Source organism: Poecile atricapillus, chromosome 23, assembly GCF_030490865.1.
Source record: "Poecile atricapillus isolate bPoeAtr1 chromosome 23, bPoeAtr1.hap1, whole genome shotgun sequence".
In the NCBI taxonomy this organism is placed as follows: Eukaryota; Metazoa; Chordata; class Aves; order Passeriformes; family Paridae; genus Poecile; species Poecile atricapillus.
This window is the reverse complement of record NC_081271.1, coordinates 5,704,344-5,771,473: the sequence shown is the minus strand read 5'-3', so window position 1 is coordinate 5,771,473 and position 67,130 is coordinate 5,704,344. Positions and strand designations below refer to the sequence as shown.

General features: G+C 56.1%; 4 protein-coding genes across 10 annotated transcripts in view; 3 read left to right on the top strand and 1 right to left on the bottom strand.

Moving 5' to 3' along the window:
* Positions 1-5,540, top strand: part of CSF1 (colony stimulating factor 1) — an 8,312-nt gene extending 2,772 nt beyond the window's left edge. For 2 of the 4 annotated variants that reach the window (XM_058855799.1, XM_058855797.1), the window contains exons 3-9: positions 747-809; positions 1,081-1,260; positions 1,526-1,703; positions 2,536-3,347; positions 3,588-3,643; positions 3,732-3,784; positions 4,087-5,540. In XM_058855799.1, the coding sequence (XP_058711782.1) occupies positions 747-809; positions 1,081-1,260; positions 1,526-1,703; positions 2,536-3,347; positions 3,588-3,643; positions 3,732-3,783 (1,341 nt within the window). In that variant the 3' untranslated portion in view covers position 3,784; positions 4,087-5,540. The remainder of the gene's footprint in view (positions 1-746; positions 810-1,080; positions 1,261-1,525; positions 1,704-2,535; positions 3,348-3,587; positions 3,644-3,731; positions 3,785-4,086) is intronic. The other 2 variants (XM_058855800.1, XM_058855798.1) reach the window with 2 other exon arrangements.
* Positions 5,541-10,378: 4,838 nt separating this feature from the next.
* On the top strand, positions 10,379-40,404 carry AHCYL1 (adenosylhomocysteinase like 1). Of its 2 annotated transcripts, XM_058855795.1 has the most exons (17): positions 10,379-10,700; positions 26,204-26,315; positions 26,674-26,817; positions 27,539-27,639; positions 29,000-29,102; positions 29,879-29,973; positions 30,870-30,976; positions 31,057-31,173; positions 31,315-31,378; positions 33,248-33,336; positions 33,768-33,838; positions 34,412-34,506; positions 34,583-34,681; positions 35,215-35,283; positions 37,379-37,457; positions 37,851-37,971; positions 38,544-40,404. In XM_058855795.1, the coding sequence occupies exons 1-17, from the start codon at positions 10,596-10,598 to the stop codon at positions 38,548-38,550; spliced, it is 1,578 nt and encodes a 525-aa protein (XP_058711778.1). In that variant the 5' UTR covers positions 10,379-10,595; the 3' UTR covers positions 38,551-40,404. The 2 variants fall into 2 exon arrangements, with proteins under 2 accessions (XP_058711778.1, XP_058711779.1); XM_058855796.1 differs by lacking the exon at positions 38,544-40,404 and having other exon boundaries at positions 37,851-37,975.
* Positions 40,405-40,798: 394 nt separating this feature from the next.
* On the top strand, positions 40,799-55,021 carry STRIP1 (striatin interacting protein 1). Of its 3 annotated transcripts, none has more exons than XM_058855784.1 (21): positions 40,799-41,045; positions 43,196-43,265; positions 43,533-43,607; positions 44,125-44,259; positions 46,482-46,602; positions 46,894-46,962; positions 47,330-47,436; positions 47,838-47,965; positions 48,861-49,043; positions 49,127-49,344; positions 49,592-49,657; positions 49,851-49,914; positions 50,488-50,559; positions 50,797-50,871; positions 51,027-51,124; positions 51,492-51,618; positions 51,712-51,812; positions 52,035-52,101; positions 52,808-52,912; positions 53,078-53,282; positions 54,331-55,021. In XM_058855784.1, the coding sequence occupies exons 1-21, from the start codon at positions 40,995-40,997 to the stop codon at positions 54,576-54,578; spliced, it is 2,385 nt and encodes a 794-aa protein (XP_058711767.1). In that variant the 5' UTR covers positions 40,799-40,994; the 3' UTR covers positions 54,579-55,021. The 3 variants fall into 3 exon arrangements, with proteins under 3 accessions (XP_058711767.1, XP_058711766.1, XP_058711768.1); XM_058855783.1 differs by lacking the exon at positions 40,799-41,045 and adding an exon at positions 41,052-41,211; XM_058855785.1 differs by lacking the exon at positions 40,799-41,045 and adding an exon at positions 42,612-43,115.
* Positions 55,022-57,541: 2,520 nt separating this feature from the next.
* Positions 57,542-61,103, bottom strand: ALX3 (ALX homeobox 3). The gene is made up of 2 exons (XM_058855826.1): positions 59,292-61,103; positions 57,542-58,251 (listed from the first exon to the last, which is right to left on the bottom strand). Exons 1-2 carry the CDS (start codon positions 59,679-59,681, stop codon positions 58,075-58,077), a joined length of 567 nt encoding a protein of 188 aa, XP_058711809.1. The 5' UTR covers positions 59,682-61,103; the 3' UTR covers positions 57,542-58,074.
* Positions 61,104-67,130: the final 6,027 nt, after the last annotated feature.

The following is a 67,130-nucleotide window of genomic DNA, read 5'->3' as shown; positions in this document are numbered from 1 at the left end:
CGCTGATGGAGGAGCTGGCCCTGGCTCCAGCGCCTGCAGGATAATGGAGCAATTGTTTCCGGGACGGCATCCCAGGCTAGGAGGAGAACCGCCGGCCGGCAATTCTGCCAGCCCTCTCCCTCCCAGCCTGGGATGCCAGGCCGGAGGAGAGCGTTCGGTTGGGGTTAGGGTGGGCTTTTCCTCCCCTTGGAAAGGGTGGTGGCATGGGCGGCCGGCAGCGCTGCGTGTGGGACCCCGGCGCTGTGTGATCCCGGGGAATGTGACCCTGGTGTCACGGCCACCTCCGGCACGGCAGGATGCTCTTTCGCAGCCTGCATTTAGAGGAGAGAGTGGTGCGGGGGAGCCCCGAGGAGAATTAAGTAGGGCTGGGTTCTGCTGTGGCTCGGGCAGGAAGAGGAGGAGGAGGAGGAGGAGGAGGAGGAGGAGGAGGAAGAGAGGCGGGGTGGGAGCAGGCAGAGAAAGGCAGGAGAAGGTCTCTGTTTGGGGAGTGCAACATCCTGATGGGAGCAGGGATCCTGAGCTCACTCCTGCCACTGCATCGACCTTAAGGATGTGCCTGTGTGAGGAGGAGGAGGAGGAGGAGGAGGAGGAGGATGGGATGAAGCAGGAATGGGAGTGAAGTCCTCCTAGCCCTGTGGATTTGGTGGTCTCAGGCTCTTTGTTCCCAGAGCACGGCATATCTGGGGCTGCTCAGCCCCAGCGTTGTCCATGGGGATGTGGGGTGACATCCTGCTTTGTCCTTCCAGGCTGACACCCAGATGCAGCACCCGGGCAGGGTCTCCTTCAAGTTCATTGACAAGATGCAGTTGGTGAGTGGTTTCTTGCTGGGGACAGTAGGGCACAGGGAGCAGGGCTGGCTGGTGCTTGGCGGGAGGTCCCCAGATCCCAAATCTCCCCCTCGCGTCTCCCTTTGCAGGAGACAGCCCAGGAGGGACCCATCCTGCTTGGCCAGGTGGCTTCCAAGTCCCAGTTAGGGCATCCTGTGGGATTTTGTGTCTCTGTGCTTCAGTTCCCCCCCGGCAGAGTGGGATGCCCATCCAGTAACCACTGTCACTTTTTGGTGGGTCTGTATCCTTGCAGAATGACTCCATCTGCTATGTGAAAGCTGCCTTTCCCCTGATGGGCAAGATCCTGGAGCGAACAGAGTTCAAGGAGAACTCGTCCAATGCCCGGAAGATGCAGACGGTGCGCAGGATGTACAACCGCATCGATGAGAGTGTGGACCCCTGCATCAGGGATGAGGATGATGAGGAGAGAACGGTACTGTGTCCCCAGCTTTGTGGGGGTTTGGGCCTGGGTCCTCATCCTGGGGTGAAATGGGATGTCCAGAGCACTCTGGGGTGAAATGGGATGTCCAGAGCACCCTGGGCTGGGTGTGTGGCAGGGCTGTGGAGCAGAGCAGAGCTGGGGTGTGCATGGACACAGAGCCACAAGGAGAGCAAATCCTGCCTTGGGAGCACTGTGGGATCCGTGGGGTGACACCGGGCAGTCACGGAGCTGATGCTGAGCCTGGCGCTTTCTCCAGCTCTCACAGATGTGCTTCAAGGAGTTCACCACCTCCCCCTACGAGATGCTGGTGCTGGTGAAGGATTTCTTCCAGGACATCAAGCGTCTGCTGCAGAACCAGGAGACCTTTGAGAAGGATTGCAGCCGAGTCTACCGCAGGGCCTGCCCGGGACCCAGGAAGGCTGGATCCTCCCCAGGTGAGATGCCAAGGCTTGGCCTCTGCCCAGGAAACTTGTGCCAGTCTGGGGGGGCTTGTGCTCACCTGCATGGAGCACCTTAAGAGCCGTGTGTCTGTCTGTGGGTGTGTCCCTTCCCCGTGTCTGCGAGCTCTGCAGCAGTGTCAGGGGAGAAGGGGCTGGCTGCCATTTGAAGGTGGGATTTGGGCTAAATCCTGCTGGAAGCAAGGCAAGGGAGAGATTCTCAGGGGGGCCAAGGAGGCATCAGGCTCGGCTCTGTCTCAAAGCCCCGGTGCCGGGTGGAGCATAACACCAAGAAACGGAGGGACTGCTGTGCCACCAACACGCTGCATGACCTTGGCTGTGTCACTTCAGCTGCCTCGTGCCTCAGTTTCCCCTGGCCAAGCCTTCAGGGAGAGTGTTGCTGCCAGGGTGGAAGAGCCCTGTGTTGCCGTCTGCGCGTCCGCGAGCGCCCGTGCTGTGTGTGCATGGAGGAGATGTCTCGCTGTCACCTCGTGTCGGAGCTGTGCCATGCCCTTGTGACGTGGGGGACGTTAAACGTGGCTGTCTGGCTCCTGCAAGCTGTGAATAACCCACTGCCATCAGCTCAGGGGACCCGGTGACTCGGGTTTGCTTCAACCCACCTGCTGCTTGTCAGCCTCGCGCTGCCCTGCCTGCCCCCGCCTGTTCCCTGCCTCTCCCTGGCTCTCCCAGTTCCTGAGGGGCTGTTTGACCCGCTCGCCCGGGGCTGCGGGGAGGGACGGGGACAGTGCCCCCGACCTCAGATCTGCTGGCTGTGCCCCTCTTGGAGGCTGGTGACCCCACGGCTGTCTCTTCTCTCTCCTTCTTTCAGGTGTGGGGACAGATCCTGACTGCAATTGCCTGTCCCCTGCCCTCCCTTCTGCCACCCAGCCCTCCCTCTCTGCTGCCGCTGGCAGGGACATGGCACCCGCTAGCAGCCGGGTCCCCTCCAGCCTCCTCCATGCCACCCTCGCTGACTTAGAGGCCCCATCTCAGCCCCCCAGTAGCACGGACGGGGGCTCAGGGACCGAGGAGGTCCTGGGTGCCGGGGTAGGTGACACAGCGCTGGCGTTGGCCCCCGGGATGAAGCAGACAGCTCCAGCCAGCAGTGCCGAAGCCCTCCAGGATCCGGCCGGGACGCTGAGCCTGGCACTGGGTGACATCCCCGTCCTCCGTGGGGATGGAGAGCTGGTGGAGTGGGGCACCGGGCACCTGCCGCAGGATCCAGGCCAGCAGTGGGGAGGCTCCATCCTCCCGGATCAGCCCGGCGGGCTCAGCACCACCCCTCCGACAGCATCGCCCAGCGCTGGCTCGACGGGCGGCGGAGCCAGGATCCGTCCCGAGGCAGCGTCCGAGCCCGTCACACAGCTCCGCTTCTCCAGGATGGCCCCAGAGCTGCGAGCCCCGGGCCACCCCAGGGACAGGGCGTGGGGCTGGGGGCTGAGCCGGCTGCGGGGCCCCGAGGATGGCGGCGGGCCCGGGCCCAGCTTTGACTCTGGCTTTGTTCTGGGCGCAGAGCAGCGCAGGAAGGAGCCGCCCGCCAGGGAGGGCCGACAGGAGCCTCTCATCTACATTACAGTGGCCAGTGTGGTGGCCGTCCTGCTGGCCACGGGAGGGCTGCTCTTCTACAAGTATAAATCCAGGGTAAGACCTCCACCTCGCCTCCTCCCCGGGCACCACGAGTCTCTCCTGCCTCAGTTTCCCCTCTTGTCTCTTGGCCAGTGTGGGTTGAGCCCCATTTCCCCCATAATTTTCAGACTGGGGGACAATTGGTGTTGCTGAGTGTGGTGGGAGGATTTGTTATTTGGGAGATTTGCTGCTCTGCCACTGCAGCCTCCTCCCCTTTCCCAGGGCTCATCTCCCCATTTCCCTCCCTCCACGCAGGTCCTGGGGCGGCCGCTGGAAGATGGAGGCTGCGACCCCGAGGAGCCGGAGAGGAGGTGGGTGTGACAGCATCCTGCGTGAGGGGGCTTTGGGGACCCCCACCCTGGCCGACCCTGCTCTAAACCCCTCATCTTTCTGTCACAGGGCGCTGCAGGGAGCAAGGGAGTGTTCAGAGCTGGAGACTCAGGATCTCTGAGGTGATCAGGGGCCGGGTGGGACCTTGAAGGGCTCCGGTGCAAGCTGTGAGGACAGCATCGTGTCCCTGGACTGTCCCCATTGTTGCTGACCTTGGGCAGGAAATTCTGGGTGGGAAGACACGGACAGGAGCAGGTCTGCGCCCCAGCGCTGCCAGCATGTGGTTTCGCAGCTCGTTAATCCATTACTGGCACTTGCTTAATATACATAGTATTTTTTTCCTGTGGTTTTCGTGTGTTTCTCCCCACGCTGCCCTCCCTGGCAGAGCCCCAGCTCCTGCTCATCTCTCTGCTCCTTTTCCCAGGGCCCCAGGCAGGATGTGAAGCTGCTCGGGGGATGGATCCGGATGGAAGGAGGGCTGGCACGCGCCAGCCTTGCCGCGATCCCACCGTGATGCTGACGCTCCCTCTTCCCTTGCCCCGTGCCGGTGGCCAGAGACGGCAAAAAACTCCCTGGCAGGGACAAAAGGATGGGGGGATGTGCCCTGAGTGGGACCCCCGGGCACCGGGAAGTGAAGGGCTGGAAGGGACCGTGACCGCAGGCTTTGCTGTGACGCTGCGGTGCCCAGCAGGACGATGGAGACGCTGGATGTGGAGATGATGGATGTGGGATGACAGATCCCACCTGGACACGGCCAGCGCTGGATGAAGATGGAGGGGATCGGCTCCCCAGATCCTCTGGCTCTTCTCCCATCCCAGCAGCCTGGGTTTGGAGCAGCTCCCATCGCCCCCTTCACCCTGCCTTTCCTGAGGCTTCAACTGGAGCATCCTGAATTCCTTGGGGGCCAGTCCTGAGACACCCAGCCCTGACTTGCAACTCAAACCCTCACACTGTGAATATTTAAACACCTGTGCCCGTGTCCCTGCATGGGGCTGGGTTTGGGGTGACCCTTGGCACCGTCCCAGTCCCTCCCCATCCTCCTGTTGTTAGGGCTTATTTTTTTTTTTTAAATAGAGTGGATGAAAGTCTTTATCCTGCACAAGTGTTCTGGGGGGGCCGTGTGCCCCTCGCAGGGTCCTCACCACGAGCTGGCCTCGCTGGGATTCCGTTTCTTTGGTGACTGTGCTTTGGAGAAGGGAATGGGGATGGGAAAGATGGGATCCACGTGGGTGTAAGAGCTGGAACTGCCCCAGCTGGGCACCCCGGGGCTTCTTGGCACAGCCCCACTCCCGGGCTTTGGGAAGAGCCTGGTTTGGGACGCACCAGCCCTGGAGATGCTCCAAAATCCAACGGCTCCCTCCAGCCCCGGATGAAGCATGGCCTGCGCTGCTCTGGGAGTTTCAAGTATTATTTTTATATGAAGGATGAAAATATGGACAAACCCAACTGTTTTTAAAGAAAGCATCACTATTAATTTGGGGTTTATATATATAAATATATATATATATGTGTGTGTATTTATGAGTGGCAGGAGGAGGGGGTTCCCAGGCGAGGGACTGGTGTAAATCAGGATAAAAGCCCTGATGCAGCAGGAAGTCTGGGGCCGAACTCCTGGTGGTGTAAGTCACCAGTTTACACTGTGGAGGAGCTTCTCCTGGGGGAGAAAACTTGCCTTTACCCATGTCGGATTTATTTTGCCTTTTTATTTGTTGTTGTTTGGTTAGGGGGTTTTTTGTTGGTTTTGGGGTGGGTTTGTTGTGTTTTTTTTATACAATGAAATCCTGAAATATTTTATACAAAGGCATTTAAAAGTCTATTTAAAGAAAATAATGGAAAACCACTTGTATATTTAATATTATTAATAAACAGAGAGGTGTAGCTTGGTTTAAGTCTGGGATGCAAGGGGGGCCTGGAGCTTGTGACTCGCCTGTCCCAGCCCTGAGGTCCCTGAGGGGGGTGACGGGGGGCTGGCTCTGGTGGTGTTGCCCTGTCCTGTTTCCCTGTGGGTGCATGTAGGAGTTGATGGCCACTGGAATGAGGGCAGAGGCACGCATCCATCCTTCCTGCCCCAGCTCCTGCTGGCGCCGCTGGCAGCTCCAGGCACCCCCAAAATCTCTGTGAATGGTTGGGAAGCAGCTGTTTAAAGCAAACACACTTGAGGCAAAGTTTCCTGGAGTACTTTTCTTGGAGTGACAGCAATGGAGGAGGCATTTCCTTCCCCCCCGCCACTCCCCCGGCTCCCCTTCCTTCTTTCCAGGAGCAGGGGACCCCCGTGTCCCGCTCCCCTGCACAGATCCAGCATCTCCTGGGGGATGCCAGGAGGCTCCCAGCCCATCCTGAGTCCCCACCAGCCGATGGGGTGTGCAGGGTGAACACCCCCATCGCTCATCCGAGGGGGTGGCAAGGGCAGGAGGGGACCCGGGAGCGTTTTGCGAGTGCCAGGGCTGAGCTGCTGCCTTGTTTGCTGACAAACAGGATTCCTCGAGGGGAGCTGACTCAGCCCAGCCCTTCCTCTCCCCAGCAGCAGCCGGGGGTTTCCCAGCTCCACATCCCCTTCCCAGGGAAGTGGGACCTATATATATCCTGCTGGATCGGTGCCACCATCATTATGGTCAGATTTGGGGGGGTATTTGAGGCCGGAGGTTGCTCTCAGGGGTGGGCACCATGCCCGGGTTTGGGGGTGCTGAGGGCAGCGAGTCCCTGCCCGGCTCCAGGATGATCCAGCATGCTCCAGGATGCTCCAGCATGCTCCAGGATGATCCAGCATGCTCCAGGATGCTCCAGGCAGCTCCACAGCTGCACAGGAGAGGGTGCCTGGAGCCGAATGATGGCAGCTTGAAGCTATGGCAGAGCTGTGGGGCAGAGGTGGGAGCATCCCGGGCTGCTGGGGGGTGTGAGGAGCACCAGCACCCACCCCCTCTGTACTCACACCCCACATCCTGACTTGGCACCTCATCCCTGACTTTTTCTGGCTACTCTGTGTGCTGAAAAAGCACCTGGAAAATGCAGGGAAAAAGCCAATCTCTGTCTCCCTGCCCTCGGGTTCTGGCCAGGAAGGTCCCTCTGCCCCTCATCTTCCCAGCTGGTGGCCTTTTCCCCGTCCTGTTGCTCCCATGTGGGAGCAGGGATGTGATTCCCTGGCCCGGGCAGCCTCCATCCCCAGCCCCTGCAATCTGGGGGGGCAAAACCTGCTCTCAGCCCCCCACATGGAGCTACATCCCTGTCCCTCAGCACTCGTAGGGCAGGGTAGAAGAGAACCCCCCACTCTGGGATTGTGGGGGGCACGGAGGGTGGTGGCACCCTGAGGTCCCGAGTGGGTGCTTGTACTGCAAAAAGCTGCTCTGATGGGATGAGAACGGGGGATTTGGGGGGGAAAGATGGATGGTGGGAGGGGAAAGCATCAGCAAGAGGCTCCTGAGACTTGGAGCAGCCCAGACTATGGGCACCAGCACCCACCCCGGGGGTCCTGGGGGTCCCCAGGTCCCTGCTGCTTGTGGCATTGGCAGGGCTGGGACACCTCCGGCTCATCCTGCTACCCCAAAACCTCCCGAGCACTCGGAGACCCCCCCAGATGTCCTGAGACCCCTGTCAGGAGCCCCCAGAGAGCTCTGCCCACCCTGGGAGCCCTCCCCAGCGCGGCCGCGGGCACCGCAGAGCTGCTGACGGGGCAGAAGCGGCGGAAAGGCCCCGGGGCCGCGGTTCCTGGGGCACGGAGGCTCCAGGACAGGGTTTTGGCCAAGGAACTGCTGCAGGATTTAGGTGGCCAGAGGCCATTTTGTGGCCAGACAAAGTGATTTTGGTTAAAACCCGTTATCTGCACTCTTCCCTGGGGTTTTAACCCACATGCTGATGTTTTCCCAGCTCATATTTTAAGGGAACGCTCCCGGGAAAGTGAAGTCGGAGCAGGGCTCAGACCCCTCCCAGTTGACTGAGGGGCGTTTGGGGAGGGGGTCGGGGTCGGGGTGGTCCGGGATCAGAGCCCCGCCTTTCTGCCTGTCCTGGAATGGTCCCTGGAGCTCGTGTGGGGACTCTGTGGAGCCGGGGACCACCCTTAGTGTCCCTGGCCCTGGGGACAGGTTGGTTGTGACCCTCCCTGGAACGCAGGAGCCAGCAGACCCCACTGCAGGAGGGAGAGGAGGAAGAGTGCGGGAGGAAGCCCCGGCAGGGCTCAGCGCTCCCGAAAAGCGCTCAGCACTCCCAGGCTGGGCTGGGGACGTGGGCAGGTGCCCGGTGACCTGGAGGCTCCGCTGGGCTGGGGACGTGGGCAGGTGCCCGGTGACCCGGAGGCTCCCCTGGGCTCGTTAATGGGTAATGAGGGCCGGGAGGGCACTGCCCTCACCCCGAGCTGGCGCTGAGCCGGGGCTGCGGCTCCAGCACGGCTGAGCCTGCCCGGAGACCCGGGGAGCTGGGACCCAGGGCGGGCTGGACACCCCCGGGGCTGGACACGGCACAGCTGGGGCTGGACACTGCACATCTGGGGCTGGACACACACCTGGGGCTGGACACACATCTGGAGCTGGACACACACCTGGAGCTGGACACGGCACAGCTGGGGCTGGACACTGCACATCTGGGGCTGGACACACATCTGGGGCTGGACATGGCACAGCTGGGGCTGGATACTGCACATCTGGGGCTGGACACACACCTGGGGCTGGACACACACCTGGGGCTGGACATGGCACAGCTGGGGCTGGATACTGCACATCTGGGGCTGGACACACACCTGGGGCTGGACATGGCACACCTGGGGCTGGATACACACCTGGGGCTGGATACACATCTGGGGCTGGACACAGAACACCTGGGGCTGGACACACATCTGGGGCTGGACATGGCACACCTCGGGCTGGATACACACCTGGGGCTGGATACACATCTGGGGCTGGATACACATCTGGGGCTGGATACACATCTGGGGCTGGACACAGAACACCTGGGGCTGGACACACATCTGGGGCTGGACATGGCACACCTCGGGCTGGATACACACCTGGGGCTGGACACACACCTGGGGCTGGATACACACCTGGGGCTGGACACGGCACACCTGGGGCTGGACACACATCTGGGGCTGGACACACACCTGGGGCTGGACACACATCTGGAGCTGGACACACACCTGGAGCTGGACACACATCTGGGGCTGGACACACACCCAGGGCTGGACACACACCTGGGGCTGGACACACACCTGGAGCTGGACACACACCTGGGGCTGGACACACACCTGGGGCTGGACACACACCTGGGGCTGGACACACACCCAGGGCTGGACACACATCTGGAGCTGGACACACACCTGGGGCTGGACACACACCTGGGGCTGGACACACACCCAGGGCTGGACACACACCTGGGGCTGGACACACACCTGGGGCTGGACACACATCTGGGGCTGGACATGGCACACCTGGGGCTGGACACACACCTGGGGCTGGATACTGCACATCTGGGGCTGGACACACACCTGGGGCTGGACACACACCTGGGGCTGGACACACATCTGGGACTGGACACACACCTGGGGCTGGACACACACCTGGGGCTGGACACACACCTGGAGCTGCACACCCATCTGAGGCCGGACACCCATCCAGAGCTGGGCACCCACCCGGGTTTGGGCACCCACCCCCTGGTGGGGTATGGAGGGCATCCTCTCCCCCTGCCCACCCTGCCCCCACCCCATCCCTACTGCCATCCCTCATAATTCGATTTTCTCTCTGATTACTCCTCTTCTTTGGTGTTTTATTTTTTCACTGATTTACTTTTACCCGTGTTTTATTTAAGCTATATTCCTGATTAATAGTGGTTTTTCTCCTATTTTACTTCTTTCCTCTCAGCAAACACTTTTTTCCCCCTGAAAACCCTCATTCTTTAGTTCCAGCTTTCATTTCCCAATTAATACATTAATTTATTTAATTTGTGCAAGTTATTTAGTTTTCATATTTATTTAGAAAAATTACTTATAATTTTATGTGATTTATGTATTACACCTACATAATGAATTTAACATATATATTTATGCACATTATATATATATGCTTAAAATTAATGGCATATATTTCATAGTTCTATAATCACTTTAATGTATATAACTAATTTGCTTATTTTGCACGTTTATATATAATGAAAAGTTAATGGTTGCTATTTAATGTACAAAGTTAATCTTTATAATTATTTAATTTAGCCTTAGGAACTAATTAAATTTAATATTAACACATTAACGTTAATATATTAATAGTAATATTAATATATCAATTACGATGTAAGTGAATGAATATATTAATTTAATATATACATGTGAATGAATATATAAAAAATTATATGTAATTTTTATATATTAATTTAATATATACATGTGAATGAATATATAAAAATTATATATAATTTTTAATATATGAATTTAATATATACATATGAATGAATATATAAAATTATATATAATTTTTTAGAACGTATGTAATTATTTTGGTTAATTGGGATTTGGCTGGCGCTGAGGCTCCTGGCCACGCCCCCTCTATGGCCACGCCCCCTCTATGGCCACACCCCCTCTATGGCCACGCCCCCGTTCCCGCCCCCTCAGCGCCCTCACCCCTTGTCCGCCAGGGGGCGCTCTGCCCCGCGCCCGCTCCCCCCGGCGGCGCCGCGCGGCCTCAGCTGCCCGGCGGGTGCGCGGTGACGTCACGCAGCAGTGACGTCACTAGGCCCCGCCCCTGGCGCGGCGGCTCCAGAGCCGGCGCAGGCTCCGCGCCGGCGGCACCGCAGCGAGCGGGAGGGAGCGGCCGGGCCGAACCGAGCCGAACCGAGCTGAACCGAACCGAACCGAGCCGAACCCGCCCGGAGTGCTCCCCCCTGTTCGCTCCGCCCTACCCTGTCCCGTTTCGTCCCGCCGGCGGCCGCGGCCCGCCCCGCGTTCCCCGCCGCATCAGCATGTCGGTGCCGGAGCCCGCCGGCGGCGAGGAGAAGCAGGCCAAGGAGGTGGAGGACGCCGAGAAATATTCCTTCATGGCCACCGTCACCAAGGCCCCCAAGAAGGTAGCGGGGCCGGCGGGGGCCGGCTCGGTGCGGGGATCACACCCTGGTTCGGGGCAGCAGCGGGGCGGGAGGGAGAAGCCTCGGCTGTGGGGGAGCAGCTTCAGGGGGAGCCGCTCCCGCTTGAGGGGCTGCGAGACCCCGGGCTGGGGGCGGGAGGAGCAGCCCCGCTTCGGGTGGGAGATGCAGCCCCGGTTGGGCTGGGGGATGCGGTCCCGGTTCGGGTGGGGGATGCAGCCCCGGTTGGGATGGGGGATGCAGCCCCGGTTGGGCTGGGGGATGCGGTCCCGGTTCGGGTGGGGGATGCAGCCCCGGTTCGGGTGGGGGATGAAGACCCGGTTCGGGTGGGGGATGCAGTCTCGGTTGGGGTGGGGGATGCAGCCCCGGTTGGGATGGGGGATGCAGCCCCGGTTCGGGTGGGGGATGCGGTCCCGGTTGGGGTGGGGGATGCAGTCTCGGTTGGGGTGGGGGATGAAGACCCGGTTGGGATGGGGGATGCAGTCTCGGTTGGGGTGGGGGATGCAGTCTCGGTTCGGGTGGGGGATACAGCCCCGGTTCGGGTGGGGGATGCGGCCCCGGTTGGGGTGGGGGATGAAGACCCGGTTCGGGTGGGGGATGCAGCCCCGGTTCGGGTGGGGGATGCGGCCCCGGTTCGGGTGGGGGATGCAGCCCCGGTTCGGGTGGGGGATGCAGCCCCGGTTCGGGTGGGGGATGCAGCCCCGGTTCGGGTGGGGGATGCAGCCCCGGTTCGGGTGGGGGATGCAGTCTCGGTTCGGGTGGGGGATGCAGTCTCGGTTCGGGGCGGGGAGCAGCCCTCGGCGGTGGAGAGGGGCACCGTGACCCGGCTCTGGGAAGAGCAGCTCCACAGATGGGGGTTTGTGCTGGGAAAGCTCGAACTGGTCCAGTTTGGGAAGCGGGGCTTGTCCCCATTCAGTGGATGGAGAGGGAGATTGGTACAGGCGGGGGGCTGGTCTGGTCTGGGGGTGGGAGGTATGAGCCAGGGGCTGCTGGCCCAGTTTGGGGTGGGAGAGAAGGGTCGGGTACTGGGGACAGAGGGATCTGTACTGGGGTACAACCCTGGCCCGTGCTGGGGGGAGGGCAGGTTCCGGGGGGCTGGGGACAGAGCAGGGACCTCGGCTGTGGCACGGGAGTGCAGGGGGACGGGGTGACCCCAGGAAGGGACAGGCAGGGTGCAGCCCTTGTGTGGGACTGTGAGGTGACAGGGCTTTGTGCTGGGGACAAAGCAGGGGGGACCTGTTACATGGGAAGAGCCAGAAGCAGCAACCTGGAATCCAGCTGTGGGTCACTCAGAAGGGTGGCCAGGAGATTTCCGAGTGTTGAGTTTTTTGGGACAGGAGTGCTGTTGGAGGTGTGGGTGGGAGCACATTTGGGCTCGGGAAGAGGCTGCCAAGTCACCTCAGTGCCCCTCCATCCTTGAAGGCCTCACAGGAGCTCTGAGGTCTCCCAGTGCTGCTCCCACAACCCTGTGGGGTGCTGGATGGCACCGAGGGTGGGCGAGCACTGCTCTTGCCACTGTAGCAGAGTGCAGGACCCCACAGTTCCCCCAGAGGAACTGTGCTCCGGGCTCAGTGCTGAAGTTTCAGCCCTGTCAGGGAGGCAGATCCACGTTCCAAGCACTGCACAGATCTGTGCAGCTGAACACTGTGTTCCCCTCGGGGCTGCAGCCGCCTGGAAGTGGTGGATGCAAAGGCAGAGCAGTCACAGAGAATGGGAACATCCTCATTTGCTGGGGGAATCTCTCCTGCCTGCTCTGGCCTGCTCTGGGTGGGATTGGGGAGCATCAGACCCTTGGAGAAGGTCAGCTGGATTTGAGGTGTCTTCTCTCCCAGGGAGCAGGGGTTGGAGACTAGGCCCTGTTTGTCTGGGCTGTGGACATAGCCTGGAGGAAGGAGCAGAGGAATGTGGGGCTGGGATCTGCCTCTTCCAGCAGTGGCTCAGCACAGCTCTAACTCAGGGATTGTTTTTACCTTTTCATAACCATCATCTCTGTCAGAGTGAACAGCACAAGGCTGCAGCTGACTGCTCCAAGGGGACAGCAGACTGCTAATCCCAGAGCATCCCATGGAACCAAAATACCTGTGGTAAAAAGGAATCCATCAAGCGTCCTCAGAGGCAAGTTTGCCAGCCTCTCAGGGAGATGAGATGTTGTATACCCAGAATTTAATGCTGCAGTCATGGCTGGTTGTGCAGCGTGAGGAGCCCTGGTTGGACTCAGTGGCTGCTGCAGCTTTTCCTGGCTGGGTGAGGATATTGAAGGTGCCCAGAGGGACACACGACATTTGAGGCTGATAACATCAGAGATGGGGAGCGCGCTGAGCTGAGCTCAGGGAACAAATTGCTCCGGGCTCCTGTTTTCCTTGCCTGGCTAGTTCCTGCAAATAGTGCTGGGGAATGGCAGAGGCCTTGGCAGGAGGATGAAAGACCAAGGAAGGGAGAATTGCTCTCCTGAGATAAGCTGTTGAGTGCCCCCAGCTCTGATGCCTCAGAACAGGATTGCAATTAAACCATTAAAACGTTCTTGTGATTCCCTGAAAGTCGACGTGACTTTTGTGCCAGCTGCCCTGGAGCTCCTGGCATGGTCAGCAGCCAGCAGAGATGGTGGAGAGAGATGATTTACCAGCATGGAGGTGGGCAGGATCATGCTGTGCTGCTGATGCACATCCCTCCTGGGTTTTTGGGCTCCTTGAACTTTGCTGATGCAGTTTGTGTGTGACATTTGGAGATGGGGAGGGTGGGAATGTGGCCAGGCTCAGCGCAGGCTCCGTCTCTCGTCTCTCTCTGTGAATGGCTTTTCAGAGGAGCTTTAACTTGTGCTAGAGCTTGAGGAAAGTGCCAGTGTGAGCCCACCAGCATCCAGCCCAGGACCTGCAGGAGCATCTTGGGTGCAATTGGAAGCACGTTGGCCCTGTGGGTGCTGTGGAGAAGTTGGTGTCACCTTGTTGGGGTCACCTGGAGCTGGGAGTCAGCCCCTGGCATTGCTGTTTCCTCTTGTCAGGGACTTGTTTAAGGTGAAAAAGTGAAACAAGCAGGAGGTGAGAGATTAAGAGATTAAATACAATCAGCTCCAGACTGAAGTAGGAGCTGACTCAGTGGAGGTGAAAGGAGGAATGGGGATGTTTTCCCTCAAAAAGCTGGGATATCCTGGCTGTGCCAGAGCTCCCTTTTCACCGCAGTTTGTGGGGACTTGTCTGTCAGCATCATGACCCCAGTTTGGTCTGAGTGAGGTGGTTCTTTGGCCAGGAGTGGTTTGCAGGCAGAGGTGAGCGATGCTGAGTTTGCACCTTCTCCAGCCACTGCTGTGGTGTTGCTGGGGAAGATTGGGAATGCTGAGGCTGGTGGTTTACCCAGGTTTAGTGAACACGGATGTGGAGGTGATGATGGCAGAGCTCAAGGGCTGGTTGTGCTCGTCCAGATCCCTGTGTGCCATCACTGCTGCGTCTGGGCATCTGCTCTCCTGCCTCCCTGGAGACTGCAGGTGCCCTTGGCAGCAGTCGCTTTCCCAATCCACGTCAGCCGGTCGGTGGAGCCTTAAACTCCCAGCTGAGCCGAGCTGGGGGTGCCCTGGAGTGGGAAGGACACGGCGAGTGAGCAGCACCGAGCCTGCAGCAGGGCAGGGGGCTTGGCCCGTGCTGTCCCTGTCTGTCACCTCACCCTGCTGTGTCCTTGTCCTGCTGGCATCGCTGTCTGCTGGGCTCCTCCACACCTGGCTGCTGGCAGGCAGATGGACACTGCAGACAGATCCTTCTCCTGCGGCATTCCTGGGCTCTGAGATGGGCTGAAGGCTCCGGTTTGGTTCTGGGGAGGTGAGTTGTGTGCCCGTGGAGCCGGTGTGGGTGTGCTGGGGCGATGCTGTGCCCCTGCGGATGGCGGCTCCGGCGGGATCCCGCGCAGGCTGTGGCAGGGAATGCTAATGCACAGCGCTGCAGCTTTGCAGTGCCTGCGAGCCGGCTGCTGCCTGCTGTGGGGGTGGCAGAGATGGAGCAGGGAAAAGCTGGGAAGGGGGGGATGGAGCCTGTGGGGAGCTGCTGGCCCCCAGGGAGGGCTGGGTGTCCTCTCCAGAGCATCGTTCCTGCTGTTGCTGTCTGCAGTGGCCTGCGGACTGCTGACCTTGCTGCAGCCAGCTGCATCCCTGCCCTGCACAGCCCGTTCCCAAAAACCCATTCCTGCCCCACTTTGCTCTGTCGTGACTTAACCCAGGTCCCTGCAGCTCTGCCAGGCCAGGTGATAATAAACTACCTTCCCCTTTGGGCTGTCAGGGGGATGAGACTGCCCTTGTTTGTCCTGACAGAGCTCCTGTAGCCATTCCTTTTTCCTGTCCCTTTAATTTAATTCCTTAGAGTGGCTGCTCATAAATCCTCTGTGCCTTTGTGAGCCTGTCTGGGGCCATGGCTACCACCTCCTGTCCTGCTGTTCTGCAGGCACTGTGCACCTGGCTCTCCTCATTCCTTTGCCCAGATCTTTATTTCTCTGGTTCCTTGCTCTGTCACGGCAGTTTTTCCCTCTCATAATGAGGTGTCTGGGCTGGGATGAGTTGAACAGCTCATCATCCTCTGTGTGGATGTCCTGAGATGAGTCTGGCCTTCCTGGGGATGCAGGAAATCCCTAATAAGTGGGGAAAAAAAGCACAGGGGTGTTTGCAGTGGAAATGAATTACTGGGGCTTGGGGCAGCCAGGTCACTCCTGGTGCTGTGTTAAATGATAGAATCCTAACTTTTTTCTAAGTTGCTCTTGGGATCTTCCCATTGTTTTGGTGTTTTGGAGGGTGTCTCTGATGTCCAGAGGGGAGGCTTGTTCCAGTGCCCCAGCACTGGGCAAGGCCAGAAGACACTTAATTGAATTATTGAACCAGAGAGGGGGAAGAAAGGAGGTTTTGGGGGTTTGATGGGCACAAACAGTCTTCAAAATGATGTGCCAGAGCCTGTGGCTTTTGCTTCCCCCTTTTCCTCCTGCATCCCTGAAGGAGGTTGGATTTCCACTCTTATGTCAGCCCTTTGGGGACGAGAGAAGAGTTGGATATTCAGTCTTCCCAGGCTTCAGAAGCATCTCTTGTCAGTTTTTGATGGTGTGGGGGTGGAGATCACCCATCCTGGGACCCCCCTTCCCATGTGAGCAGCCAGGTCTGGAGCATGGGAGGAGTGCTGGGGGCAGGAGCACGGTGTTTTGTTTTGACCTTCCCCAAAATGTCAGGTTATCTTCTGCTGGGGACTGGCCTACCACAATGCTTTCTTTGGGAACAGTTTTCTCCGTGCTTTCCAGCCTGTGCAAATGTTGGAGTGGGTTCCTGTGCTCCCTGCTGGATGTTGGGGCTGGGGTATTTTGCTCTGGAAATCAGGTTTGCAAGGTCAGGTTGGATTAATCCTTTGCAAGTGAGGATCCTGACTGTGTTGCTCCTCTGAGGAGTTGGTGAGTGCCCCATCCCAGATTTTGGAGCAGGAAATGTGTGGGACTTCAGCACAGGGATTTGCTCGGCTGTGTTTTTATCACCAGGAGTTTCCTGCGGGTGACAGTCACATTTGCAGAGGGCTCATGTTTCCTGTTGAGCCCTTTGATCAGAGCTGCTTATCTGGGGCCTCTGGCTCACCTTCACTCAGCACACGGTGGTGACATTCCAGGTGACTGTCCTGGGACCTGCTGGTGGCCCCGAGTGCCAAAGACTTTGTGCCAGAACTTCTCCCAGAGTGAGACTCCGTGAAACCAGGGGTTGTAAGGGGCTGGGGGAAGGCTCAGGGAGTCCCACCAAGGAGGAGCATCATGGTGTCACCTCAGCAGGTTGTGTGGGGCCCCTTCCCATGGAACTGGATAATTCCAGGGACTTGGGCACCCTGAGCAGTGCTGGAGTCTGCTCTGCACCATCCTTCTCTGCCCACATCATCCTTGCAGGCTTCCCTGGCATGGTTAACCCTTGGGAATGCGTGCTCTTGGTTGATGCCCCAAAGTCCAAAGAGGAAGGTGCCGTAGTTTGGAAATGGTTTGGTTGGAAGGGACCTTAAAGATCACCCAGTTCCACCCCTGCCATGGGCAGGGACACCTTCCACCATCCCAGCTTGCTCTAAGCCCTCTCAGACCTGAAAACTGTCCTTGGACACTTCCAGGGATCCAGGGGCAGCCACAACTTCTCTGGCCCTCTGTGCCAGGGCCTCCCCAGTCTCACAGGGAAGAATTTGGGCTGTTTTTTTGGCAGTTGATCTCCCCCCATGGGTTCTGAGCCTCTGAGAAAGCGGGAGGCGGAAGCTGAAGCCAGTCCTGCCTTTCGGAGCTGCCCCCATTGCCCTGTTGAGTTGGGCTGCTTGAACTGTGAATTTTAATTACACTTTGGGATCAATACGGTGGCCTTGGTAACGAGCTTATTGCTGCTGCAGAATCTGTTTACTTCAGGTTGGTGACAGCCAAAGGACTGAGGTGGCCGAGGACATGATGTTCCAGCTCCTTGTACAGGCTCCATTGTAATTCGGGTGAGGCTCCCGCAGCCCTCGGAGTTGGGTGCAGCTTCCCCTTGGCTGCCCCCACAGACCTGGAGCTGGCTGGCAGCACCCGTTCCTGCCTGCCTGAGGAGCTGCCTGCCTCCAGGAGCCAGGATTTGGGTGGGAGCTGCTGGAGCCTGCTTTATCTGTGTGGTGTGGGTGGAGGGGATCACTCCTTCTGGCCTTTTGCAGTGAGAAGAAGTGCACAGCCTGGAAAAGGAGACTCCTTGGGGCTTTGGCTTCCTGAAATTCATGTTTTGGTGTCCTCCTTCCAGATGAGGGTGAGGTTCAGCCTGTGTCTGCTGTTTTCTGCCTCTCCTCCTTTCACCTCCCAACAGGGAGCCCCAGATTTCACACATTCCTGCACTGTGGGGAGAGTTTTGCATCCAACCTGGGCATGTTTTGGAGCGAGAACATCTGGCTGATCCCTGTTGACCTTGGAGCTGTCAGCATCTTGCAGGCGGCACAGTGTCTCCTACATTAACCAACCCCTTCTCCAAATATTCTGTGAGCTTGCCACCTCCACAAGGAAATCACTTTCATTCCCTCCTGCCTCCTTTAAAAGAAAGGGGCTTCATGGAATCAGCCCTGTTTGCAGGGAAAGGTTGGCTTTGCTCTGACATCCTGGATATATCATTATCCAGGAGGGTGATGTTTGTCCATCCTGGTGGTAATTCCTCAAACTCCTGAGCAGGGAAAAGCCCATGCAGAAGCCTGAAGTTTCTCCTGCTTTGCCTCTCACCAGATGCATCAAAATCCAAGTAATTTCCAGGGCTGAAAATAGTCCATTGGTAAATGAGGCAGCTCTAGTGGAAATACCACTGTGAGAGGCTTTGGGAGTCAGGGCAGGGGGAGGATGGAATTCCAGTTTTCCAGAGCAGGCTGCTCCTGTTTCCATGCTGATCCTGCAGCGTGTTTTCCCTTAAAGCCGTGGCACAGGGGTGGAGGATCAGCTAAGGGGACCTTAGAGTAGCTGGAGCCTCTCCTGAGTGGGTTTTGCTGTTCTGATTTTTTGAAAGATCAGTAGAAGTCTTGGGATGCTGAGATTCTCCAAGGCAGTTTGGGGGGAGAAGGGGAGGCAGGTGGGGCACCCAGAGTGCCAAGGGAAGCAATTCCTCCCCCAAAACACAGGGGCTGCTTCAGGATTAGGGAGCAAAAGTTTGGGCTTCTCTATTTGTTCTTTTGTTTTCTTTTTTTTTGTGTCAAACCCTCCCTTCAGACCATGAGGTGTTCCTGAACGAGCTGTTTAACAGTGCTTCCAAGTGTTCCCTTGGTCTCATACAACTGTGCTTGGAGAGGCATTTTCTAATTAGTTTAAAAATTGATGCTAATTAAAGCTGATTCCCTCTCAGCTCTGACACACAAACACATTTCCATGGGCTTCAAGCTCTGCCAGCTGGCCTGTTGGAGACCAGCAGTCCTCAGATTGCCCCATAAGCTGCTGGAAGTGATTTAACCCCACACTCTTGGAATAGAGGAATGGTTTGGGTTGGAAGGGTCCTTAAAGCTCACCCAGTTCCTCCTTCTGCCATGGCTCCCAAACCCTGTGAACCTGGCCTTGGGCACTGCCAGGGATCCAGGGGCAGCCTCAGATGCTCTGGGCACCTGTGCCAGGGCCTGCCCACCCTCACAGGGAACAATTCCTGCCCAATATCCCGTCCATCCCTGCCCTCTGGCAGTGGGAAGCCATTCCCCCTTATCCTTGCAAGGACATGACCTTGTCTTGCCTGTGCAGTTCTTCCAGTGTGGTAACCCAAATTAATACTAATTTCCTACTGCCCAAACACGTGCTGTGCCATAGGCTGGGAGGGCACTGGGGATGAATCCAGAGGTGAGAAATCCGGGATGGCTTTAGACCAGTGGCTGTTTGCCCATTCATGGGGATTATGGAGTTAACCTGTGAGACATGACTGGAGTTCACTGCCCTTACGGATCCCAGACATTGGACTTTAGCTGTTCCTGCCAGGCTGGAGATATCCCTCTGTGTTTCAGGAGATATCCCTCTGTGTTTCAGGAGATATCCCTCTGTGTTTCAGGAGATATCCCTCTGTGTTTCAGGAAATAATCCCACTCCATCAAAGCCGGGCCCAAGCCTTTACCTCAATTCCTGCAAGTCCAAGGATTAGATGCCTCCTTATCTGCTGGTGGGGAATTTTCCCTCTGGTCCTGCTGGAGCACACCTTTGACCTCCAGGTGTTTATGAGACAGGATTTATCCCCAGTTACTATTTAACACTCAAAATCACATTTCTTTTATTGAATCCCTCCTGTTTATTTTTCCTTTAACACATTTACAGTGATTCTCATCATGACTGGAATCTTGTGGTGATTTCCAGCCTATTAACCTTTGGGTCTCTTTCTTTCCTGGTGGCTTTTTTTTTTTTCCTCTGCTGAGTTTTGGGATTCATGTGGAAGTCCTTAATTCTCCTCTTGGACTCACAGAAACTTGGTTTGTTTGGATTTTTTTTCCTCAGTGCTTTACCCAACCAGCCTTTCCCTGGCATGGAGGATGGAGGTTGGCTTGGCTGGTTTGCTTTGCCAGAACCTCTGTGCCCTTTTATTTCTTCACTGGGAGCAGTGTAAAGGTTTCCAGGCAGAGATTTAGCTGGGATTCCTGCTCAGGGAGTTGGCAGGGAGAGTGTCAGGCAGGTCTGTGCCTCTAAGGAGAGCAGCCTGCCCTGTGAACCCTCTGGGAGCGAGAGGTACCGATCCAGGAGCACCAAATTCCACGTGGCTGTGCTTCCATCCACAGAGCTGGAAGCTCTTCCAGCTGTGATGTCTGAATGGAGCACTTGGGGGTTCTTCTAAAAAACCAGGAGAAAGTTCTCCCCTTGCAAAGGCCACACCTGGAGCAGCAGCAGGTCCTTTTTCCTGAGGGTTGTTGTTCCACGTCCAGCTCTCACAGAGCCCTTGGTGCTCAGGCTGTGGAGGACCAGGAGATGTTTTCTGAGCAGCTCTCCTGCTCTTCCAGCATCCCTGTGGAATGAAGCAGTGGGCACTGCTGGGGCAAATCCCCCACCTTCACCTGGCCATGGGCTCTGGCTGGGGATCCATTTGCTCCTGGGATGATTTGAGCTGGGAAGCTGGTGGTTCTTCCATGGGCTTGGCCATAGCCTCCCGTGAATTTGTGCAGCCCTTTGCCATCCAAGTTTGCAGTGGTGCGCGTGACCGGAGCTTGGAGGTGGGAGAATGGGATGGTTTGAGTCACAGAGCCAAATCCACCTCCAAACCCTCCCCTCCCCAGTGGTTTGGGTTTGGGGATGGTGAGTTGTCAGGGTGGGAGTCTTGCTGGTCCTGATCCCCCATCCTTCTTTTCCAAGTACCTAATTTTTCCTTGCCTTCCATCCTTAAGGAATGCTGCGATCCAGAAATACCTTTCCAGGCTGGATAACCTCACAGGGAAAGAATCCTAAAACCATCCCTGTCTGCCTTGCTGATTCCCAACCCAAAAATCCGTGTCCTGTTGGATCATGGAGCATGAGCTGTGTCCCCCTGTGTGTCCCCTGTTTCCAGCCTCATGTTAGACACTGTCCTGTGGGAACAGGGGCTGGCTCTTCCAGCCTGGAAGCGGAGCAGAGGGGGCCTGAGGACAGGGCAGCCAAGTCCTCTAAACAAACCCAGCACCCTGGCATGGTCACAGTGGGAATGGGGCCAGCTCCAGGGGCCAGCACAGGGACACACACTGGGAGCATTGGGAACCTGCAGCTGGTGGATTTGGGATGGCCTCAGGGAAGCAAATGTGGCTATGGCTCTTTTCTCCTGGTCAGGAAGCTCAGGGTCCCCTCTGGGATCTGGGTGCCTGTGAGAACAGCATGGAAGATGCTTTCTGTCCCTTCCCTGAGGAAGTGGCTCAAGCAAAGCTGCTCCTCTCTTCTTTTTAACCTGGAATGAAGGAGAACACTGGTAACCAGACTTTTTCCCCTCAGCTGATGAGGCTGAAGGGCCTCAGTCCCTGGGGTGCCTCTTCCCTCCCTGGGTGCTGTGATGAGTTGCTCCTGCAAATCAGTGGATTAAAACAACTTGTCCTTTAGCAATGCCTGACCCAGCTCCTCCTCAGGAAAAACCTGCAGCTCTCTGTCCTGCAAATAAAGAATCCTTGGAGACTGAAACCTTTTGCCCATCTCCAGGTGGGCAAAACCCAGCCCTGCTCCGAGCTGCTGCTCCTGTTCCATGTGAGAGCAGGGCTGTTGAGGAGGAAGATGCTCATTGGAGCTGTAAAACATTTATTGTCTGGCTAAATTTCCCAGGAAATGGGAAATTGTCATTCCCAGGAATGACAAAGAAACTATGAACTTAAAAGGAGTTTGCCCTCCATGTCAGGACTGCTTTGGCAGCATGGGCATCCAGCAGTGCCCTCCCAGCCTCTGCCAGGGAGTTTTTGTTTGGGAGAACATATTAAATAAAGGGAACTGGCTGCACTGAGTAGTCCTGATCTCTGCTGCTGGTTTTCTGCAGCCAAAGGAAAGGTCCCAAGACTCTGGATCCTTCTAGGCTTTTTCCTGGGAGGACACAAGTGGGTTGCAGAGACCCTTCTGCAGCAGAGGTGTGGCTGTAGGAATGTGCTTTCCTCCAATTTTGCTGTTCCTCCCTGGGCAACTGTGCTGTGTCCTCACATCCCCAGATGTCAGACTCGGAAGTCTGGAGGGTTTTACATGGTTCATTGCTTCCTGCTTATCTTGGGTGATGTGTGGAGCCTGTTCCTGTCCCCCCTCCACTTATCCAGGACAAAAGTGGCTGGGAGGACACTTTTCCTGTGGCTGTGTATGTGCTGATGCTCATGTTGTCCCTAATAATAAATAATAATAATAAAAAAAGGGATTGCTGAAGCAAGGGGTGCTAGGAATAGAGCCTGGAGCTGCTTCCCAGCACATGTCCTTTCCCCCATGGAGCCTGTGCATTGATGAGCCATGTCAGCTGTGAGTTGGTGGATGCTTTCCAAAATCTCTGTTCCTTCCACAACCTGCTCCCACTCTCCCCCAGGGCTGCATGGGATGCAATCAGGGATGTGTAGCACAGCAAAGGAGCTTAAGCGACCTCTCTGGAGCTGTTCTGGGAATGGAAGAAGTGTTAAAATGAAAAGTGGGATTGTCCTGTGCGAGAGGGACGTGCTGGGTTCATCTGTGCCTGGGGTAAATCCAGCTGTGTCTACAACTCCCCTCTCCCTGGGGTCAGGGACTGGAATTTTCTTACTCTGGCAGCTCCAAAAACTGCTCTCCTGGCTGCCCACTGGGAAGGTACTTGGGATCAGCCATGGAGGATGGCACAGCCTGCAGTCATGAGCTGCCAGTTTGGTGAGATGGTACCAATCCAGACCTGCAGTCTGCTTACCCTGCCTGTGTCGTAATAATTAAACAAATGAGGTTGTGTGTGCTGGGGACGCTTGAGCTGCTGGGTTTGGCACTGCCCCACCAGTGTTCTCACTGGATTTATCCTTATAACCTAGAGAACATCTCGTTCAGGCTGGCCTTCCAGCTTCCTGGTGCTTTGGGATGCTCTGGGCAGTGTGGCCAAAGCGGGTGGGCAGTGCTGCCTCAGCTCCAGCTCTGGACAGGGTGGTTTGAGCTGAACATGAGCGGCTGTTGTTGGGAAATGTCAGATCTGCCTGGCAATGGGCACAGTGGCAGTGGATTTCCCAGAGGGAGAAAATGTCCTCCTGGCTTGGCTGGGAGCAGGCAGTGCCCAGCAATGCTCTGGAAGGACTTGGCAGGGGCTGGTGGATCCTGCTGTTTCCCTGCAGAACATATCCCAAAATCCCTGCTGTTCCAAGTGAGGAGCTGCTCTTTCGGCCCCTTAGGCCTCCAGCCCCATCTCCTCCCTTTCCAGGGTAATGGTGCTGAAAACCCCTGGCTTCATTCCTGTGCAGGGAACTGGGTGCTGTCTTGTTTTCCCTCCTTGACCACGAATTTCTGGGACGAAGAAATATTTTCCTTGCTCTTAAACCATTGTGCTCCACCCGGTTGGAAAAGCCGTTTCCAGCAGGATGAAGTTTGGGACGCGATCGGTGACGGTGGGAGCTGGAAAGCCCCAATCCCGCAGAGCGCTGACCCACAGCCCCTGGCTGGGAATGCCATTCATTCCAATTCCCATGACAGGCAGAGGGATTAGGAGATTTTCTGTCTCCTTAATGCAGCTCGAGCGCCCGGCACGTGGAGGGCACTGCTCACGCACCTCTGCTCCTTGTCCGAGCTCCCTGGGCTCCCGCCGCACCGCCGGACACAGCGGTAATTTCCCGGGCTCACGGGGGTTGGGTGTTCGCATTGTTTGTTGGATTTGGGTGCTGTTCATGGTGTTTGATGATAATTTTAGCCAGGGCAGATTTTGCTAAGCTGGGGAGTTCGGCTGAGCCCTGGTAAAGCCACGGCAGGGATTACTGGGGGTAATTCAGCACTTGGTTTGTTTAGCACTTGCTTTTTCTCTCCCCTTGGATTCAATCCCCTCATTCCCACATTTCTAAACCTGCTGTTTCTCTTGCAGAGTGGGGTTGTGCCTCAGAGCTGGCTCAGCACTCACAGCTGGAGCCCTGAAGGTGGATTGTGGTGTGGGGTGTTGTGGGGCTGGGGAGTGCAGCATCCCTCCATCCCATCCTCTCTTTTCCACTGCATCCCAAAGGAGCTTTGCTCCATGAGACCATGCAGGCAGCACGTTTCCCTGAAGGGAACTGCCCTGTCCCAGGGCTCACGCATCCTGGATGCTGCAAGCCAGGACAGACCTGCACCCTGGGCTGGAGCACTGTGCCTTATGTTTTTTCCCTCCTGGGTCACCTCTTCCCTGGAAACCTTTCCCTGAGATACAGAAAATTCCTCAGCTAACACTTTAAGCTGTTTTAATGCCAGCAGCTGTTTTATGGGGAGTGTTTTTTTATACCCTCTGGTTTGATGAGCTGCCAGAGGAAGAGCTTGATGTGAAGGCATGGAAATCTTGTGTCCTGAAATTGCTGATACTTCTTCCTCCTTGGAAGTGCCCATGACCAATACACCGGCATGGAAGTAGCACAATCCTATCCCAGGCTGTGTGGGGAGGATTGATCCAAGCAACAGACTTTGAACAAATTCCAACAAGATCATTCCTTGTTGGGAAACCTGCCAGCTCCTGCCACACGCTCTGAGCACACTGTTGGTACCTGCCTGGAAGTGCTTCTGCCCCTCTTACCCCTGGAATCAGCTTTCCTGTGGGGATGGGGGCTGTGGTGGCCTCCAGATCATCCCTCTGCTCTCCCATGGGGATGGAGGTTTCAGTGCCCTCCAGGTCCTCCCTCTGATTTCCCACGGGGATGAGGGTTGTGGTCTCCTCCACATCCTCCCTCTGCTCTCCTGTGGGGATAGGGTTGTGATGCCCTCCAGATCCTGCCCTCCACATCCTCCCTCTGCTCTCCTGTGGGCATGGAGGTTGTGGTGCCCTCTGAATCCTCCCTCTGCACCAAATGACCTCAAACAATTGCAAAACCGAACCTTTTATCTCCATTTATCATTCCCATTCCTTCCACTAATACAAGCTAAAGTAGTTTGCATCAGAATCTGGCTGGAAGTCTGGTCAGGGAAGCAGATATTGGGCTGTGATGTGTCCAGTGAGGAGCTGGCTGGAAACCTTGCAGCAGCAGCACCCACAGGAATGCCTGGGATGCTTGGCTGGGTGTGGTGATGGATCTGATCTGTGCCAGTCAGTTCCTGGAAGAGATGCTGGAGTCCCACCTCATCCCTCCTGCCCTCCCTTGGAGTGAGCCCTAGGTTTCATGCCCCCTTGTCCCTTCCTGAGTGAAATACCATGCTGGTTTTGGCCCATCTGCTGGGATCCTGTAGAATTGTGGCTACTTTTTCCAGCCAAAAAAGCTGTACTGGTGCTGCAGCCACCCCAGCTCCAGCCAGTGCAGATTCCTTCTTTCTGAAATGGATCATTTCAACTAAATAATTTCATTCTTCTCCCTTCTGAAGGCTGTTTCCTGCATCAAAGATTTCAGGGAGCTTTTGGGATGGCTGTGGCACAGAAAACCCCTCCTTGAGGCCGCTCTGGGCTGTCTCTTTCCATCATCTTGATTTCTCCAGGACTCCTCTCGAGGTCTCCAGGGTCTCAGGGATGCTTTGTTAGTCCCACTCCCTGCCATGACGTCTCATCCCTGTTCAACAGCAGAATCAAATCCTGCAGCGACGCGATCTGAGCCAAGGGGCCGTGCTGGGGTTCTTTGTCAGGGTCTCCTGTGTGGCAGCAGGGAGGGGGCTGCAGGCTGGCTTTGCTGGTGCTTTCCCTAATTCCTTTTCATCTCTGTTTCCCTGGCAGGAGCAGCAATAAGGCTCTTTGCTGGCTGCTCACTCGGGGTGAGCACAGCAGCTGAGTAGTTTTGGGTTATTTTTCCTCTTTTTTTGGCCCACCAGTTAAATTTGATGATCTGGTGGAAGGTGCTGGAGCCTTGAGTTGCCTCTGGCTGGGAGAGGTGGCTGTTTTGGGGGTTCTCTTCCAATGGAAACATCTTGTCCTGCAGAGGAGGCTGAAAGCCAATGCAATGTCAACTTCTTTTTGTTGAAATGTTCTCTCTTGCTGAGGTTTTTTCCTGTGCTTTTAGTGTCAGTTTTGGAAGGATGTGCAGTGTTTTTAACCTGTGGGATGCTCTGCTCCTGGGGAAGAGCCTGGTAGGGATCTCTTGGGACCACCCCAGCTTTCTTGTTGCTGCATTTTGGGGCAGAAATCTTCGGGGAGCGGTTGGGGCAGGGGCTCTGCCTCCACATGGGATGTGGGTTGTACAAGGAGTGTAATTCCTGAAGGAGCCCTAGGGAGCTGGAAATGGGTTAAAGGGGATGTTTCAGGGTGCTCTTTGTATCTTCAGGTGTTGTGTCAAATCTGCAGGGTGACAAAAACCTGGTGGCAGTTGTTCAGGCAGAGGAAGGGACTTCACTTTTTGGCATCTGTAGCCTTGTATTTATTTGGTGATGTTATTTTTTGTGGACTGAAGGAATCCGTGGGTCCCTGTAGCTTGGGGAGGTGTCATGCCCTAAGGATCACCTCCTGATTTAGCACTTCTTTCCTTTGCCCCCAGCAAATCCAATTTGCAGATGACATGCAGGAGTTCACCAAATTCCCGACCAAGACGGGCCGTCGGTCCCTGTCCCGCTCCATCTCCCAGTCTTCCACCGACAGCTACAGCTCTGGTAGGTGCCAGCTCCTTGTCCTCACGTGTTCCTCTCACAAACCCAGAGTGGGTGCTGCAGTGAATGTGCTGCTCACACCCTGTGGCAGGATTTGTGCTTCTGTTTGTACTTGGATGCTGAGGGAATGATTCCAGGCATTCCCAAAGCTCAGGCATTGATTGCCATTTGATAATCGTTACCTCTGGGTTGTTTTAGAGAAAAAAGAGTGCAAAATTCCTTCAGGGCGTTGGCTTCCTTTAGGACACTGGTAGTTTGAGCCATGAGGGAAAGCTGGGAAGGGAAACAGCAGAAACATGAAGGGTAGGAGGTTCTTGGATGCATAAGGCCTGGCATAACACTCATTCCTCTTTTGGTTTAGCTGCCTCATACACAGACAGCTCTGATGACGAGGTGTCCCCCCGAGAGAAACAACAAACCAACTCCAAGGGCAGCAGCAATTTCTGTGTGAAGAACATCAAACAGGCAGAGTTTGGGCGCCGGGAGATTGAGATCGCCGAGCAAGGTACAAAGTGCAGTCTGGGGCTTGGGGCAGGTTCTGGAGACCTGGAGCTGAGGAGTGGCAATTCCCATTCCTGCTGCAGCCTTGGATATCCTGTTTCCCCTCCCCAGATCAGTTAGGGAAGAGTGAGATGTGCCAGCAAACGTTGATGCTGTGTCTTATCCCTTTTCTAGCAGGAGCAGAGCTCTTGCAGGGTTTAATGTTTTGTTGGCTTTGGAGGGACAAGGATTTTATAACATCTTCAGAGACATGAAAGCTGAAAATCCCAACCCCTTCCTCTGGAGGTGGTAGGAAGCTGAATTACCATTTCCAGTGGGGTGATGGGGTAACTCTCCTTTCCTTTCAGAAGGGGAAGATAATCCAGGCACATTTAGAGCAGCTCCTCTGAGATGTGTCAGCTGTGTTTTCAAATTCAGGTGCTTCACCTGCTGCCACAGGGCTGGTGACTGTCCTTAGGTGCCTTCCCCAGGCAGTGCCAGTCCCAGAGCCCTCCTTGCCTCTCTCCTTGTCCCTTGGTCAAGTGACAAATGACACTGGTGTTTTGGTCCTGTTTTGCACAGACCTGCCAGGCCAGGGATGAGGAGTTTTCTCCCTCCCTGTGTAACAGCTACAGCAGAAATTTTGGGGCTGGAGGTGTCCTGGGAGGCCCTGATAGGATGGGAGCTGTGGCAGAGAGGAGACCCTGCAGACTGAACCAGCATTAAAACCTCTCTTCCTTTTGCAGACATGTCTGCTCTGATTTCGCTCAGGAAACGAGCCCAGGGGGAGAAGCCTTTGGCTGGAGCTAAAATCGTGGGCTGTACCCACATCACAGCACAGACTGCGGTGAGTGGCTGCTTATTTGGGGGTCCTGGGGTGGGACCTCAGCTTTTCCCTGTGGAGGAAAGTTCTTTAACTCTTTGGAGTGGGAGAAGGCATGTTCAATAGAGTCTGGATGTGTTTTGGAAAGGTTGTGCTGGTGACATTTCCCCAGGGCAGTGTTCGGTTCCTGTGCCCATCACTGCTGCCTGAGGCCTGCCCTTGTGCCAGGGGCATTCCTGACCCCTGGGCTGTCCCTGACCCCTGGGTTATCCCAGGTTATCCCTGGGTTATCCCTGACCCCTGGGCTGTCCCTGACCCCTGGGTTATCCCAGGTTATCCCTGGGTTATCCCTGACCCCTGGGCTATCCCTGACCCCTGGGTTATCCCTGGGTTATCCCAGGTTATCCCTGGGTTATCCCTGACCCCTGGGCTATCCCTGACCCCTGGGCTATCCCTGACCCCTGGGTTATCCCTGGGTTATCCCAGGTTATCCCTGGGTTATCCCTGACCCCTGGGCTATCCCTGAACCCTGGGTTATCCCTGGCTATCCCAGGTTATTTCTGGGCTATCCCTGACCCCTGGGTTATCCCTGACCCCTGGGCTATCCCTGACCCCTGGGTTATCCCTGGGTTATCCCTGACCCCTGGGCTATCCCTGACCCCTGGGTTATCCCTGGGTTATCCCTGACCCCTGGGCTATCCCTGACCCCTGGGTTATCCCTGGGTTATCCCTGACCCCTGGGCTATCCCTGACCCCTGGGTTATCCCTGGGTTATCCCTGACCCCTGGGTTATCCCTGGGTTATCCCTGACCCCTGGGTTATCCCTGGTTATCCCTGGGTTATCCCTGACCCCTGGGTTATCCCAGGTTATCCCTGGGCTATCCCTGACCCCTGGGTTATCCCTGACCCCTGGGCTATCCCAGGTTATCCCTGGGCTATCCCTGGGCTATCCCTGACCCCTGGGTTATCCCAGGTTATCCTTGACCCCTGGGTTATCCCAGGTTATCCTTGACCCCTGGGTTATCCCAGGTTATCCCTGGGCTATCCCTGACCCCTGGGCTATCCCAGGTTATCCCTGGGCTATCCCTGGGCTATCCCAGGTTATCCCTGGGCTATCCCTGACCCCTGGGTTATCCCAGGTTATCCCTGGGCTATCCCTGGGCTATCCCAGGTTATCCCTGGGCTATCCCTGACCCCTGGGCTATCCCTGACCCCTGAGCTATCCCAGGTTATCCCAGGTTATCCCTGGGTTATCCCAGGTTATCCCTGACCCCTGGGTTATCTCAGGTTATCCCTGGGTTATCCCTGGGCTATCCCAGGTTATCCCTGGGCTATCCCTGACCCCTGGGCTATCCCTGACCCCTGGGTGTGCTGCTGTCCCCAGGTGCTGATCGAGACTCTGTGTGCCCTGGGAGCGCAGTGCCGCTGGTCTGCCTGCAACATCTACTCCACCCAGAACGAAGTGGCTGCAGCCTTGGCAGAGGCTGGTGAGTGCCAGAGCCCTCTCAGCCCCTCTGCCTCCCTGGCCTGATCCCAGGGGAAATCTCCTAGGGAACTCCATATTCCATTTGTACCTATTGAGTTTTAAATGTATTTATGTTTTGTTTTTTGTTTATATATGTTTTTAATATTTAATATAATGCATAAGAATAGAAAATGTTTATATTATAAAATTATAAAATTGTAATTTATATTTCAAAATGTTTTTACTAGGTGTGTATAAATATATATACATTGACATTAAAATATACAATATAAACATACGAATACACGTATATATACAATAGAAATATATGAACAAACATGAATAAACATGTGAATAAACATATGAATACACATATGAATATTTATAAAATGCTTATAGATACATATCATATAGAATATAAACAGTATATATAAAATATGAATTAATAAACAAAATATTAATAGATACAAAAGTATAAAATAATAAAATCTATTTAAATTTTATATTTAACCATATTTTAATTTAATTTTATTTATTTTTGTAGTGTTTATTATTAATAGTATTTTTTTCTTATTATTTATTTGTATTTTTTTTATATTTTCTATTTCTGTTTTAGGGAATTAATATTTTTGGGGAATATCTTCTAGGGAGGGATGGACAGGTGTGATCCTGGTGTGGGCTGTGATGTGATCTGTGCATGGCCCCTTGGCTCTTGTGTCCGTGTGTTTCTGGAGTTGGCCAAGCAGGAGGGAGCTCTGCCAAGCCCAGCAAACTCCAAGGATGCTCCGGTTCTTTCAGGTGTTGCTGTGTTTGCCTGGAAAGGGGAGTCAGAGGATGATTTCTGGTGGTGCATTGACCGCTGTGTTAATGTAGATGGCTGGCAGGCCAACATGGTAAGGAGCCTTCTCCAGCCCTTCCTCTTCCTCCCTTCCATGCTGGGGCTGTTCCTGGGAGCCTGCTGGCCTGGAAAGGGCCTCTGACCCCATCAAAGAGGGGTTCTTGGAGAACAGCAGCTGGAGATGAGCTGGGAACAGCCATGGGAATGTCAGGAGCTGCAGAGGTGATGGGTGATGTCCTGAGCTGGCACATCCCAATGGCAAGGGAGCAGCTTCTGGTGGAATTGCCATGAGCCAAGAAATGGGACCTGTTTTCCTGTGCAGGAGCTGCCCCAGCCACTCCTCTCTCAGCACAGATTCCATCTGTCCTCTCCCTCCCAAAGCTGGGATCAGAGTGGGCACCTTTCCATTGTCAAAGCTGATGTGCCCCCTTGGTGCATGGTCTGTGGTCAGCAGTGATGTGTCCATGGGCTGTGACACCTCCTGGTGCACGGTCTGTGGTCACCAGTGATGTGTCCATGGGCTGTGACACCTCCTGGTGCATGGTCTGTGGTCACCAGTGATGTGTCCATGGGCTGTGACACCTCCCACAGCCTCTCCTCACCCGTTTGCTTTCAGGGCTTGAGTGTTGTGGTGTCCTGAGCTCAGCCTGGTTAGTTAGTGCTGCCTGTGGCCAGCTTGCCAGGCTGCAGAGCAATAGCAGAGGCAGGGAATCCTGTTAGGATCCAGCAGCTCCACACAGGGGTCAGGAATCTCAGTGTTTTGGAGGAGACCCCGAGTTGCAGTCCCCTAGGGGAACCCAGGAGTCCTGGCCCCCAGGCCTCTGCCTGAACAGCCCCTCCAGCAGTGCCTGAAGATGCTTCTCCAAATCATTTTCCCCATCCTGTCCTCTGCCAGTGCATTTCCCAGTGGGAGGCCTGACTGCTCCCTGTTCTTCCTTGCCTGTTCTCTAGATCCTGGATGATGGTGGGGACCTGACCCATTGGGTTTATAAGAAATATCCCAGTGTATTCAAGAAGATCCGAGGGATTGTGGAGGAGAGCGTGACCGGCGTGCACAGGTGGGAGTTTTGGGAAGGCAGATCCAGAGATCTCAGGGAGTTGCTGCTGTCTGCTCTGACCTGCCTGTGCCCTCTCCCAGGCTGTACCAGCTCTCCAAGGCTGGGAAGCTTTGTGTCCCAGCCATGAATGTGAATGACTCTGTCACCAAGCAGAAGTTTGATAACCTGTACTGCTGCCGGGAATCCATCCTGGATGGGTGAGTCCAGCTCTTTTCCCCACTGGCACTTGCACACAGCTGGGTTTGGCTCTGGCTGCTGTTAAGCAGAGATCAGGCTCTGCTGTTTGACCTGGTTTTGGGCTTGACTGATCCCAACACAGGTCTCTCTCTGTCCCCCAGCCTGAAGAGGACCACGGATGTGATGTTTGGAGGGAAGCAAGTGGTGGTTTGTGGTTATGGGGAGGTGAGTTTTGTGAGCTGTGCTGGCCTCCCCCAGGCTCAGCATCCTGCAATTCCCTGGGCAAAGGTCACTCACCCTTGCTATAAGGAGTAGATCCAACCTGGTGAGAAATAACCAGGGAACTCTTGCTGGAATCTGCTGGGAGGATGGAGATCGAGGATCAGATTTCCCAGTTTGCTGCAGATGAACTGGGCTGCACAGCTGACAGTTACTGGGAACACTGGCCTGAATTATAACTACCCATGGGTACTCCCATCTGCCATCCCTGGCACAGGTTCAGCATCAGCCTGGCTGTCACTGAGCAGGGCAGGCGGCTTTTCCCTGGGAATAATACTCTGGCAGAGGGAAATTGTATCGTGAACTTGTAACTGATTCTACTCTGCAAGAGCTGGAGCTGGGAGCTGCCACCTTCCCTCCATCTGTGCACGTCTGTGTGGGTGTTTATCTTCCAGCACTGTGCAGGGACAGTGCTGCAAAGGCTCTTCCCAGCAGGAATTCGCTCCCTAATTCATTTAGGCACCAGTGGAGCCCAGCTTTGCTCGACCAAGAGACTCTGCTGGCTGTCACTGAGCGCTCTGGGCTGCTGCCTGTCTCTCCAGGCAGGAGTTGTGCTGGGAGTTGCTGTCTCCTGGGTCTGTCCCAAGCTTTACTGGACTTCTTCACAAAAAGAGAGTGTCAGAGAATCCCAGACTTCCAACCCATATTTGGGTTGGAAGAGAACTTCAAGCTCATCCAGTTCTACCCCCTGCCATGGACAGGGACACCTTCCACTAGACCAGATTGCTCCAAGCCCCATCTAATCCTGAACACTTCAGGAATTGAGCTGATCACAGCTTTTATGAGAAGTCCATTCCAGTGCCTCGCCACCCTCACGGGGAAGAATTCCTTTCCACTCTCCCATCTAACCCTGCCCTCTGGCAGTGGGAAGCCACTGAGCCTTGTCCTGTCACTCCATCCCTTGTCTAAAGTCCCTCTCCAGTTCTCCAGAAGCCTCTTCAGGCACTGGAAGGGGCTCTAAGGTTTTGCTGTAGCCTGCTCTCCTCCAGGCTGAACCCTTAGTTCTCCCAGCCTGTTCACCCTGAATGGTTTCCCCTTTGGATGTGGGTTGGAGTCCCAGTTGGCTCTGCCTGGGTGTGTTCAACAGACCCGAGGTTGGAGCTGGGTGACAAGTGAGGGTCTCTCTGGAAATGTTTTTGGTCCTTGCTGGTCACAAAATGGGCCTGAGCAGAGTCGATGCAGCAGAGCCAGGTGCCTGGTTGTGGTGTGGGTTGGTGATGTGGAGAGCTGGGCTTTATCTTAATTTTCCAGTGAGGAGAAGGAAGGAAGTCTGAGATGCTGTTGCAGGAACCCTGTGCTCCCTCTGCTGGTGTGGGCAGCATGGGATGGAGGATCTGCCCCCTGAGGAGTGCAGGATGGCTCTGAAATCCTGCAGCTTGAAGGCAAGGGGGCAGTGTGTGCTCCTCTAGGCTGTCTTTAATTCCTACTTGGAGAAAGGGTCCTGCAGTTCTGGGGCTGCACAAACCGTGAGAGCACTGAGTTGGGAAAGCTCCTGCCGTGGACATTTCCAGATGGGGCAACCACAGCTTCTCTGGACAACCTGTGCCAGGGCCTCCCCACTCCCACAGGGGAGGATCCCTTCCCAATATCCTGTCTAATCCTGCCCTCTGGCAGTGGGAAGCTGGTGGCCTTGGAGGAGGAGCTGGGTTTGTGGCAGTTGTGGCACTCACCAGCTACATCCTGAGCTGCCCCTGGCATTGGGCAGGTGGCTGGGATGAGGATCTTCCAGCCTGGGATGGGCTTGGGCTGTTTATGACAGGGACTGCAGCCCTGGTGTGTCTGTCCTGCCTCACTGTGACCCTTTTGCCTGGGCAGGTCGGGAAGGGATGCTGTGCTGCCCTGAAAGCCCTGGGAGCCATCGTGTACGTCACGGAGATCGACCCCATCTGCGCTCTCCAGGCCTGGTAAGGTGTTCCCATCTGTGTGGAAATGTCTCTCTGCCTGCTCTTCCAAACCCTGCCAGAGGCTGGAGTGAAGCCAGGGGGATCTGTGGCTCGGTTTGGAGAACCTGCACCTTGTTGGGGTGTGATGGGGAAGGGCTCAGGCAGCTTTCAGGGATGGGGTACCAGGCAGAAGTGTTCACTGGCTGGTTTGGGGAGGCTGCTCAAGTCTCTATGCCACACATTCCTTGCTCATACAACATTTCCAAGAGTGGGTTGGACATCCCGACTGTTGCACAGCCCTTCCTCATGACACTGGTGTCCCTGGAGGGGTAGAGGAGAGCTTGGGCTGCTCCCAGAGCAGTTTGGATCTGCTGAGTTCCCTCATGGCCTGGGACAGAGAAGGAGCAAGCTTCTCTTCCTCATCATGGGCCCTATTCCCCTTTTTTTGCCAGCATGGATGGATTTCGGGTGGTGAAGCTGAGCGAAGTAATCCGTCAGGTGGATGTCGTCATCACCTGCACAGGTAGGGGTAGACAAGGTTGGAGCAGGGTGAGGATCATCATTCCCAAGTGGGGTCTCAAGGGAACGAGGAGTGGGGGACATTTCACTGCTGTGTGTTCCTAATTCTCCACAATAGCTGGGCTCTGCCAAGAGCTTTTCGCCCCTGTTTGACCATAGTCCTGGCCCAGAGCAGAGGCACCATGTGTTCTCAGGGTATTTTGGGATCTCTTGGAAAGGTTAATTCATGGGAGCAAAGATTTGGGCACTGAACAGGCTCCCCCAGGGAATGGTCACAGTCCCAGTCCTGCCAAAGCTTAAGGGGTGTTTGGACAGTGCTCTCAGAGAGGCACAGAGTGGGATTGTTGGGAGTGTCCTATGCAGCGTCCAAGAGCTGGACTTGATGACCCTTGTGGATCCCTTCCAGCTCAGGATATTCCATGACAGCACTTACCCCAGATGTTTTCTGCCCATGGCCCAGGGAAGTTCATCTGACGTTGCCCCAAGCTGAGCTTCTCTGACTCGAGTTGAGGGAAGGAGAAGCAGAGGGTTTGTGTTCCCGCTGCTGTGGGATCAGCTGTGCCCTCTGTGCCTGCAGGGAACAAGAACGTGGTGACCAGGGAGCACCTGGACCGGATGAAGAACAGCTGCATCGTGTGCAACATGGGCCACTCCAACACCGAGATCGACGTGGTGAGTGCCGCCACCTCCGGCCCTGCCGCCTGCCGGCTCCTGCCGTCACTCCAGCCTCTTCCTCCTCCTCTTCCAGACCAGCCTGCGCACGCCGGAGCTGACCTGGGAGCGGGTCCGTTCCCAAGTGGATCACGTCATCTGGCCGGATGGCAAGCGGGTGGTGCTGCTGGCCGAGGTGTGTTGAGAGCTGGGCCATAGTGCTTTGGGCCTCCATCAGGAAATCACAGATCTAGCCAGGTGGAAAAGTGCTTGGAGGAGTTTCAGGGCTCAGAAAAGCATTTTTTGATTAATTTATTTATTTTTTATTTCGTTTTCTTGAGAGCAAATGTGGTATATCCCACGTGCAGACACAGAGGTGCCATCTGGCTCCATTCTTCTGTGCTGGGATTCATCCCACTCAGGCAACCCCCATCTGTGCAGGGTTTCCCAGGTGCTGGGTGGCTCCTCTTCCCACAGGAGCTGTTCTGGCAGGAGGAGGGACTGGGTTTTCTAGGGACCACAACATTCCCCTACCTTGAAATGAAGGGTTAAGGCAGAAACTGGAGCAGACTTGAAATGCTCTGGTCACTGTGCTCTGGTTCTCTGTGCTTCTGCTCCCTGGTCCCCAGTGCAGGGAGGGGATGGAGGTGAATCCCACCTGGGAACTCAGTTTGGTTTGGATTTGGGAGCTTGTCCAGCTCGGGGCTGACTCCTCCTGCTTTCTCCCAGGGCCGTCTGCTCAACCTCAGCTGCTCCACAGTTCCCACCTTCGTTCTCTCCATCACGGCCACCACGCAGGTCCGTACGTGGGTGGGGCCCTGCATGAGCCTCGGGGTGGGGATGGTTTGGAAAGAGCTGGGAACACGCTGGGATTGGTCCTTGAGATGGCACCACTGCCAGAAATACCATTTGTCTGGGTTGGAGTTATTGCTGGCATGGACCCAATGTTTTGGGTACAGCAAGTTTTGGGAGAGATTTTAAATGAGTAGTTTCATGGCACAGATCCTGCTGGGCTGGAAATCAGGTTTAAGCTCCCCCCAGGCAGGTTTGAGCCTTCTTAGGACAGGTTTGAGACTCTCTAGCATGGGTTTAACCTTCCCCAGCACAGGTTAAAGCCCCTCTAGCACAGATTTAAGCTCCCCCAGCATGGGCTTAAGCCCACCTAGCACAGGTTTGTGCTTGCCTCAAAGCAAGGCTTTGTTTGGGCTGGGAACACCGAGGGGACTGGTGGCACTGGGAACACAGAGGGGACTGGTGGCACTGGGAACACAGAGGGGACTGGTGGCACTGGGAGCATAGGGGGGACTGGTGGCACTGGGAACACAGAGGGGACTGGTGGCACTGGGAACACAGAGGGGACTGGTGGCACTGGGAACACGGAGGGGACTGGTGGCACTGGGAACACAGAGGGGACTGGTGGCACTGGGTACACAGAGGGGACTCGTGGCACTGGGAACACCGAGGGGACTGGTGGCACTGGGAACACAGAGGGGGCTGGTGGCACTGGGTACACAGAGGGGACTGGTGGCACTGGGAACACGGAAGGGACTGGTGGCACTGGGAACACAGAGGGGACTGGTGGCACTGGGTACACAGAGGGGGCTGGTGGCACTGGGAACACGGAGGGGACTGGTGGCACTGGGAACACCGAGGGGACTGGTGGCACTGGGAACACGGAGGGGGCTGGTGGCACTGGGAACACGGAGGGGGCTGGTGGCACTGGGAACACAGAGGGGACTGGTGGCACTGGGAACACGGAAGGGACTGGTGGCACTGGGAACATAGGGGGGGCTGGTGGCACTGGGAACACAGAGGGGGCTGGTGGCACTGGGAACACGAGGGGATGAACGGGGCTGGGAACACGAGGGGATGAATGGGGCTGGCAACACGAGGGGATGAATGGCACTGGGAACATGGAGGGGATGAATGGGGCTGGGAACACGAGGGGATGAATGGGGCTGGGAACACGAGGGGATGAATGGCACTGGGAACATGGAGGGGACTGGTGGCACTGGGAACACAGAAGGGACTGGTGGCACTGGGAACACAGAGGGGGCTGGTGGCACTGGGTACACAGAGGGGACTCGTGGCACTGGGAACACCGAGGGGACTTGTGGCACCGGGAACATGGAGGGGACTGGTGGCACTGGGAACACGGAAGGGACTGGTGGCACTGGGAACATAGAGGGGACTGGTGGCACTGGGAACACAGAGGGGGCTGGTGGCACTGGGAACACGAGGGGATGAATGGGACTGGGAACACAGAGGGGATGAATGGGACTGGGAACACGAGGGGATGAATGGGGCTGGGAACACGAGGGGATGAATGGCACTGGGAACACGGAAGGGACTGGTGGCACTGGTGCTCGTGGGGAAGGACAGCCAGGCTGACAGTGGGGAATTCCCTTATGCTCACTCCTGTCAGCCCAAGTGGACAGGGAACAGGCCTGTGTTTAGGACTTGGTTTCCAGCAGTGGAAGCCAGCACTCAGGGGATGCAGTTTCATCTGTCCTGGAGGAATGACCCTGGTTCTTGGATGCTGCCAGTTTCTGAGGAGCAGCCCCTCCATTTCCATGTGCTGCAGCAGCTGGGTGGTTTAATAGAAAAGCTGCTAACCTTAAACCATCCTCAGGTTTTTTTTCCCTGGGCTGTTGACCCCAGATGCTGCAAAGAAGCTGGGTGGCATCTCATCCCTGCTCTCTGGTCCTTCCACTGGGATTATGGAGACCAGACAGGGATGTGCCTGGGGTGGGAGCCTTTCCCTCAAGGCATGTTGGAAATGGTTGCTCTGTCCCTCCAGCTCCCAGATTGTTCTCTGTCTTTGTGAGCTTTGTGCTGCCCAAGCTGGTGGCTATTCCTGACAGTTCCCAGCTTATCCCTGTGCTTTCCACAGGCTCTGGCTCTGATTGAGCTCTACAATGCTCCCGAGGGCCGGTACAAGCAGGATGTTTACCTGCTGCCGAAGAAGATGGGTGAGTGACGGAACTGATTTTTCCCTGGGGAATCTGTGTGCCAGCAGTGCAAGGACAAATCAAACCTGGGCTGGGAAACACTTCCAGAGGGACAGTGAGTTCAGGGAAGCCACCAGAGGCAGTGACCTTAAAATACATGGGGGTTATTTGATTTATTTTCATTAGTGTTCTGCAGTGTGGGAGGCATCCCACATCCTGCAGCCTCTCTTCTCTGGGATTTTCCATGCCCTCCTCGTGCCTTTAGGGGCACATCCAGCCCAGGCTTGGGCTCAGCTGTGCTTTGGGTGATGGTGAATCTGGAGTGCTGCCCAGCCAGACCTTGCAGTCATCACCTCACCGTGTTGTGGGGGGGATGTGGAGCCCCTGATCCCATTTTCCCTGTTCCATTCCCAGATGAGTACGTGGCCAGTTTGCACCTGCCGTCGTTCGACGCCCACCTGACAGAGCTGACGGACGATCAGGCCAAATACCTGGGACTCAACAAAAATGGGCCTTTCAAACCCAACTACTACAGGTGAGAGCTGCCAGGGCAGGAGCTCCCAGCTCCCTGTTGGTTTGGAGTTCTGCCTCCAGCTCCGGGGTCTCCAACAGCAGAAAGATGTGGAGCCGCTGGAGCGTGTCCAAAGGAGGCCACGGAGATGCTTTGAAGGCTGGAGACCCTCTGGGAGAGCTGAAAGGCTCCCAAGAGACCTCAGAACCCCTTCCAGTGCCTCAAGGGGCTCCCAGAGAGCTGAGGAGGACAAGGGCCTGGAGTGACAGGACAAGGGGAATAGTTTCTCACTGCCAGAGGGCAGGGATGGATGGGATATTGGGAAGAAATTGTTCCCTGGGAAGGTGGTGAGGACCTGACACAGGGTGCCCAGAGAAGCTGTGGCTGTCCCTGGATCCCTGGAATTGTCTAAGACCAGGTTGGACAGGGCTTGGAGCACCCTGGGATGGTGGAAGGTGGAAGCTGCCCATGAAATGAGAGAAGCTTTCAAGTCCCTGCCAGCCCAAACCAGTCTGGAATCCCATTCCTGGGGGATCCCCTTGCCCTGGCACAGCAGCACCTCCCATGTCCCTCACTGTCCCTTCCTTCTCTCCTAGATACTGATGGGACCATTTCCATGAAGGACCAGACCACACAAGGCAACATTCGAGAGATTATTTTTAAAAATCACTTTTATTTTGGTTTACCTTCTTTTTTTTTGTTTTTTTTTCCCTTAACCACCACCAGAACCTGTTTTTACATTTTATCTGTGATTTTAAAGTCAGGTTTTCTTTTCTCCCCCTTTTCCATGATCGCATCCCTGTCTGACCTTGCCAGACAACCTGGGATTTGCTTCTTGCTTTCACGTGGCTGAAGCCGCTGATTCCCAGCCCTGGCTCCAGGAGGGGCTTTCCCTTTCCTGCTGTGCCAAGGGCACTTCATTCCTGCAGCAATGCTTTATTTTGGCTTTTATTTTGTATTTTTTCCCACCTTTTGAGCCCACGTCGGTCTCAGCCGGGCTCCCTGCGGATCCGGAGATGCTCTTCTACCTTATCTTCTATTTCTTTGTGTGGATTATCTGCAACTTCTAAATTGCCTTAAAGAGCCCAGTTTTAGCTGCTAGATCCCTGCTCCGGGTGCTTCCTGAGAGCAGAGTGGCCTGCAGGACACCTGGCAAAGGGGGTGACTGTGCCCAAGCCCAGCCCAGGTCCCTGCGCTGAGGTGGCCCAGGTTTGGTGGCCACTGGCCTGGGTTTGCTGGCCACCTGGGTCCAGGGGAGTTCAGTGTTTCAGGGTGCTAATCTGAATCCGGATGGGGGTCGCTTTCCCAGCATTATCCTCATCTCTCCTAGGTTTTTTGTTGTTTTGTTTGTTGTTTTTTTTTTTTTTTTAGCCAAACTGCACCTTAATTGAGTTTTAAGCATTTTTTTTTCCGTTTATTTGTTTTTTTCTTCCCCTTTTCCTTTTTGATCCTTACAGAGGTGTTTCAGAGGGAGGGGATGTTTTCAGATGTGTTAAAGAGGAAGCACTGGGGACGTGGCCTCTTTCCCATCTCCCACTGGGAAGTGCCGGGTGGCATTGAGGGTGTCTGGGGTGGGTTTTGGGGGTGTTTTACTATTTTATTTTGAGCTGGATGCAGAGATGAGCCTTCCCCATACCCCAGCCTGGCCCCTCTGCTCCCTGTCGCTGTTTTCCTCATCCTCTCCCTGTGCATCCCAGCTGCTCCCATCGCCTCCTCCATGCTGCTGACATTCCGCTTTCCCAGCTTGTGCTGGGGTGTGGGAAGCTCCTTCCAACCCACTGAGGTTCCTCTTGGCTTTTTTTTTATCCTCCCCAAATCTCCTGTTCCTTTCCTCACCCAAGGGAGGGAAGGAGCTTCTGGCACCTCCCAGGTCATGGAGCTGCTCCTTCCCCACTTTGCAGGGATCCACTTGGATGGGTCCTTCCCAGGGAATTTGCGGGTCTGGGGGTGCAAAGCTCCTTGGGGGACCAGGAGATGGGAGAGGTGCAGAGATCATCCCCCTCCCATCCCCTCCTCCACGTCCTCTGACTGTTCCTCTCTCCCACCCTGCCTGGTCTCCTCCTGGACACTCGCTCCATGGATTTTGGGGATCACCTGCTTGGCTCTCCAACAGATCCCGGGGATCACCTGGGTCCCCTCCACCATCCCCCAGACCTCCCTGGGGACGGCTTAGCGAGCTGGGCTGGGCGTTTGTGGGGAGGATGGGGAGCATCCCCCCTTCCCTGGGAGCCCCCCGCGCCCGGGGGTCCCAGCCAGCCCGGCTGGGCTCTCGGCACAAGGACTCGTGTCTGGATAAGCCATGCTGGGGGAGCCCGGGCTTGATGGCAGCAGCAGCAGCGTTGGGCCGGGAGCGAGAGGTTTATTTTGTATATGAATGATTTTTAATGAATGCAATATTAATCCTTGCAGATGAGCAATAAATCATTGAAGTCTAATTAAACTATTAGGAAAATTGAAGTGCTTTTGGTTGTGGGTGGTTTATTTGTTGCCTTGGGGGACCTTGAGTTGTTTGTCAGCCCAAGGGCAGGGCTGGGATCTTCCTTTGACCACCTTGGGGTGGGGATTGGGTCCCACCAGAACTTTCTGAGTGTTCCCACAACTCTGGATTTTGGGGTCTCACCCTCTTTTAAGCTCAATAGGGTACCTTAGCTTGGGGTTTAAACGCTGTCAGGTTCCTCTGTCGGGGTCCGACTCCCCTCTGAGCCCCACCAGCCCCTTCACTGCCGGGTTCCTTTGTTCAGGCCCGTCAGTTTGGGATCTGCCTGTTCCTGCCACTCCCAACATGGCGGCCTCCAGCGCCCGGCCCGCCCTGGGGTGAGAGCGGAAGTGCCGCACCCAGCATGGCCGCGCCCAGGGCCGCGCCGCACCCAAGATGGCCGCGCGGGGGCGGAGCCCGCCGCCCGGCCGTGTGTCGCGCCGTCCGTGGCCGCCGGGGGCGGGCAGCGCCGGCCGTGACGCGGCCGCCGCGGCGGGGCGGCGGGGCCGGCGGGCGGAGCTGCATCGCACCCACCGGAGACACCGGCGCTCCCCCGGCTGCCACTCCCAACATGGCGGCGGCGCTGCCCCGGCTCTCCCTGCCGCTCCCGCGAGAGGAGGGGGTGAGTCCTCGCGAGAGCTCGGCGCGGCGGAGCGGCCGACATGGAGCCGAGTGGTGGCCCCGGGCCGGGCCCTGTCCCGGTCCCGGGGAACAACAAGGGCCGCGGTGGGGCGGCCGCGCCCGGGAGGGGCCGCGACTTGGCCCGGCCGCCGCGCAAGGACTCCGAGGTCAGCGCCACCGCCGCCGGGAGCGGGGTGGCCTTCCCGGGCGGGGCGGGCCGCGCCGGGCCTCGTCCAGGGCCTGCCCATGGGTTGCCGGTGCCCAGGGGCGGTGCTTGTGTCCGGTCGGTGCCGGTGCCCGCTGGAGCCGGTGCTCGTGGAGCCCTGTGCGTGCCGGTGTCCAGGGGTGTCCGGGGGCGCCGGTGTCCGGCTCTTCCAGCCCTGCTCGGGCACCGCCTTCCCCGGGAGCAGCCCAGGCCCAGCCCATACGCTGGCCCCGGTGCTCCAGCACTGGTCCCGGCGCCGGTCCTGCACCGGCCGCTCCCTCGGTGCCGGTCCCGTGTCGCAGTGGCCCCGAGCTCTGGAGCCGAGAGGCCTCTCCCTGCCCGGCCTGCTCGGAGCTGGGGCTGTCCGGACCCTGGCGGTCTCGGTCGGTGCCGGTTTCCCCTTCATCCACCCCTTCCCCCGGGCTGGGCCGCTGTGACCGGGCCGGGGCGCGAACGTGGCTCGGTCCGCCGGTCCCAAACGGGACTGACAGGGCTGGCCCGGGGCTCTCACAAGCCCAGCCGGGGGTTCTCTCGGTGTTGCAGTCGGTACCAGCCCGGGGTGGGTGTCGGGTCCCGCTGCCGTGCTCGGACCGGAGATGGATCCAGCGAGAGGAGACCAAACCCCCCCAAGGACACCCCGCGGTCCTGGGGTCACCCTGAGCCTCGGGGGGTTCTGTGGAGCTGAACTATCCCGAGGTGTCATTCCTGGGATGGCCCCTGAGCCATTCGCACCCACGGGTTCCTCAGGAAGGTCCTGGAATGCCAGGGGAGGGATGTGAGGGGGAATCTTGGAGAACCTGAGGTGCTGGGGACACCCAGCAGAGCAGAGGCAGCACAAGGCAGGGGTTGGAGCTGCTCCTCTCTGAGACTCCTGGAATTTGGGATTGTTCTGGTGTGGGTCTGCCCCTCTGTCAGGAGTGGGAGCCCCCAAATTTAGGAGAGTTCTGCTGTGGATTTGCACCTCGTTCAGGGGTGAGTGCCCCAAAATTTGTGTGGGTTTGGTTCTGGGCATGCCCTTTCTTCAGGAATGTGTGCCCCAAAATTTGGGATGATTCTGCTGTGGCTCTGCTCCTCGCTTAGGTGTGGGTGTCCCAGGAGTGTCTGCCCTGTGCTCAGGAGTGCGTGTCCCAAAATTCTGCTCAGGGTCTGCCTCTCACTCAGAAGTGGGTGCCCAAACTTTGGGAGGGTTCTGGTGTGGATCTGCCCCTCACTCAGGAGTGGGAGTCCCGTAATTCAGGAGAATTTTGTGCCACTCATTCAGGAGTGGGTGCCCCAAAATTTGGGATGGTTCTTGTATGGGTCTGCCCCTCACTCAGGAGTAGGTGAGGATTCTGTTCTGGATCCTCCTCGTGCTCAGTAGTGGGAGCCTCATAATTCAGGAGAGTTCCGGTGTGGATTTGCCCCTTGCTCAGCATCCCAAAATTTGTGAGGGTCTTGCTGTGTATCTGCCCCACTCAGGGCTGGGTGTCCTGAAACTGTGGGTCAATGTTCATGACTTCCATAAAGGGAGCTGATATTTTGTACTCTGAAGGTTCTCCTGGATGTTTTTGCAGCCTGCCCAAAGCCGCTTGGAATTGTTTCATCCTCACTAATCCTGTCAGCTGGGATGGCACAGGGGGATACCCCAAATTTTCCCAATTTTGGGTGAAATGGGTGAGCTCTGAGAGCTCCCTGATCTCACAGAACCCTCTCCCTGTCTCCTGCCACGTTTGTTGTGCTCTGGGGGTGCTGCAGTGGCTCTGTGTGGCACTGCCGGTGGAGACGCAGGAGGTGGGCTGGAGTTGCCTCGGTAACGTTTGTGCTGCTGCAGAAATGTTTTTGGTCCCTAAACCAGGAAAAGCAGCCCTGGATTTGCAGGAGGATGAGGTGAATTGTGAGTGTTTTCAGGGATTTCGGTTTTTCTGAAATATGCTGTAATGGAACTGATTTTTCCCCCGTGTTTTCAGGGCTATTCGGAGTCGCCAGACCTGGAGTTTGAATATGCAGACACGGATAAATGGACAGCAGAGCTGTCAGGTGAGGAATTCTTCTGTGATGGATCAATTAATCAACCGTGATTTCCTCTCCTGCTAGAATTAAAGGAACTCTGCAATTCCAGTAATACTTTATTATTATGTTTAAATGGTGTATTGATGTTAAAAGGGACAGGATATGTGTAATTAATATTTTTGGCTTTACACTGGGTGGGGTTTTATTACATTTTGATATTGTGGCAAAAACCATGGTTCTGAGGGCTGAGTTACAGCTTGGTGCAGGGTTTTGGAGCTTCTCCTCTTTTGGCAGAGCTGTACAGCTACACGGAGGGGCCAGAGTTCCTGCTCAACCGAAAATGCTTTGAGGAGGACTTCAGGATCCACAGTAAGAGCCTTTTCTGGATTCCTCATCCCCTGGGGAGGGACAGGGATTTCTCTTCCTGGAGAAGAGGAGCCTGATGCCAGAGCTCATTGGGGTCTGCAGCTACTCCCGAGGGGCAGCTCTGATCTCTGAGCAGGGACTGGAGTCAAGGGAGTGGCTGGAGCTGTGCCAGGGCAGGCTCAGGCTGGAGATCAGGGAAAGGTTCTTCCCCCAGAGGTGCTGGCACTGCCCAGGCTCCCCAGGGAATGGGCACAGCCCCGAGGCTGCCAGAGCTCCAGGAGAGTTTGGACACAGCTCCAGGGATGGCCAGGGTGGGATTTGGGGTATCTGTGCATGGCCAGGAGCTGGGTTGGGCCATCCCCGTGGCTCCACGATGCCACAACCGATCCGATCACCTGCGGGCAGCAGAGACATCCCTGCTGAGCACCGCTGGTGCCAGGAGCCCTTCCCCTGCAGCACTGCATGCCCTGGCTGTGCTGAGCCACATCCCTCAGTGGCCAAGCCCTGCTTTGCCTTGCAGTGAGGGACAAGAAGTGGCCGGAGCTGGAGCGGACGCAGCACCGCACGCACGCCATGCGCCTGCTGGATGGGCTGGAGGTGACCGCGCGCGAGAAGCGGCTGCGCGTGGCACGGGCCATCCTCTACGTGGCACAAGGTGACAGCCGCCTCTGGCCCTTCCCTGCCACACTGCTGGGGCCAGAAATTCTGTTTATAGGTTCTGTTGTGACAGGGGTATAGATATATGTGTATGTATATGTGTGTGTGTGTGTATATAAATATGTATATATGTGTGTGTGTGTATATAAAATTGTATATGTATGTGTGTGTGTATATATATACACATATATATGTATATATATGTGTATATATATACAAAAAAGTACATATATATATAAAAGAATATATAAGCATATATATAAATATATATATAATAAAAGTATATCTATAAACATATAAAAGTATATATGTAAGTATATATTAAAAATAAATATATAATAAAAGTATATCTATAAAACATATAAAAAAGTATATATGTAAGTATATATTAAAAATATATATGTAATAGAAGTATATCTATAAAACATATATAAAAGTATATATGTAAATATATATATAAATATATATAATAAAAGCATATCTATAAAACATATATAAAAGTATATATGTAAGTATATATTAAAAATAAATATAATAAAAGTATATCTATGAAACATATATAAAAGTATAAATGTAAGTATATATATATATAATAGAAGTATATCTATAAAACATATATAAAAGTATATATGTAAGTATATATAAAAAATATATATAATAAAAGTATATCTATGAAACATATATAAAAGTATATATGTAAGTATATATTAAAAAATATATATGTAATAGAAGTATATCTATAAAACATATATAAAGGTATATATGTAAGTATATATATAAATATATATAATAAAAGTATATCTATAAAACATATATATAAAAGTATATATGTAAGTATATATAAAAATAAATATAATAAAAGTATATCTATGGAACATATAAAAGTATATATGTAAGTATATATATAAAAATATATAAGTATATATAATATATAAGTATATATATTACTACATATTTGAAATAATATAAATATATATAATAGATACATGTATTATATGATATATGTTATATATAATATATATATAAATATATATATAAATATATATAAATATATATATAAAATATGTAAGTTAATGTATATGTATATATTTTATATATTGTACAATGTGGTTGTACAATTAGATCTACAATTGTGTGTGTTATTTTGTATACATTAACTATCCTTTATATATAGTGTATATTTAAATCACATAGAACTCCTTTATGTTCATAGAGTTTTTATATATGTAGTTATGTATCTTATATATATTTAATACATTATACTATATATACTATATAATATGCAATAATATACAGTTTTTTATTATGTATAGTACAATATATATTGTATTATATAATACATACATAATACAATATATATTGTATATGCATAATATATGTACAATGTATATAATATACATTATATGTATATATTATACACACATATAGTATAACATATTGTATTATATATGTATTGTAGATTATATTGTGCTATTTATTATATACAATATGCATATTATAATTGTGTCTTTTTTGTGTATACTATATATGAGACATAGTACAATATAATCACATATATATAATATATACATAAAAATATATAATTACATGTAAACTATAACATTTTTATGTATATACTATATATGAGACATATTACAGTAGAATCTCAAATGTATAGTACACACATAAAAATATTTAATTGTAATATCTATACTACATGTAATACATAATACAATATAATCTACAATACATATGATAATATGCTGTATATTATATACTACATATAATACACTGTGTATATAATTATACATGATATATTAAATGTGATATGTATTTTTATATTATATACAGTATATATAGTCTAGATTATACATTATACACAATATGTTATATATATTGTGTGTAATATTTCTACACAGGATATAATGAATGTAGTACAATGATTACTCATTATTTTACCACATAATAGTTTGAAGAATTGTCATTCCTTGTGGATTTGATTCCACCTGGGATGTCTGGGGCGAAGCTGAATCTGGGACCTGACAGTTTAGAGCAGTTTGTCCCCAAACGTGGCTGATTTCCCTGTGTTATCCCAGACCTGGAATGCATCACCCAGAGGGGGCAGTTCCCTGCTCTGCATCCTGCTTTTCCCCCAGTTTGAGGGGTGTGTTTTTGTGTTTCCCACGCGCTGTGCTGCTCTGGGAGTGCCCATGGAGTGGCATCAGCAGCGTTTCCTCGCAGGCACCTTCGGGGAGTGCAGCTCCGAGGCCGAGGTCCAGGCCTGGATGAGGTACAACATCTTCCTCCTGCTGGAAGTGGGAACGTTCAACGCCTTGGTGGAGCTGCTGAACATGGAGATTGAGTGAGTACTGCGGGAAAACCCTTCAGGAATGGCTCTGGAGCTCAGCAGAGTGACTCCCATTGTCCTGGCTGGATGTGTAATGTAGGATTATGCGTGATTTCTCCTGAAATTCCCGGTGAATCAAACTGCCTGGCAGCAAGCAGGCAGCTCTGCTCCTCCTCCCATGGCAGTGCTGGGAGCAGGGAGCTCCTGGCAGCAGTGTCTGTCTCAGGGTTTGGAGCTGGCACGTGGAGTGCCCATGACAGAGTTTGAGTTCCCCCAGATTCCCTCTGAGCTGTTCTCCCTCCACAGCAACAGCGCAGCCTGTTCCAGTGCCGTGAGGAAACCGGCCATTTCCCTGGCTGACAGCACCGACCTCAGGTACGGAGGGACCAGGAGGGGGGCCAGGATTTCCTGGGAGCTTTGGGAGGCTGAGACAGGCACTGGAAGGGCTCCCAGAGCTGTCCCAGCTCTTGAGAGTTTCTGCAGGTGTCTGTTGTGCTCAGCCTGCACAGCAGGAATGGGACAGACTGGGGATATGAAGGCAGTAAAATTTGGGAAAGTAGATTTTTTTCCTGTTTGGAGTTGCAGAGACTTTTTCCCCCAGTGCCTGTGTGCTGGTGTGGAGCAGGTGCATGAATTCTGGATGTGGCCTGGGTTGCACCAGCTTCTCCCAGAGCCCTGGGTGCTGACAGTGCTTCCATAACTTATCCCAGTGTCTGGGATTCAGCTGTCCTGGTTCTTGCAGGGTGCTGCTGAACATCATGTACCTGATTGTGGAGACTGTGCGCCAGGAGGCCGAGGGGGACAAGCCCGAGTGGAAGAGCATGAGACAAACCTTCCGAGCAGAGCTGGGTGAGGACCAGCAGCTGGGAAAGAGCTGCCAGGGCTGGAGGCAGTGACATGGGATTTGGCTCTAGGAGTTGGATAATAGGGACTGGCAGCACTGGGTTGGCTTCTGCTCAACTTGTGAGGCAGAGGGAGGTGAGCAGAGGAAGCCATCCAGCCTTTTCTGCTGCTGGGTGCTCTCTGGGGAAAAAAAAAAACCTGAGTATTGGAGCTATTGTTTCCTCTGAACATAGAGGTAAGAAATGATGGAGTTTACAAGGCCTTGGGAGGGGAGAGGGAGCTGTCAGGGGTGAGGTGAGGATCTTGGAGCTGATGGGGAGGTGGGTGCAGGAGCTGGTGATGCTGGTGATTGGGGTGAGGCCCACTGGGATGAGGAATTCCTGGCTAATGGTGCTGTGTGGTTCCAGGAGCTCCCCTGTACAACAACGAGCCCTTCTCTGTCATGCTTTTTGGGATGGTGACCAAATTCTGCAGTGGCCACGCTCCACACTTCCCCATGAAGAAGGTGCTGCTTCTGCTCTGGAAGACTGTGCTGGTAAGGAGAGGCCGTGGGATGTGGGATGTGTGGTTTGGTACTTGGCAGAGGAGGGAATTCTGCCCTCAGAGTTGGCTCTAATTGCTCCATCCTCTTGTTCTGGTGTTCAGTTTTCCTTTAAACCCAACCCCAGGTTTTCCCCCATAGGGAAGCATTGGATATTGGTGTCTGGAGCTGGATACTAAGGATAGACCCAAAGCAAGGTCCCTGGCTGGGGAAAGGAAAGCTCTGAACACTGCAGTTGTGGATGCTTGGACACCCTCCTGTCCCTCCTCTCTCAGTGACAAGAGGAGCACAGGAAAGGCAGCTCCTATTTGAAAGGTCTCTTCCCATCCAAATCCATCCTGGGGAAGGATTTGAGCTCCTCTGGACTAGAGAGACTTGGATGGGCTGGAGTGTGTCCAGGAAAGGGAATGTTGCTGGGGAAGGGTGTGGAGTAACTGAGGGAGCTGGGAAAGGGGCTCAGCCTGGAGAAAAGGAGGCTCAGGGAGGACCTTCTGGCTCTGCACAACTCCCTGACAGGAGACAGCCAGGAGGGGATCAAGTTCTGCTCCCAGGGACCAAGGGACAGGACAAGAGGAAACAACATCAAGCTGTGCCACAGGAAGTTTGGGTTGGGAAATTTTTCTCATGGAAGGAGAGGTCAGGCATTGGCACAGGCTGCCCAGGACAGTGTTTGAGTCACCATCCCCAGGGGGATTTAAAGGACACATGGATGTGGCACCTGGGGACACGGGTTAGAGGTGTCCCTGGCAGTGCTGTGGGAGCAGTTGGATGATTTCAGAGAGCTTTTCCAACCTGAATGATGTGTGATCCTGCAGAGTGGGTTTGGGAAGGGCAGGTGTGGATGCCCCTGGAGCCCCCCATGCTCAGCATGCTGTGCTGTCCCTTGCAGTGCACCCTGGGAGGGTTTGAGGAGCTGCAGAGCATGAAGGCAGAGAAGAGGGAGATGCTGGGCCTGCCGCCGCTGCCCGAGGACAGCATCCAGGTGATCCGCAACATGCGCGCGGCCTCCCCGCCCGCCTCCGCCTCCGACCTCATCGAGCAGCAGCAGAAGCGCGGCCGGAGGGAGCACAAGGTGGGGATGGGGTCGTTAGGGAGGGCACTGCCAGGGTCTGGGCTTGTTTCCAGGATATTCCCTGCCCCTTCTCCCCCCTCCAGGCCCTCATTAAGCAGGATAACCTCGATGCCTTCAACGAGCGGGATCCGTACAAAGCTGACGATTCTCGCGAGGAAGAGGAGGAAAACGATGATGACAACAGCCTGGAGGGAGAGACCTTCCCCCTGGAACGGGATGAAGTGATGCCCCCCCCTACGCAGCACCCCCCCAGTGACCGCATCACCTGCCCCAAAGGGCTGCCCTGGGCCCCCAAGGTCCGGTGAGTCTGGGGGGCTCCCTGTTGGGAGAACTGGAGCAGGGTCAGGGAAGCGGAGGCTGTTGGATGTTGGGAATCTCAGCAGGGGTGTAGGGAAGGTGTTGGGGATGGGATGGTCACTTGGATGGCAGTTTTCTTGTGGGGTTGGCTGGGCACCCTTTACCTGACCACGAGGCCTTTCCCTGTGCCTGGCTGGGTGTTTTCCAGAGGCACAGGAAGATGTGACTCTTCCCTTCTCCCTTTGCTGCAGGGAGAAGGACATTGAGATGTTCCTGGAATCCAGCCGCAGCAAATTCATCGGCTACACACTGGGCAGGTGGGTTCAGAGCCAGCCCAGCGCTGCCATTATGGGGGACCTGTGGGAGAGGCCAATTTGGGGGCTGCTTTTGTCTCTGAGTGGCAGCAGGGAGGACCTTGGCTGGCTGGTCCGTGGCTTCATCCCTGGGTGGTCTCTGCCCCACCCCTGGGTGCTCAGCCCTGCTCCCAGCCTGGCTCTTTCCCTCCTCCAGTGACACCAACACCGTGGTGGGCTTGCCCAGGCCCATCCATGAGAGCATCCGCACCCTGAAGCTGGTGAGTTAAGGAATTCCTCCAGCTCCTGCTGCTGTATGGGTGCCCCTTGCCCATCTCCCTGCTCCCATCACAGCTCAGGGTGGATTTTCTTGACCATTTTCCCCTTCCTCCACCCAGTGATGGGAGAGTGACCTTAAGTTTTCATCTCATTCTGGACTTACAGGTTGTCTGAGCCCCTTCCTTAGGGGGCTCCATCCCTTCCTTAGGGGGCTCCATCCCTTCCTTAGGGGGCTCCATCCTTTCCTTAGGGGGCTCCATCCCTTCCTTAGGGGCTCCATCCCTTCCTTAGGGGGCTCCATCCCTTCCTTAGGGGGCTCCATCCCTTCCTTAGAGAGTGTTACCCCTTTCTTAGAGGGTTTTATCCCTTTCTTAGGGGGTTTTATCCTTTTCTTCATGTCTCCATCCCTTTCCTAGTGGCCTTGTCCCAGACAGAGCCCAGCAGCTCCCACCCTGCACATGCACACAGGTCCCCCCTGGGACAGGGGTCTGGGAGGGATGGAACAGGATGGTGGAGCAGGCTGGGGCTGGGGACAGTGCTGGGGACCGTGCTGACCCTGCCTTGTGCCCCTGCAGCACAAGTACACGTCCATTGCTGAGGTGCAGGTGCACATGGAAGAAGAGTACCTGCGTTCCCCGCTCTCTGGAGTGAGTGTGGGATTGGGATTGGGATGGGATGGGTTGGAGATCCTGGGCTGGGAGTTGGGGGAACTTGGTCCTGCCAGGTTTTTTGGCAGGGCTGAGGGGTTTGTTTTGCTGGGGAGGGGTTTCTCTGGGGCAGAGGGAGTTGGGGCAGGAGTTGGGGGTATCCTGCCCTTGGGTTCATGCTCCATGGTGCTGGTGGCAGCTCCTGGCATGAGGTTTTTTGGTCTCTCCTGGCACCAGGGGGAAGAGGAAGTGGAGCAAGTCCCTGCAGAGATCCTGTACCAGGGCCTGCTGCCCAGCCTGCCCCAGTACATGGTGAGCTGAGGAGCACTGGCATCCCCTGGATCAGTCCCTTTCCAGTGATGCATGCCAAGTTTTCACCCTGCTCTGTTCCTCCCTCCTGCAGTGGGGAAAGGGTTTGTGGCCAGTCCTCTGCAGCTCCCATTCCCCCTCCATCTCTCTCTTCCCAGATTGCTCTGCTGAAGATCCTCCTGGCTGCAGCCCCCACCTCCAAAGCCAAGACAGACTCCATCAACATCCTGGCGGATGTCCTGCCCGAGGAGATGCCGTGAGTGGCCGTGGAGCAGGGGAGCTGGCTGGGGTGGGAAGGGAAGGAGGGAGCTGGGGGAGTGACACAGAGTGGGCTGGGGCTCCATGGGGGAGTGACCCTGCTCTGCCCTGGGTTGCACCCTGCAGGAAGTGGGAGGGGCAGGCCCTGCCCCAGCCCAAGGACTGTGGAATCATGGAATGTTTTGGGTGGAAAGGGACCTTAAAGCTCATCCAGTTCCACTCCCTGCCATTGGCAGGGACACCTTTCACTAGACCAGGCTGGGCTTGGACACTTCCAGGAATGGGGCAGCCACAGCTTCCCTGGACAGCCTGTAGCACCCTGAGAGGGAGGAATTGCTCCTGATACAATCCCCTTGTGTCCCCAGGACCACCGTGCTGCAGAGCATGAAGCTGGGCGTGGATGTCAATCGGCACAAGGAGATCATCGTCAAGGCCATCTCTGCCGTGCTGCTCCTCCTGCTCAAACACTTCAAGCTCAACCACATCTACCAGGTGAGGTGGGCCAGGGTCCAGCTGTGCCCACAGGTCTTTGGCCATGGCAGGACCCCGAGTGGATCCCTGCTCACCCACCTTTCTCCTCCCCAGTTTGAGTACATGGCCCAGCACCTGGTCTTTGCCAACTGCATCCCTCTCATCCTCAAGTTCTTCAACCAGAACATCATGTCTTACATCACTGCCAAAAACAGGTGAGGGAGAAGGCTGCCCACCTGCATTCCTGGAGGATGTGGGGAGGGGGCCCTGTTTCTTTGGTCCCTCCACAGTCCCTCCCTGGCAGTGGCTCAGGCTCAGGCAGCCCTGGAAAGTTCCCACCACAGCCCATCTGCAGTGGCTGGGCAGTGGGGGCTGCATTGCCCCCAGGCCAGGGGGGATTTGGGGGAACAGCACAACCACCCCTGTCCTTCCTGCAGCATCTCCGTGCTGGACTATCCCTACTGTGTTGTGCACGAGCTGCCAGAGCTGACAGCAGAGAGCCTGGTGAGTCCTGTGACAGTCCTGGCACCTGAGGTGCTTCCTGGGGAAATTCGGGATGCAGGGAGGCAGCAGAGCTCCAGCAGCCAGCCCTTGCACCCTCAGCTCTGCTGCACTGGGATTTTGGGGAGGGGGTGGGGATGGCAGGTGTCTGCTGGGCTGGAGCGTGTCCAGAGAAGGGAATGGAGCTGGGGAAGGGGCTGGAGCACCAGGAGCAGCTGAGGGAGCTGGGGGGACTCAAGCCTTGAGAAAAGGAGCCTCAGGGAGGATTGTCTGGCTCTCCACAGCTCCCTGACAGGAGGGTGGAGCTGGGGGTTTGGGTTCTGGTCCCAGGGAACAAGGGATAGGACAAGAGAAAATGGCATCAAGCTGTGCCAGGGGAAGTTCAGGTTGGATATTGGAGAAAAAAATGTGTGAAAAGCCTGGACAGGCACTGGTACAGGCTGTCAGTGCTGGAATCACTGTCCCTGGAAGAGTTCAAAAAATGTGTGAGTGTTGACTTGGGGACAGGGATTACTGGTGGCCTTGGCAGTGCTGAGGGAACAGTTGGATTTGATCTCAAGAGGGCTTTTCCAATCTTAACAATTCCATGATTGGATGATTCCATGCGCAGATGCTGTGCTGTCCCCTTTGGATGTGGCTCCTCAGATCACCACAGCCTCCCCATCCCCTCTCCAGTCCCTTGTCTGACCCTGCATCTCCTTCCCCACAGGAAGCTGGAGACAACAACCAGTTCTGCTGGCGGAACCTCTTCTCCTGCATAAACCTCCTGCGCATCCTGAACAAGCTGACCAAGTGGAAGCATTCCCGCACCATGGTGAGGGCTGGGAATGTTCTGGAGCTCAGCATGGCCAGGCACCTGCCCTGGGCATGACTTGGGACAGCCCAGCATGTGGTGGGGAGCAAGGAGCGAGCAGGCAGTGGAGGAGGAGGGGTTGGCACAGGAATCCATCCCAGCTGGGACCTGGCAATGTTCTGGCAGATGCTGGTGGTGTTCAAGTCGGCGCCGATCCTGAAGCGGGCTCTGAAGGTGAAGCAGGCCATGATGCAGCTCTACGTGCTGAAGCTGCTCAAGGTGCAGACCAAGTACCTGGGCCGGCAGTGGAGGAAGAGCAACATGAAAACCATGTCAGCCATTTACCAGAAAGTGCGGCACCGCCTCAACGACGACTGGGCCTACGGCAACGGTACATCCCGACATCCCTGGCATTCCCAGCCCTCCTGCTCCAGGCTCTGTGCCCCGAGCTCACCCCTCCTGCCTGGGGCTTGGGCAGGTGTGCTGGGTTGACCTGGGTGGACCTTGGCTGGTTGAGCTCAACCAGGTGCCCACCAAGCTGCTCTGTGGCTCCCATTCCCAACTGGACAGGGCAGAGAAAATCAGATGGGAAATGATTTGTAGGTTAAGGTAAAGTAGTTTAGTACAGCTAGAGCACAAAAAAAAATAGGTTTGTTCTCTACTTCCCATCAGCCAGTGATGTTCAGCCGCTCCTGGGAAGCTGGGCTGCAGCACGTGGAGTGGCTGCTCTGGAAGGCATATTTTAAATTACAAATACCCCATCATTCCTCCTCCTTTCCTTAGCTTTTATATCTGATCTGACATTACAGAGCCTGGAATATTCCCTTGGCTAATTGGGGTCAGCTGGCCTGTGTCCCCTCCCAGCATCTTGTCCACATCCATGTGCTTGATGGGGTGGGGATGTTGGGAGATAGTGCTGGTGCTGTGCTGGGAGCTGTTGGTGGCTGCTGGCTCTGCACTTTGTGGAAGTACCTACAAAGGCCAGGTGTGAGGGGGCTGGGGATGTTTGGGTTGTTGGGAGGAGAGGGAACCAAAGGATATTCCAGACTCTAGGGCATCATGCTCAGAATATAAAGTGTGGGGAAGAAAGAGGAGTTGGGGCATGTTGGGAGTGATGGTGTTGTTATCCAAGTCACCATTCCCTGGGATGGGGCCCTGTTCTCCTGAAGGTGCTGAACACCTGCCTGCTCGTGGGAAGCAGGGAATTAATTCCTTGGTTTTATTTCCTTGTGTACACAGCTTTTCCTTTCTTTATTAAGCTGTGTTTATCTGAACCCACCAGTTTTCCAGCTTTTACCCTCCTGATTCTTCCCTGCTCCGGCTGGTGGGGGAATGAGCATGGGGCTCAGTCTGGCTGGGGTTAAACCACCACACCGAGGGGTTTGGGCTGCCTGAGGTGTCCCCAGCTCTGCTCTGAGCACTCTCATCCCTGTTCCCAGACCTGGACGCCCGTCCCTGGGATTTCCAGGCGGAGGAGTGTGCCCTGCGCGCCAGCATCGAGCGCTTCAACTCGCGGCGCTACGACCGGGCCCACGGCAACCCCGACTTCCTGCCCGTGGATAACTGCCTGCAGAGCGTGCTGGGCCAGCGGGTGGAGCTGCCCGAGGATTTCCAGGTCAACTACGACCTGTGGCTGGAGCGGGAGGTGTTCTCCAGGCCCATCTCCTGGGAGGAGCTGCTGCAGTGATGGACACGGGGAGGCACCATGGGCTGCTCGGAGAGCTCGAGGCTGCCACGGGGCAGGGGAGCGAGGTTTGGGGGGGTCTGTGGGTGGCTGCACTTCTGTGGTGGGCTTGGGAAGAGGATGGAGCTGGGGTGTCCTCACTGAGACCACATCCTGCCCCTCTGCCTCCTTCCAGGCTCATCCCAAAGCTGAGGGTGCCTGGGGGTTTCCTGTTGGGTGGGGGTCTCTGCCCACCCCATGCGATGCTTGCAGAGGCACCACCCTTCCCGTGCCCCCCCAGCCAAGAGGGGGGAGCAGGTGGCAGTGTGGGAGTGGGGTCCTTGGGTGGGACACCAGGCTGGTCCTGCCCAGCCCCTCTGGGAGCTTGGGGGGCTGGGGGGGCCTCCCCTCACCCCACGAGGGGTGCAGGAGCTGTACATATATTATATATATTTGGTGATACCTCTGCCCCGAGCGTGGCTGGGATCTGTCTCTGTCCCTCCTGCCTGGAGCTGGGCTGGGATGAGAGTTCCTCATGCTGTGTCTGTGTCCACTCATCCCTCAGATCCCAGGGGGTACATGACCCTCACCACAAGGTTTAGTCTTACCTTGCACCCAGCTCTGTTCTCTGGTGGCCTCAGGGGAGGTTCTCACAGGCATTTTCCTGTCCCTTTCACTGAACCCTCCCCCAGCTCTGTCCTGGGCTTTCTGACACCAGTGTGGTGCTACCACTGGGATTTTCTTTGGTCCCTGCTCCCAGCAGAGGATCCTGTCACCAAATCCTGCCAGAGCTCAGCCTTGCACATTCCCTGGCAGAGGGGCAGCCAGACCCTGGGGGCTGAAATCCTGGGGGATTCACCCTGGTTTGAGGCAGGGATTTGCAGACATGGCTGTGGGCAGAGGGAGCCCAGGACAGCCCCAGTTCCACCCCATCATCACCTGCTGGGATTCTGAGCCTGTGGAGCTCAAATCCAGCTGTGGGGATGCTCAGCCCCAGCCCTGGAAGCAAGAAACAGCCTTATGAGACGTCAGAGAAGTTCTGTGGGCTCAGCATCGATGGTAACATGCCTTTAATCGGTGCCTGGAGCTGTCCCCTTCCCACCCTCCTCCCCCTCAGCCGGGGGTGAAGTGAGCTGGATCCATCTGGAGGCGCAGTGCTGCACCCTGACATCGTGGGCAGCACAGGGCCAGGGGCTGGATGTGTCCCCAAGGTCCCCTGGCACCCACCTGAGTGCCTCCAGCACCATCCTGCCCCCCAAATGCCATTCCCAGTGCCAGAACAGGCCTGAGGAGCCTGCTGGCAATCTCCATCTCCAGCCCCCCTGGCTTTGTAGGGCTGCTGGAGCCGTAATTAACTTACGAAAAATGTGGTTTATTGTTTAGAAATGAATAACAAAATCCCCACCGGTGGGAGGGGGTGTGAGGTGTCCTGGGTGAGGGTGGGCAGCCCTGGGCTGCCTCCTGTGGCACCCACTGTGGCCTGTGGTGCCAGGGCTTGGCTGGAAACCCGCTGGGGCTGGAACAGCAGGTTTGGTACCTCCCAGGGGGGATCCAGGTGCCCCACAGGGGTGTCCCCCCCATCAGGATGTGGGAGCTGGGGCAGGGGGGCATTGCAGGTTTTCAGGGAGTGGGTTTGGCCAGCATCTCTTGGTGCTGGGGTGAGCAGGGTCATTCCTGGCTTCATTTTTTGTTGTTTCCCTGCAGTGGAGGAGGTCACAGTGGATGAAGGGGGGGGGGGGGAGGGGGACACCAGCCCTTGTGGGGACTCGGGGAGCCCCTCTGGGGATCCCCAGAGCTGATGAGCCACCTTGGATCCAATGCGGTGTCCCCCTCCCCCAAGACTGGCCATGCAGGCACCACCAGTAATGTGCAGAACCCCCAAAATCGAGCAGTTGTGCGCCCCCAGCAGCCCAGCTGGAGCTCCTGGGAGGGTTCCCTCCTGCTGGGGTTAAAACACCTTCCCAAGGGGTCACAGGGTGACCCCCCCAGGGAAACAGCCTTTAATTTGGGATGCTTTATCCTGGTAGCCCCGTCCTCATGGATTTATTGCCCATCCCAGGGGGCTCCAGGAGCTGTGCCAGGGCCTGATTTCCCCTCCCAGAGGGAGCAGAACGAGCTGTGATGCTCTGGGGGGGCTTTGGGGCTCCTTGGCCCGGCCCCCAGTAACCCCCAAGCACCAGCAGCCATCCCAGTCACTCTTCCCAGTATGGGACTGGGAGAGGAAGAGCCCAAATTTCTGGCATTGCTGGTTGAGCTGGGCAGGGGGTGAGCGGCCAAATTTCAGCTGGGGAGGGGAGAATTGTCCCCAAAACTCCCGTGTCCCGGTGCTCCCCCAGCCACACCCGCGGCTGGCAGTGCCTGGGTGGGGGGGACACACGAGGGGTGAGGAAAGTGTCGGGAATCTCCATCAAACCCCAGGCCCTGGAGGTGCTGGGAGGGCTCGAGTATTCTGGGGAGCCATTTCTGGGGTCCCGAGCTGCCAGTGCCAGCCCCGCTGGGGCAGCCTGGATTTGGGGGCGCCTCTTTTTGCTCCCCACAGCCCCCCTTTGGCCCCCTCAGCGGGGCTGGAGGGGCAGCACCATGGTGGTGGATGCGGGGAAGCTCGGGGTGTGCAGAGAAGGGGGGAAGGTGACCCCCAGCACCCTGCCCCGGGGAGGGGGGATACACTCCGGGGGGATGAGGGCTCCGTGTCCATCCCGCGGGGGCATCATGTGGCCCAATTCAGGAGGCTCCCGGCCCCTTCTTTGCTCTTCATCCTCAGTGGCATCAGGCTGGGTGCTTTGTAGTCGTGCTGGGGGGGCGGCTCGAAGGGGTGGGGGGCCAGGCCCGGCGGGGGCAGCCCGGGCAGGGGGTACAGGCTGTTGATGCCGGGGTGGGGGCCCGGGGAAGCAGCAATGCCCACGAAGCCGTTGCTGGGAGCGGGGGGGTACGGGGACATGCAGGGTGACGGGATGGTCTCGGGGGGCAGCAGCCCCGGGGGGCTCCCAGGGCTCGGCCACAGGTTGTTCTGCAGCTGAAATAACAAAAACCAAAAAAAAGCGCAAAGTGAGGGTGAGGATATCACACCACGCTTAGTTTCCTCCCATTCTGCCTTAGATCCCGCTCCCCCACTTCAGGATTCCTCTTTTCCCACCTATGATCCCTCTCAGCGCTGCTGGATCCCGCTCGTCCTTCCTCAGCTCCTCCTCATCCTCCCTTCCGATCCCCCCCACCCACAGGGTGCAAAGGGAGCGATGCCTTTGCTCCGTTTTCTGCCCTTGGGAGGGGTTGATTCCTGGTTGAAATATCCCCCCCGGGAGAGTTTGGCTTCAGGGATGGGCGTGAAGCTGAATTTTAAATTATTTTTATGCTTTTCGTTCTTGGGGGGGAGAACAAGCACAGCTGGATGAGAGAGAGCTAAAGGGGGCCTTCAGGAGGAACACCCCAAAACCTGTCCCTGAGGGCGTGTTCCCGTGGGAAGTGGAGTGGGACACAAAGCAGATTCTTCCTGCGTGTGGTAAAATGTGATCCTCCCTCCTTTCTATCCCTTTTCGCAAGGGTGGGGGGCAGGAATGGGTGATGTGGGGCACCCGCAGGTGCGGTGGGACGGGACCCCTCCCCTGGCAGTGGGGCAGGGGCTGCAGCCGTCTCTCACCTCCTGGATTTTCCCGTAGCGTTCCCGTTTCCTCCACTTGGCCCGGCGGTTCTGGAACCAAACCTGGCGGATGGAGGAGGGGGCTGAGCTGCGGGGACCCTTCCCCTGGCAGTGCAGCCTCCTGCAGCAGAAGGGGCGGACACGGCGCCCCAGCATCCCAGAGAGCCGGGGCCGAGCAGAGGAAGCTGCTCTGTGCTCAGCCTTGGAGCCCTGGCCTTTACCAACAGCAGGAATATCTCCTCCCGCACCAAAAATGATCCATCCTGCTCCGTGCATGATCCCTTCCCTTCCCTGGAGCTTCTGGGACTTGTTTATCCCAGATTTTGCTGCAGAACGAGGCTTTTTGGGTGCTGATATCCAGCTGCACGTCCCCTCGGTGCTGGGGCGGGGACAGCTCCAGCAGCCCCTCCCGGAGAGGAGGCTGCGCTGCCGGGATGCTCGGCTTGCGGCTCTCGGGGCTCTCAGCCCACCCCAAATCTGGGTTCGCAGGCTCCGGTGGGCACGGCTGGCTGCAGGCTCGGGGGACCTTCCCTGCCTGTGCCTTGTCCCCATTCCTGCTCCGGGGGATGGCAGCTCCCAGCGGGCGCTCCCTGCTCACTTCCTTACCCTCCACCTTCATCTCCTCCCTGCTGGGAGCCGCAAACAGCACAGGGACACCTCTGGAAGCAGCTCCCTGCGAGCGCGATGCCGGCGGAGCCGGGGAGCGAGGATCGGTCTCATCCTGCCCCACGTCCCGGGATGTGCCGGGGATTCCTCTCCTGAGCCGGCAGCCGGGGGAGCTGAGCTGGGGAGGGGGGCTGGGAGTGATGGATGCACGGTGGTCGCCGTTAGGGCGTTCTGAGGGGGGTGATTGGCGCTGACCTCACAAATTTTGGCTCTTCCCACCCTTTGGGTGCTTGTCCAGGGGGGAATGCAGAGGGTTCAGAGGCAACCAACAGCCACACCACAGCAGTGGGTGCAGAGGGCACACCTCAGGTTTTCCATCTGGGATTTAGCATATTCACGGGAAAACCAGCTTCTATCTCAGCATCCCTCGCAGAGAGGGGAATCTCCCCACCCGGAGACCCCCAGGGTGTCCGTGCCCACCCCTCCGTGCCCATTACCTGCACCCTGGCTTCGGTCAGGTCGGTGCGCAGCGCCAGCTGCTCCCGGGCGTACACATCGGGGTAATGCGTCTTCTGGAAAACCTTCTCCAGCTCCTCCAGCTGGAACGTGCTGAAGGTGGTCCTGTTCCTCCGCTTCTTGCTCTTGCTCTTGCCCAGGGGCTCGGGGAGCTCGGGGATCCCGTGGTCCCGGAGGCTGCCCAGGGGTGCTGCCAGTGGGCACCCCAAATCCTCCGGGGCTTTCGGGGGCACCCTGCAGGCTGCGGGAATCGCCTGGAAGCCTTTGCAGCCCTTCTCACCTGCCGGGGGAGAGGCACAGCACCAGCGGCTGTTAACAGCTCCAAGGAAAGCCAGAACTGCCCGTGCCACAGCCCTGGCATCGCATCCCATCCCTCATCCCGGGGGATGGCGAGGTACTGCCCCAGCAGGAAGGGCTCAGCATGGACACGCAGCAGGGCAAATCCAGCCCTGAGGAGAGCAAAATCCGTGCTCGCTGCGGGAGCTGCGGGCAGGGAAAGCTTCTGGAGGCTGGGGAAAGCCTGGCTGGAGCAGCGGGGGCTCCGGGGGGGCAGAGGAGGTGGGCACAGGGGATTTTTGCAGTTTTGCTCCTCTCTCCTCATCCCTCTCCTCCCACTCCCTTCCCCCCCGGCTCAGAGCCCAGAACAGAGCCACAGAGCCCACCAGTGACTCCCAAACCACCCCGGCTCTGAGCCAGATCCAGCCCCCTGCACCCCAGATAGTTCATGGGGAGCTCTGTGCCCCTGAGGCAACACTTGCCTGGAGCTGCAGCTCCCAGGAAAACACTTGGAAAGGAGTAAAAAATACCACTCTGCTTCTTTTGCTGAAGAACTCCCTCACCCTCCTCTGGGACCAGAGCAAGAAATCTGGGGGTTCCCCCTTCCCTTCGCTGCTGCTGCATCGCTGGGGTGGATGATGGAACGGGATCAAGGAGGAAAATCCCTGCCACACATTTTAGGGGCCACCTCTGTATCCCGGGGCGTTGTTTGTCCCTACATGGGGCCACACAGAGCTTCGGCAGCTCCAAATGGCTCCGGGTGCTCTTGGGACCCGCATGGGCTGAGCCAGGAAAGGAGAAGTGAGCGGGGAATTAGCGGATGGGGAGGGGTCCCTTGGGGTCCCTTGGGGTCCCCCATCTGCTGAGGGGACAACCTAAAAATGCTGGGTTTGCCCTGGTGCCGGCCCAGTGACAGCTGCAGAGATTCGGGGTTTCTGCAGGTGGGGACCGCTGGCTCCCTCGGAGGGGCAGGAGGGGGAAATGCCTCCTTTGGGATGGATCTTCCTTCCCAGCACAGGGGGAAATGGGATCCCCATCCCTGCAGACCCACCCGGGGCTCTGCATCCCCCAAACCAACCCCCGCCACGGCCTTTTCCGGCCTTTCGGTTTTGATTTTTGGTTGTTTTCTAATTTAGGCAATTTGGGGGCTATGGAGCCGCCAAGCCCAGATCCAGCTGCTTTGAGTTAATGAGAAATTGTAATTTGGGGGGATTGCTCCTCGTCCCTCTCAGTGCCGACCTGTCTGCTCATGGATAACGGCAAAGGAATGAGGCCAAATTGTCGTTTCCTCCCTGCTTTGGCCTCCAAAGGGCTCAGCTGCTGGGCCAGAGGATTTTAATGATTCAAAACCAAATCTTATCAAAGAGCAGACCCAAATATAACCAAAATTAAGGGAAAAAAACCGATCAAAATAAAATCCTCCTGCATAAAGCATCGAGTTTGGGTTTTTTCCCCCCTGTTTTCAAGGGCAACGCGGAGCATTTCCGAGTGACCCGCGGGTTTTGGCGTTGGAGACAATAAATAAATAGCCAGAAAGAAGGAAAAGGCAGGAAGGAGCGGGATACAGGCACGTAGCTAAATAAACACAGCACAGGGGGACAAAGGGAAGATACAGATATTTTTCTCCCACTCCTTCCTAAACTGACACCCCCCGAAAGATTTGGCGGCGCTGGGGAAGGCGGCAGCTGGGAAACAGCTGTACAATTCCTGGGATAATGGGGAGGGGAAGGAACTCAAAGAACCATTAGTGAAGGGATGGGGGCATGGAAAGGACTCCCAGGAACCGGGGGAAACACCCGTGGAACGGCAGCATCCCCCCGCCGCAGCCGGAACAGGTAAGAGCCGTGCGGGGACCCTCCCGGTGCTCCCTGACGGGTTTTCCCGGCAGTTCCCGGGGTTTTTTGTACCTGTTCCCCGAGGCGGCTCTGCCGGGTCCCACCTGGTTCCCATCGCCCCCGCGGCGCTGCCTTTTGCTTCTTATATTAAAGCAGAAGTGGGGCGATAATATCAAATCGAAAGTGAGAGTTCCGGAGGAGCTCCCGCCGGGCCGGGCTGGGAAAGCGCAAAGGAACGGCGGGAGAGCCCCGGGAACGAGCCCGGTCCCGTCCGAGCCTGGAGACGGGCGCGGAGCCCCGGAGCATCCGGCCCAAGGGGAACCGGCAGCTCTGGAGCTCCGGACACGGGGACCGGGGAGCGCCGGAGCCGGGCACCGGGGAACGAGAGCGTTTCTGCCCCGTAGCGAGGCCCCGAGGAGCGCTGGGGCTCCGGAGCCGGGCACCGGGGAGTGCTGCCAGCCCCGCAGCCCCCCCAGATCCCGGAGCCCCCGGCCCGTCCCTGCGGCCGCTCCGCGGTTGCTGCCGCCGGCCCTGCCCGCTGGGCTCCGGGGAGCGGAGTCGGCGGCCGGACGCGACTTTCCAGCCCCCCGCGGCCGTTCTCCATCCCCAGGAATGGGGACCCGCCGCTCCCCACCCCGGGCCGGTCCCCGCCGTCGCGGCAGCGGGGCCGGGTCTCTCCCGCCGCTTTTTCTCCCTCTTCCCCCCTTGTTTCTGGAGAACGGGAACCATCCCGGAGACCCCGCTCTCTGTCGCGACACAGCCGACGCTCGGCAGCAGCGGCTCCGGCTCCCGTCGGGGGACGCCCCGGTGGTCCCCGACGGGGCCATATCGCGACATTAGCCACCTCGGAGAAGCCTGGAGAGCGTGTCGGTGAAACGACGCTCTTGGGGGGGTCAGGGCTGGGGCTCCCGGCAGAGCCCGAGGCCGCGGGCGGGGGGCAGAGAGGGGGAAGAGAAGCAGAAGAGGCCGGGAGGGGTCGGCGGCCCCGGCCCCCCCATCCACCCGCAGCTCCCCCGGTACCTGCAGCCCCGGCCGGGTACGGGGGCTTCCCATGCACGGCCGCGGCGGGGGGGCCCGGGCTGGCGACCCCCAGGTACCGGGGCTGTGCCCGGAGCGGCGGGCAGCGGCCGGGGCGGGGGCTGAGCGGGGCCGGCCGCCGCTGGGGCCCCGCTGGACCGAGGGCGAAGGCGGTGGGAGGCCGGGGGAGCCCCGGGGGACCCCCGGCCCGGCGAGGCGGGGGGAAGGCCGGGCAGCCCGGTGTCTCCATGGCGCAGGTTGGAGGGGACGGGGAAGGTCCGCGGGAGCGGATTTTGTGCGGGGGACCGGGAGGAGGGGGACGGGGGGGGCGATGGGGAGGGAGGGATCGGCCCGCAGCCCCCCCAGCCCCCCCAGGCCACCGCCAGTCACGTGCGTCCTCCCAGCACTTGGTTAACCCTCTAATCCCAAATCCTGCCCCGCCGGGGACACTGTCCCGAGTGGGTCAGATCCCTTCATCCCCAAGGCAGGGGCCGCAGGGGGAGCCGTGCTCCCCCCTCCCCGCGCTCCCAGCGTCTCCCAGCCACAGGAAATGCCCAGGGCATTTCTTTGATTTCAAACTTCATCCCCCACTGCTGGTAGCAGCAAGAAATACCAGGCAGGGGAGAAACTTCCATTTTCCTGGCACTCTCTGGGTTTATTCCCCCTTCACAAGCCCTACAGGGTCCATCTGTAGCCTTTCCCTCCCCAAAGGCAGGGCCGAGGCCTGGGACGCGTTGTTTCGGTGACCCTGGGGATGCAGGGATGACCCCAGGGTTTGGAACAGGATCCCGCAGTGTCCCTGGAGCAGGCGCTGCTGTGGGCGCTGCTCTCTCCCCGCACCAGGGGATCCCATCCCGCTCCCCCCGAGTCCCTCCTGATGCTTCCACGCCCCAGGATTAGGATCCCCTCATCCCAGCATCCCGAGTCTGGCTCTGGCATCAGGCACTGCTGTGGAACGGATCAGAGCTTGCCTGCACTTCTTCATTCTCCTTTTTTAACCCCTGCATTTTGCTCCTCTTCTCCCCAGGGCTGGGGGTTTGGCTTGGCTGGGGGAGGATACAGCTTTGGGGGTGTTTGTGTGCAAAATGAGGGGAAAGATCTGGAATTCAAAGGCTTGGAGAAGGAGCTAAATAAGGGGCCTGGAGAACTAAGTGGAAATCTGGGCTGAGGGGTGAAGTTTTACCCCTCCATTTGCTGTTTTTCCCTGTGCACAACACTTTGAGTTCATTCTCGGGCATCACTTCTTGCTCCAGGTCTATAAAAACATCACCTGCAGGGGTGGGGGTTGTGGGGAGGGGATGAGCTGCATGTGAGCAGCGAGGAGGTGGAGAGGAACCCGGCAGATCCCAGATGTGTGATGTTAGACAGCACAACAAGGGGATAACACCGACTATAAATAACATTATTGCTTTTATTGGTGGTGCCAGGGCAGGACTTCGTTATCCAGGCACACTGAAAATCTGCAATCACAAGAAAATCTCCTTTCAAAGAGTTTGTGATATAAATATGTCACCTCTGTGTCTCGGCTGCAGGAATGATGGATTTGTGCTGTAAATCACGGCTGGCTTTTCCAGCCTCTGCTCAGGGAAACTGCATTTGTGAGAAAATGCTGGGTTGTGATCCTGGGCTCAAAATTAATCTTTCAGAGTCCTGTGGGGGGCTGGCTCTGCACAGAGAGGTCTGAGGGTGCAATTCCCCCTCCTTGCCCACCCTTTTAATGCCCACAGTGCTCCCTGTATATCCCTCAGCCTTCCCTGATTCTTTCCCTTTGTAGCAGCTGGAACTGCCGGGATTTTCCCTGTTTGACTGTCCACAGCTCCCGGGGTGCTGTAAATTATGGCTAAATAGGGACTGGGAGGCCTCTGGCTCACAACAGGTCATTAAATATTATTAAACATAACATAACTCCTGGAAAGGATTATGAGTTTTAAGGTTGCTCTCCCAGTTTTACTGCTGGAATTTGAAGGAATTGAATAGCAGAGGGATGAGTCTATCCACGTGTGCTGGGGCACACAGCTTTAGGATCTGCTGCTTTTCCAGGCTGGAGAGATTGCTGGGACCCTCCTGGAGAGGTCTCAGGCAGGTGGGATTTGGGATGTTTGGAGCTGAAGGCAGCATGAGGTTTGTGAGGTTTTGGGGGATTTGTGTTGGTTCCTGGAGCTGCTGAGGAATTTGGTTCCTCCAGTGGGCAGGGATGAGGACCAGGACCTCCAGGATCCCCTTCTGAACCTGCCCCCAAGCCTCTGCCCCGTTCTTTGTGTGTGTAGAGCCAGAGCAGGGTGCCTGGCTCTCCTGGATTTGGGAATGTATGTGTTGGGTGCTTTGGGATCAGGGAACAGGCTGGGAAGTGGCTGCCCCTTCCTGGGGCACCATGGGCAGGCACCAGTGTGGGACTGACTGGGGTGGGGAAGTCCCTGTGGTGCTCCTGACGCTCGCTGGGGTTCATTTGCCATGGATCAGCTCATTTTTGGGCAAAGAATGATCCCACCAACTTGAAAAGCTTCCAGGAGAAACTTCTCACAACGTCAGTGTCCGACTCCATCCCCGTAAGGGAAAGAGCTGCTCTTGGGTTGAAATGACCTTTTGTGGCTCAGTTTTAATTGGATCTTCCATCAAATGAGCCTCACCACAGAGCCACCGAGCGTGGCAGGGGGACTCTGATGGGATCCTCTGGTTTTGCTTTGTCCCTTGCTTGCTGGGAGGGTTTTTTTCCTTCCTCTTCGCATCCCATTTGCTTTCTGTCCATCTCCAGCCGTCCCAGGGAGCTGCCTGCCCTCCCCTGGGAGCGCGGGATGTCGCAGAGGAGCCCTGCAGGGGGCCGGGAGGATTTGTGGTTTGTCGGAACATCCCTTCACAGCCAAGACTTCGCAGCCTTATCCAGAGCCTTGGGAATGCTGGTGGGGGATGGAGCAGTGCCTGGTGCACAGGGAATGCCCTTCCCCTTCCCCAGGGTCACATTTCCCTCCCAGCTGAGGCTCAGGCAGTAGATGAGGACCAGCAGCCGACATCCCGGTCCAGCTTTTCCTCGAGGGCACTTGGCTTTTATTATTTTGGCAGTTTGGGAAGAAAGTTTATTATTTTGGCCATTTGGAAACTTTGGGAAGGAAGCCCATTCCTTTTTCCCAGGAGGAAAAGCGATGGATTCCCCTGGAGAGCAGGGAGGCAGCTCAGCTCAGCGTGGTGTGGCACAGGAGCGTCAGGGTCATGGCAGAAGGGACAGTCTGGGGACAGCTGTCCCAAGGGTGATGAGGCACTGAGGGCTCCTCCTGCCTGCAGCATTCCCGGCTCTGTTGGGTGTTTCCTGACCGAGCTTGGAGGATGATCTCCAGCTCTGATGCTCCTCTCAATCCCAGGCAAAAAAATTCCTGATTCTGCTCAGCCTGGGGAAGCGCCATGTGTGGGCAAAAGGCTCTGGAGCAGCAAAACAAAGGCAATTCCCTGTGTCCTTCGGGGGATGAGCGTTTTGGGGATGCCCCAGGGGTCCTTCCCTTGCCCGAGGAAGATGTGGGAGTCAGCCAGGATTCAGCAGCCACGCTCCCACTCTTCTGCTGTTCCAAGCCTGGACTGCTCCAGAACCTTCTCCTGCTCCTGAGGGGGATCCATTCCCAGGGGGATCCATTCCCAGGGGATCCATCCCCAGGGAGATCAATTCCCAGGGAGATTCATCCCCAAGGAGATCCATTCCCAGGGAGAACCATCCTGGAGGGATCAATTCCCAGGGAGATCCATTCCCAGGGAGATCCATCCCAAGGAGATCCATTCCCAGGGAGATCCATCCCCAGGGGATCCACTCCCAGGGAGATCCATCCCAGGGGATCCATTCCCAAGGAGATCCATTCCCAAGGAGATCCATCCCAGGGGGATCCATCCCAAGGAGATCCATCCTCAGTGGTATCCATCCCAAGGAGATCCATTCCCAGGGAGATCCATCCCAGGGGATCCATTCCCAAGGAGATCCATTCCCAGGGGGATCCATCCCAAGGAGATCCATCCCTAGGGGGATCCATTCCCAGGGGGATCCATTCCCAGTGGATCCACTCATAAGGAGATCCATCCCCAGTGGGATCCATCCCAAGGAGATCCATTCCCAGGGAGATCCATCCCCAGTGGATCCATTCCCAGGGAAATCCATTCCCAGGGAGATCCATCCCAAGGAGATCCATTCCCAGGGAGATCCATCCCAAGGAGATCCATTCCCAGGGAGATCCATCCCAAGGAGATCCATCCCCAGGGGGATCCATTCCCAGGGAGATCCATTCCCAGTGGGATCCATCCCCAGTGGGATCCATGTCCAAGGAGATCCATCCCAAGGAGATCCATTCCCAGGGAGATCCATCCCAAGGAGATCCATCTCCAGGGGGATCCATTCCCAGGGGATCCATCCCCAGTGGGATCCATGTCCAAGGAGATCCATCCCAGGGGATCCCCGGGGGCTGCCCCCTCAGGGGCTGGTGGGATCCCCGGCTTTGCCCCTCCCTGTCACAGGGACCCCCATCCTGGCCCAGGAGGGAATCCCTGCCCTTCCCTGGGTTTGGTTTTCCCTCAGCTGCCGCCCCATCCTGGCTCTTTGTCCATCTGCACATCCCTCTCCACCCCAGACATCCCCAAACCCCTCGGGTTCCTCACCCAGAGCTTCACCCCAGGCTGGATTCATGTCAGGAATGTGCAGGGAAAACAGCTCCACCCCCCCGG

What these genes read in the sequence shown, in the direction of transcription:
- AHCYL1 (XM_058855795.1), top strand. Translation starts at nt 10,596, where the DNA reads ATGTCGGTGCCGGAGCCCGCCGGCGGCGAGGAGAAGCAGGCCAAGGAG. An exon ending in GATTGAGATCGCCGAGCAAG is followed by an intron (nt 26,818 to 27,538) that starts GTACAAAGTGCA and finishes TTCCTTTTGCAG; the next exon opens with ACATGTCTGCTCTGATTTCG. An exon ending in ACATCACAGCACAGACTGCG is followed by an intron (nt 27,640 to 28,999) that starts GTGAGTGGCTGC and finishes TGCTGTCCCCAG; the next exon opens with GTGCTGATCGAGACTCTGTG.
- STRIP1 (XM_058855785.1), top strand. Translation starts at nt 42,735, where the DNA reads ATGTTCATGACTTCCATAAAGGGAGCTGATATTTTGTACTCTGAAGGT. An exon ending in GGAGGACTTCAGGATCCACA is followed by an intron (nt 43,608 to 44,124) that starts GTAAGAGCCTTT and finishes TTTGCCTTGCAG; the next exon opens with TGAGGGACAAGAAGTGGCCG. An exon ending in CATCCTCTACGTGGCACAAG is followed by an intron (nt 44,260 to 46,481) that starts GTGACAGCCGCC and finishes GTTTCCTCGCAG; the next exon opens with GCACCTTCGGGGAGTGCAGC.
- ALX3 (XM_058855826.1), bottom strand. Translation starts at nt 59,681, where the DNA reads ATGGGATGCGATGCCAGGGCTGTGGCACGGGCAGTTCTGGCTTTCCTT. An exon ending in TGACCGAAGCCAGGGTGCAG is followed by an intron (nt 58,252 to 59,291) that starts GTAATGGGCACG and finishes TCCATCCGCCAG; the next exon opens with GTTTGGTTCCAGAACCGCCG.